The sequence below is a fragment of the Cervus elaphus genome, chromosome 13, assembly GCF_910594005.1.
Source record: "Cervus elaphus chromosome 13, mCerEla1.1, whole genome shotgun sequence".
In the NCBI taxonomy this organism is placed as follows: domain Eukaryota; kingdom Metazoa; phylum Chordata; class Mammalia; order Artiodactyla; family Cervidae; genus Cervus; species Cervus elaphus.
In genome coordinates, this window is record NC_057827.1 from 24,415,385 (window position 1) to 24,486,547 (window position 71,163).

The 71,163-nt window shown below is 50.4% G+C and overlaps 1 protein-coding gene across 1 annotated transcript; it reads right to left on the reverse strand.

Annotated features, from left to right (window-relative positions):
* Positions 1-25,831: 25,831 nt before the first annotated feature.
* On the reverse strand, positions 25,832-51,702 carry RHCG (Rh family C glycoprotein). The gene is made up of 11 exons (XM_043922595.1): positions 51,416-51,702; positions 42,330-42,516; positions 38,809-38,959; positions 35,341-35,488; positions 34,401-34,567; positions 32,721-32,858; positions 32,421-32,557; positions 31,970-32,094; positions 31,691-31,764; positions 27,860-27,952; positions 25,832-26,275 (listed from the first exon to the last, which is right to left on the reverse strand). The coding sequence occupies exons 1-10, from the start codon at positions 51,600-51,602 to the stop codon at positions 27,884-27,886; spliced, it is 1,383 nt and encodes a 460-aa protein (XP_043778530.1). The 5' UTR covers positions 51,603-51,702; the 3' UTR covers positions 25,832-26,275; positions 27,860-27,883.
* Between the last annotated feature and the right edge of the window lie 19,461 nt (positions 51,703-71,163).

The following is a 71,163-nucleotide window of genomic DNA, read 5'->3' on the forward strand; positions in this document are numbered from 1 at the left end:
TGCTTCCCATAGTCCCAGATCCCCAGCGCGACATTCCTATGTGAGAACTCAGCTGGCCAAGGACGTGGCTCTTGCAGATGTGACTGACAAGTGGGGAGGATGGCTCAGAAGAGGGGCTGTCTCTAAGCCTCCTGTTTGCAAACCAGCAGCCCCTCGGGGGGTCCATCCCTCATCAGTGGCCTACAGGCCTTTCTGAAGCCCTCCCTCAGCCCTCATCAGTCACCAGTTCCGGTCAGTGTCCTAGGTAAGATAAGAAAGCAGCATTTCAGCTCCCCGCTCACTCCTGGTGGGGACTCTTCGGGTACTTTCCAGGCTCCGTGGCCAGAGTGTGTGTGGGGTGTCCCTCCCAGCACAGCTGCCCAGGCGGTAGGGGGCTGGGGCCCAGCTGGCCCCCCAGGTGGGGTGGTGGGGTGGGGGGAGGATGCCTGGGTGGGCGGCAAGTGAGAGCTGGCTTCCTGGGGCCTCCCCGGGTGCTGAGCAGCGTGGCCACTTCCGAAGGCCCCTTTGTTTGCCCCTTTATCCAGAAGAGTGGCTGCGATTGTATAGGGTACAAAGCCCCTGTGGGCCCTGACTTCCCACCCCTGCCTGTGGCCCAGCAGGAAGAGGGTTTCCCAGGCTCTCGTGAGTCAGCCGGAGACCCAGACCTTCTATTTCTGGGTCCAAGACCTGTTCATTCATCTAGCCTGCATCAGCTCCCCGCCGCCCCCACCCCGAGTCCCTGCCATTCACACCAGCCAGGGGCTCCCTGCTCCTCCAGGGCTCATATCTGCACACACAGCGTAACCAGTTCCTGCGCTAAACGCTGGGGGAAGAGTCCAGGAAGATGCTGCTTTCTCCGTTCACCTGCTGCAAAGCGTTTTTGGAGGTTTGCTGAGATGCAGGCAGGATGCACTGGGTGTGGGCCTCCCGGAGGGGTAGCTGGAACGTGGGGTGGGGTAGGGAAGTGGGCAGAGCGCCTGTCTGTGGGGCCCTGCACCCACCATGAACACACGCACGGCTGCCCTGGGCCAGGGGAGGAACAGAGTGAAGAAAAGAAGAGGACAGCAGGAGATCGTGACCTCCGCCTCCACCCCCTCCTTAGCCCTTTAAGCCCTGTAGACTGAGCCTGGCCCCATGGTATGGCGTTCAGTGCTCCCAGTGGTACCCCTTCCTGCAGACAACTTAGCCTGAGAGAACGAAGTGACTTTCTCAAGGACTCATGGCTCAAAAGAGACATTTAAGGCCATGGGTCTCTGATCCTTAAACTGTTAGTCACTCAATCATGTCTGACTCTTTGTGACCCCTTGGACTGTAGCCCACCAGGCTCCTCTGTCCATGGGATTCTCCAGGCAAGAATACTGGAGTGGGTTGCCATGGCCTTCTCCAGGGGCTCTTCCCAACCCAGGGATTGAACCTGGGTCTCCTGCATTGCAGGTGGATTCTTTACCATCTGAGTCACCCAGGGAAGTTTAATCAAAATTCAGGAAAGCAAGCAGGAGTGCCAACCAGGGGAGGAAGCACACAGCCATGGCCAAAGAGCCTGATCTGGGACTGGCTGCTTTGGCCACCTATCTGCCCAGACTGCCCAGTCTCAGCTATCCCCTGGGAGTGACCACCTTTGCCTAGTGGGAAGGTTCTGGTCCTTCCAGCAAAGAGTCAGAAAAACTCTTTATCCTTGTTTGATCTGTTGCCTCTCGGTCTGCCCCCTGGCCTCCAAAGAAAGGACAGGGGACTGTCCTGGGCACATGCACACATCCTGAGTGCACTCTGGAGGAAATAACAGCTTGCCTATGGGCCAGTGGCTCTCAGTTCAATTGCTCAGTCGTGTCTGACTCTTTTGCAATCCTGTGGTCTGCAGCACACCAGGCTTCCCTGTCCATCACCAACTCCTGGAGCTTGCCCAAACTCATGTCCTTCAAGTCAGTGATGCCATCCAACCATCTCATGTCATCTGCTTTCCTCTAGGCCAGGGTAGGCAGAGACTCAAGGTTTATTACTGGAATCCAGAAGGGCCTCCCCAGCCCCAGGGATCAGACTCTGGACATCAGCCTCTAGCAAGAACCCGCCCTGCCCCACCTCCCACAAGCTGGAAACCCTTTAGGTATCCTGGGAACTAACTCATTCTTGGTCTCCTCTGCAGAGAGGGGAGCAGCCCAGCTGAAACTTCCTTCTCATTCCCCCTCCCTCTCTCCTCCCCCTCTCTCCTCTTTCCTCTGCCCTCCCTTCTACTCTCCTACCTTTCTTTCCCCCTGCTTCTCGTCCCTTTCTTCCTCTCCTTTCCTTTCCCCCTTTCCACCCCCTCTTCCTCATCCCCTCTCTCCCACTCTTTTCCTCTCCTCCCCCTCTCCTCCACTCTCTCCTCCCACCTCCAAACCTCCCCAGGGACCCAGGACTTGAAGTTCATAAATAATGCAGTCAGCACCGCCTCCCCCTCATCAATCCAGAATGCCCATAAACTGTAAAGCTCATACCAGAAGGAGGCCTTGGATTTCTTCTCCTCCAAGCCTCTCATTTTATGGACAGCCCAGAGAGGGAAAGCAATTTGCCCAAGGTCACAAAGCCCAGTGCACTAAAGTACTATGTGGCCCCACTTGTCCATGGGAATAAAAAGAGTCATCCTGGGACTTCCTTGGTGGCACAGTGGATAAGAATCTGCCTGCCAATGCAGGGGACGCGGGTTCAGTCTCTAATCTGGGAAGATTCCACGTGCCTCGAAGCAACTAAGCCCATGAACCACAACTACTGAGCCAGAGTGCTGCAACTCCTGAAGCCCGTGCACCTAGAACCTGTGCTCAAGAGAAGCCACCGCAATGAGAAGCCTGCACACCGTAACTAGAGAGCGGCCCCTCTCTCCATAACTAGAGAAAGCCCAAGTGCAGCAATAAAGACCCAGCACGACCAAAAATACATAAATAATTTAAAAAGAAAAAGAATCATGGTGCAATTTACCAAGCACCTATGAAATATTAGGCCCTGTGCTAGGTATTTATATCCATTGCATGATAGCAACCCTGTAGAATAGATATCACTATTTCCTTTTAATATTTTGCACCAGGGAACTGAGAAGTCCAAAGACTTGTCCAAGGTCACACAGCTAGGAAGTGGAAGAGCAGGGATTCAAGCCAGGTCTGCTCAAGCTCTGCCCATCCATGAGGTCTTCTAGGATCACCTGCTCCAGCTCTCTCCTGCTCTGGGCTCTTTGGCCACTGACACTCCCAGAGATTGTTGAGTTTAAGCAGGGGCCCCTGGTTACGCCAGACCTCCCTCTGCCAGCCCAGTCCTGCAGCCCCATCACACACCTGGCCCTCTCTGAGGTCCTGCCGTCAGTTCAGCCCAAGGACTCTGTCCTACCTGCCTGGGGGCCTGCAAATGAGGGCAGAGGAGCATCCTGGGAGCCCGGGGTGGGGGCCTGGAGCACCTCCCCTTCCATCTGTCCGCCCACCCAGGAGCCCTCCCTCTGAGATGTCACATGAATTCAGCTTGGCAGAAGCCCAGGGCTGAGGTGGGAGTGTAGCCACAGCTGTGGGGATGAGGCGGGGAAGGAGGGAGGCAGGCGGCCGGGGACATCCCCAGCCGCTGGCTGCCCCTTGGAGGGGAAGGGGGCCTGTCAGATGTGGGAGGACCAAGAGCTACCCCCCGAGGAGTCGAGGGGCCAGCCCCAAAGAGGGCCTGACCCCAGCTGAGCCAGCTAGGGCAGAAAGAAGGTTTAGGGGTGAGGTAGTGCAGGTTCTTGCTCTTCACAGGTGTTCCCTGCATTCATAGGTCACAGGCCTCCTGGGTGTGTGGAATTAAGAGATCCAGGCAGCAGGGAGCCCCTGTCGCTGGACTGCTGATGGGTGCAGAAGAGGAGGAAGAACACTGGTCCATTTGACAGATGAGGAAACTGAGGCTCAGATAAGGGAAGGGAATTTTGTGGGTTCCAACATGAGACTACAGGCACTCAGGACTCTTGGTTCTTGGGGGAAAAGTTTCAGGGAGAGCCACCAGGGGGTCCCTTCCTTGTCCCAAATGGGGTCACCAGACCCAAGAGGGCTCAGAGTCTAGAGGAGGCTATCAGGAGACTGGGGGCAGGAGTTCCCTGGTGGTGCAGTGGTTGAGAATCTGCCTTGCAATGCAGGGGATGCGGGTTCAACACTTGATCAGGAAGCTAAGATCCCACCTGTCTCAGAGGAATTAAGCCCTGCAATTCCTGAGCCCATGAGCCACAACTAGAGAGTCTGTGCCCCACAATGAAAGATTCCGCCTGACCAAACGGAGATCCCACATGTCACAACTAAGACCGGATGCAGCCAAATAAATTCATTAATTAAAAAAAAAAAAAGAGGAGACTGGGGGCAACTTTTCCCTAGAACAGGGTCTCAGGTTCAAACGCTCATGAGGTTCCCTGCAGCACTAGAGCTAACCTGGTGTCTCCATTTGAATTAAAAAAGAGGACCCCTTCCCCTAACACACCCAGACTTTCTGCACCCCAGACCTGGGTGCTCCTGCTAACCTGGCCCCTCGCCACTCTGCTCTCTTCCCTTCTGAACATCACCTCTCTCCCCTGCGTTTCCGCCCTCCCCTCCCCTCCCATTCTGAGCTCAGCTGTGCCCATATAGCCCTCGCCCCCAGAAGTCCAGACTCCCCTGCAGGGCTCACAGGAGTGGTTCCTCTTAGGAGCTACCTTGCCCTCCCTCCAAGTGCCCCTGTTCCAGCCGCCCTGAGCTGCGGGGAACCTCGACATCTGCTGCTTCTGGCCAGAACTCCATTCTACCTTCTTGGCCTGGACTGTTCCTGGGCACTCACTGGGCTTAGAGGTCACTTCTTTGAGGAGGACTTTGAGGCCCCGGTGACTGGGTTAGCTGCCCCTCCTGCCCAAGGGGCTCCAGGACCTTCTGAAAGTAGCGCTGGCTCCTAGCCTTGTCAGATGTGTGAGTCTCATCCTGTGAGCCTCTGGGCTACAGGAGTAAAACGGATGTTGTGCTCCTGCCCTGGTTCCCCATATCCCAGTTTGAGGGGTTCAGTCAAGATCCTTAAAGTGCACATGCTTTGAAAATGCGACAGCTTCTTGCAAACAGAAAACAGAGTTTGGGGTTAATGAAAGCTACTGGCCCAGCATCTTCCCTGGTGGTCCAGTGGCTTAGACTCTGCGCTCCCAATGCAGCGGGCCTGAGTTTGGTCCCTGGTCAGGGAACTAGATCCCACATGTCGTAACTAACAGTTTGCCTGCTTCGATGAAGATTGAATGTCATGAATATTGCAACTAAGACCTGGCACAGCCAAACAAATAAACTTTTTAAAAAGCCACTTACCTCTCTCTGGCTCCTGCTGCCCTCTCATCCAGGGTCTGGAGCTCCCCAGACTGCTGGAGACAGGGGTGTTTGGACTATCTTGGGGTCATCAGCTCCTTCTCTTTGCCGGGTCCCCTACATCTTTGTGAGAGTGGGTTGACAGCCTACCAGGAGACGTAGGCTAATGCTCTCTAGGCCCTGCGAGGCCCCTTGGAGGTCCGTGCCCTACAGCAGGGAGGGTCAGTTTCCCCACTGTGTAGATAACAACCTGTCTTAGGGCTTGTCTTGAAGACAAAGGTGGAAGTGGGTTTAAAATCCAGCCTGCACCAATGCCTGAGCTGTGTGCCCTGCATCTTCCCAGAGGGGGTGCCTTTTCCTAATTTTCGCACAAGACTTGTCTGAGCTAGCTGGGATGGGGTGCAGGTCACATCGGGAGAGAGGCAGCCTGGCATCTGAAGCCCACCAGGACTCCCTGCGGCTGGAGCCCTTTTCAAGGCGTGGGTATTCAGCAGGTCTCCAAGGCAGTGGGGAAGGGTCTGCGTGCCCAATGTTCCACAAGGAGCCTGGGTCAGTGCTGTGTGTGGAGGTGCCTCAGGTGGGCCCTGGGCTGTGATCCACGATCCCCACGTGGTCCAAGCATCACCCGCAGGGGTGGCTTCCTGATGCCAGGCCCTCCTCTCCATCCTCCAACTCTCCTCTCTTGGAAAGAACGAAACAGATAATGAAGTTCTTTTTTCCATCTCATTTGCCATTTCCTGGTCTAAGTAAGGAGTGTCAAGAGAGTGACAAGCTAAAAGCTGCTGATTACTGTGGCTTTAAGGCAGCGACCAGTGAAAGGAGCCAACATCAGGAATAATGTGGTCCAGCCGGTTTTGGGTGCCCAACCCTGCAATTAATCAGCATTGGAGTTGGGAGGGGGGGGTGGCTGGAGAAGATGGGCTAGGGTCTGTGTGTTTATCCCCAGGAGGTGGGGAACCCGGCAATTAAAGGGACAGACACTCTCCCTCTCCTGGGTGGTGATGGGGCCTGAGGATGGAGGAGGCAAGGGGCCAAGTTAGAATCATCATGAAACCAGTTTGGGTATTTTGAATTCAAACCCATATTGCAAGTCTGTGGCTTGGGTCTCCCCCAACCTTCCCCCAGAAATCCCTGGGATTATCATTCTATCTGATTTAGCGGCCTGCCCTCTGGGGGTCTAAATGTTAGACAGCTGAGGCTGATAGACACACACACACACACACACACACACACACACACTCAGAGGCATTTAATCAGTCTGGCAGGAGGGTCTGTTTGCAGAAGTGATTTCATTTATTTTATTCCCACTAGCAAGCAGGCTTGGCAGGGAATAAGCCTGTCCTCTGGGTAGGCTGGTAAACTCTGTGACTTGTTTGCAAGGTTATTTTAAACGTATGGTGTCCTAGGAATAAGGCAAGCTTGGGGCCTAGATCCAGCTCACATTTATCCTTCTGGACTCACCTGAGTTATTAACTTTGATGGCGCTGGTGTTATCAGGTACGTGATCGCCTGGATTCAGGTTTCTGGGATTCCTGTAGGTCGTCCTGCACTGGTGGAGCCCCCTTAGCATCTTTTTTAAAGAAAAGTTATTTTTAAATGTATTTTTACTTTTGGCCACACTGGGTCTTTGTTGCTGCCCTCGGGCTTTCTCTAGTCGTGGCGAGCCAGGGCTGCTCTCTAGTTGAGGTGCACGGGCTCCTCATTGCAGTGGCTTCTCTTGTTGGGGAGCACAGGCCTCAGTAGTTGTGGCTCATGGGCTTGAGTTGCCCTGCGGCATGTGTAGTCTTCCTGAACCAGGGACTGCACCCATGTCCCCTGCAGTCTTCCTGTAGGTGGAGTCTTCACCCCTGGACCACCTGGGAAGTCTGCATTTCTCAGGCTGTTTTCTGGGATTCGGGAGCTGCCAGTGACGGCTCATGAGGTGGCTTGAACCTGGACCTCAGGCTGGGCAGCAGGGCCCTCGCTAGTGGTGGGATTGTGCCCAGGCTTTAAGGCGGCCAGAATGAGGAAATGTCCAGATCCCTTATCCCATGGGAACCTCTGGGGCCATGATGCGGTGGGTGGAGTGGGGGTGGAGGTTTGATCTCTTGCTCTTTTAGCCCCCTGAGGATCACTAAATTAATCCACTAAAGAGGTTGGGTTGTTTTTATCTCACTCCCAACTACTCCCCCCCACCCCCCCAATCCCCTGGCCCGCCGGTCTCCTTTGTATACCCTGTGGGCTGAGAGACCAGACAGGACTAAAACCCACAGAGGGGTCAGAGGGGAGGGCCTGGCAATTAACCTCACATCCTGAGCAGGGTGGGGTCAGGGGTCATTGGAGGAGGGGGGGAGGGGCTGACCACCAGCTGCCAGGCCCAGGAGGAGGCCTCCAGAGGCACCCACAGGTGGGATTCCAGCCAGACCAGAGCTGCAGAGAGAGAGGACCGGAAGTTCTTGCTCTCAAACCAACCCTTGTACCCTCCCCCAGACCCCCAGGCAAACGTCTTTCTCACTTGGCTCCCACTGCACGCAGGGCCCATCCTGTCCCCGGCCAGACTTCTTCCAGGGCTGGGACCCTGCCCCCCCACCCCATCCAGGAGCGGCAGCTGATTCTCCTCCCCCGCCCCTCCCCCCTCTCTACTTTCGGAGGAGAATAACCTGTGATAATTTTTTCTTCTTCTTTCTGGCAACTAATGGACTCCTTAAATAGCAAAAATTGCGGCCTGTAATTAAGATCTTGCTTTTTAAATGATTAATCATTGTAACCCCTTTGAGCAGCATCCTACTTTCCTCTCTTCTCACATTGAAATGCAGATCGTTGGCAGAGGGAGGGAGGTGCTCCCAAGCCACCGAGGAGCAATTAAACCTTCCCAGCTGTCACTCGTCCCGTCTGCCTCCCGGCCTGTCCAGACGCCACGGAGAGAGGGCAGGGCGTTGCTCAGAGTGCCGGCGCTCGCCAGTGGCCTGACTGGGGCCTCCCGGAGAGCATGCCTCCAAGCCTGACCCTGGGGTGGCAGCCCAGCTGCTGGGGTGGCTCTTGGAAATGCCCAGGAAGGCAGATAACGCTTGCTGAACACTTCCAAATGTGCCCAGCTCTTTAGTAACAAGATCTAATTCAATGTTCACGCTAGCCACCTGAGAGAAATGGGAAGGTGGCCCATTTCTACAAAGTGCCAACATTTATCAGCCCAAGGGTTTTCCAAGACTTTTGTCCCTTTGACACCCACATGGACTGACCACATGATTTGAGGATGGTATATCATTAGAGCTAGGAGGAGACTTGGAACTCTGGTGTCCATAGCTGTCAACTTAAAAACAAACAGAAACTGGAAGTGCTTTCCTGGTGGTCCAGCAGTTAAGAGTCTTCCTGCTAATGCAGGGGACACGCGTTCATTCCCTGCTCTGGGAAGATCCCACACGCCTCGGGGCAACAAACCTCCATGTGCCACAACGACTGAGCCAGTGCTCCAAAGCCCAAGAGCCACGACTACTGTGCCCAGCAGCTACTGAAGTCACCACGCCTAGAGCCTGTGCTCTGCAAAAAGAGAAGCCACCACAATGAGGACCCTGTACACCACAACTAGAGAGCAGCCCCCGGTCGCTGCAACTGGACAAAAGCCACACAGCATTGGAGACCTGGCACAGCCAAAATAGATAAATAAATGATCTTAAGTTAAAAAGCCACAGGGAATTCCCTGATAATCCAGTAGTCGGGGCTCCATGCTTCCACTGCCAAAGGCATGGGTTTGATCCCTGGTCGGGGAACTAAGATCCCACAGGCCATGCAGCAAGGCCAAAAAAATTAAAATAAAAACAACAAAAAGTAACATACCTGGACTTCCCTGGTGGTGGTGCAGCGGATTGAAGTCCACCTGCCATTGCAGAAGTTCGATCTATCCCCGGTCTGGGAAGACTCCACACGCCACGGAGCAACTCAGCCGTGTGCCACAACTACTGAGCCCGCTTGCAGCAAAGAAGACCCAGCCCAGCCATAAATAAATAAATAAATAAAATTTTAAAATAGCATACCTGTCATCTGACTCAAGACGATGCTGGGGCCCAGAGGTTAAGGGACGCGGCCAAGATCGCGCATCACACATATAAGCACTTAGGAGGCTGCCACGCCTACAGTGGGTGCTCATGGATCTGTTGACTGAGTAAACATGGGCAGATGTGCTTCTTTCTTCAGGGCTCTGCTACTGCCTTTTTCAGAACTGATTTGTGTGTGTGTGTGTGTGTGTGTGTGGTGGCTGGGGGCAGAGGGTACCCTCTGAAGGAGTCTTTTGGGCCTAGAAAAGAGAACAACAGTCTCAAAGGCCCCTTGCTGAATCATCTAACTTTGGAGAAAACAAAGCATAACTTTAGTTCCATCCTGATGCTCCAGGCCAGCTGCATCTATCTGGGACTTATCACCCCCTGTCCGGAAACCTACCACCCCCTACACCCGCCCAGAAGACTTATCACCCCCTGCCCAACTACAAGTGTCATCTCAACAAAAGAATACTCAAAATATCCCGCCTGATTGACGTTTCCCTTATCGCTTCCACAAACCTCCCTATAAGTATGAAGCCTCCCTGATCCCTTTCGGCGCTCAGCCTGGTCATTAGGCCAACTGTCGCCCCTCCTTGCCTGAATAAAGGTAACCTACTTCTGTTGAGGTCGTCTTTCCTTTTCTGCCTCGCCGGAACTGTACCTTACACCCTCCTTTATAACACTTTCAGAGGAAGAGGCAGAGGAGCAAAAGGGAACAGACTTGAGTGTGAGCTGGGCTGCCAGGTAAGGTCATGCACTCTCCCTGCACGAGAGCACTGTCTGGGAGGCTGAGGGGCCCGTGCTCCGCTGGCCAAGCCACAGAGGGCATGTGTGACCATCCTTGCTAAAATCCCATCAGCCACAGACTGTGAATGGGGGTGGCACCGCCCCCATGAAGAAGACAGTAGAGCAAAATGGCAAATGCACAGAAGCTGTGGCCCAGCGGTCCCTCTCCTGGGAATTGGTCCTACAGATACAGTCACACTTGTGAGAACTGACTTATGAGCAAGGTTATTTGTTGCAGTGACATTTGCAAAAGCAAAAGGTTGAAAGCAAGGCAAAGCAGTCTCGAGAGAGGATTGATTAATATCATACTAGGAAGCTGTGTCAAATAAGGGAAGAAAATACGAGGACAAGTTTGGATGGGCTGGTTTATGTATAAAGAAAATTCTGGGGAAGGATACATAAAAAATGAAAAACAGCTATTACCTTTCGTTAAAAAAAATTATTTATTTGGCTGCACTGGGTCTCAGTTTTGGCACACAGGGTCTTCATTCGATCTTCACTACGGCATATGGAATCCAGTCCCCTGACCAGGGATCGAACCTGGGTCCCCTGCACTGGGGGCACCGTCTTAGCCACTGGAGCACCAGGGAAGCCCCCAGTTATTAATTTAACGAGAGACTTGAGAACAGGGCAAATGAGAGGCAGGAAGTGAAGGAGACTTCTCACAGCAAACCTTTTCAGTTTTGTACTAGGTTAAAGTATGGGGCTTTCCCGGAGGCTCAGCTGGAAAAGAATCCACCTGCAATGCAGGAGACGCAAGAGACGCAGGTTCGATCGCTGGGTCAGGAAGATCCCCTGGAGAAGGAAACGGCCAGCAAGTTGTGTGAAAACACCTAGTCTAGGGTGCACAAGAGGCACTCAGTAGGCAGGAGGGTTGTTCTTAGGGCCTTTTCTTGCTCTTCACTCCTTAAGAGGCAGCTCACCAGTTTTCACTCAGGACTTGACACATGGTGACCAAAGGGTCCGTTGTCTAGTCCCGCTGGGCAAGTTTCAGGACAGGTGTCCCAAGGAGCATGGGGGGCCTCAAGAAATGCCTTTGCAGTTCAAGACCTCCAGGGATGAGGTCTTCTGGGGCGAGGGCACCTCAGGGGCCAGCACCATCTGGGGGAAGAGGCAGACCAGCTCACTGTGCCCAAAATCAGTGCTCTGCCCTGGGTCCTCAAACCCCACCAGGGCTATGTCCCCTCCCCTCAAGGAAGTTCTGAGCAGCACAGCCCCTTCTATCACTCTATAAATCCAAGACCAGGAATCTGAGCCCTGGGCTACCTACTGTGTCAGGCAGGACTGTGTCTGCTGCAAGTAACCGGCAATCTGATGGACAGGACCAGGACTTAAGCAAATGCAGGCTTGGTCATCTCACACAGTAAGAGGGTGGTGGTCCTCGGGCGAGCCCAGTGGCTCAGTGACATCAGGGGTTATCATATCTGGTCACCTTGGCACTTGAACCTTGTATGTATGTGTGTGTGTGTGTGCTCAGTCATGTCTGACACTTAGCGATCCCATGGACTACAGCCTGCCGGGTTTCTCTGTCCATGGGATTTTCCAGTCAAGAAACTCTGGAAAGGATTGCCATTTCCTCCTCCAGGGGAATCTTCCTGACCCAGGGATCGAACTGGAGTCTCCTGCATCTCTTGCCTTAGCAGGTGAATTCTTTACCACTGCAGGCTCCTGGGAAGCTCTTAGGCTCTCCTAACGCTATCCCTTCAACAATGCTTCACACTAGCCCATCAGGAGAAAGGATCAGTGAACACTAATCCCATCCTTAGATGCCAGAGGCCCTGAGCCACCTTGACAAGGCCCAGGAAGGGAGCCTGGCTGATACAGGAAGACTATGTGGTTCCCAAATTGCATGTCCCCTGCCATCCTCGAGGCCTGGCCTGGGGGAGAAAGCAAGGGAGATGAGTCGTCCCTTTCTCTTCCCACCCCCACCCCAGCCTGCATTCCCGCACACCTCCCAGAGTGGGGTCATGCCAGCCCAGCCCGTTCCCATCCTCCCTGGGTTTGATGAATGCCAGGACTGCTTATAGAGTCACAATCGCCAAAATAGGTTGCCAGAGCACCACTGGCCTGGCCTGGAAACACCTCCCCAGCTGAAAGGAGGCACGTCTGGACCGAGCAGACATCTTTATTCAGCTGTAATTGACGTCTCGCAGACGTCTGTAACTCCGTCTGGAGGGACACAGAGTGCGCCCACGCTCAGCCCTGCCAGCCTCTTTATGTCGCCCCCTTTCATCTGGCAGTCAAAAGTGTATGAGCCGCCCAGGCTGTTCTACCGCTCCGGGGGCCCCGGGACAAAGGCAGGCCCTGCACACAGAGGCCGCCCCCTTATCTCCAGGAGCGCGTTATGCTAATCCAGCGCCAGCCCCAACCCCTCCAGCATATGGACGGGCAGCCGCCAGCCTGGCTGGGACACGGTCACTGGGGACCTGGCCGCCGGGGACCCGGAGAGTCCCCGCTCATCCAGAGGAAGGGTGGTCCCAGCCTGTCAGGTTCTGGGAGAGTGGGTCCCCTTGGGCCCAGACTCAGGAGGCTGAGACAAAGCGGGAGGTGATGCTGGTGCTCAGCTGGAGTTCTTAGTCTGGGATCCCCGCCCACCCCGGGGGAGCGGCATGTGAACCTCTCACAGGGTAGGCAAAGCTATGCCCAGGTCCTTTTCTCTAGGGAGAGGGTCCTAGCTTTCATCATTTGCTGCAAAAGGTGACTCTTACTGCGGGGCTCATCCAATCACCCATTCTACAGATGGGAAAGCTGAGGCCCAGAGCTGGCATGCCGTACCCAATGTCACCCAGTAAGTTGGTGGTGGCACATGGGCCCCTTACTTCTGCCCAGAGAACCTCTCTGCTGTCAGAGGCCACACACTCCTGAGATTACAGAGGCAGGCAGGCAGGCAACTGAGGAGGTGTCCAGGCGCAAGGAGAAGGAGCTGACAGGACAGGGAACACTGCAGCTCAGTCATGGCCCTGTGTTGCCAGGTCCTCAAGAGGAAACTTACATTTGAAAAACATATATGAAGTTTGCCAGTTCAAAAATGGAGATTCAGGGGCTTCGCTGGTGGCTCAGGGGTAAAGTCCATCTGCCAATGCAGGGGACACGGGTTCGATCCCTGATCTGGGAGGATCCCACATGCTGCGTGGCAACTAAGCCCACACGCCACATCTATTGAGCCAGTGCTCTAGAGCCCGGGAACCGCAACTCCTGAGCCCACTACTGAGCCCACGTGCCGCAGCTACTGCTGCCCGAGTGCCCCAGAGCCTGTGCTGCGCAACCGGAGAAGCCACCACGATGGTTTCACCAATTCACAAGGGGTTCCCTAAACCTTCCCTCCACCACGCCCCACTAGAGAGCAGCCCCCGCTCGCCTCAACCAGAGAAAAGGCCCACACAGCAACAGAGACTCAGCACAGCCAAAAACGCATAAATAAATAAAATTATTTCAAAAAAAGTAGATTCAGGACTGATGCATATACACTATACGTACTATGTACGAAACAAATAACCAAGCAGAAAACCTACGTATAGCACAGGAAACTCTGCTCAGAGCGCCACAGTGACCTACATGGGAAGGAAATCTACAAAAGAGAGAGGGAAAAAAAAAAAAATATATATATATATATATATATATGTATATACGCGTCGCTGATTCACTTTGCTGTACGGCGGAAACTAATACATTATAAAGCAACTATACTTCAATAAAAAGTTTTTAATGTAGATTCATATTTCTGACAAATTTTTGAGCCACTGAGGGGCAGGGGCGGTGGCATACATGGCCCTCAGGCTGCTGAGTTTGAGAGCTTTGCTTGTGACCTCACCGAGACCCCCATCCTCAGTTCCGGGAATGCAGGCGAGGCAGGCTTGAAAGTGGCGACGGGCTCAGACTCTCCTGATGCCGCGGTCCCCGCTGGCCTGGAAGCCAGAAGCAGCTGTGATGCGGGCTGGTGTCCGGGTCCCCGCTCTGCTTCTCCTTGGTGCCCCAGTGCCTGTCTGCAGCCCTCTGAGATGGCGGCTTCTGCTTTCAGTTGTCAGCCCGGCTGAGACGTCTCATCTCCAGTGACTGCACTTCCTAGCCTTCCCTGAGCCCCGCTGTTTTCCCCACTGGAGGCAGAAGTGACAGGTTAATGGCTGTCTGCGCTGGTCTCTGCAGGGCGCCCTGACCTTCCCTCTGGGCTTGGCATGATCCCACAACACAGATCAACCCCCAGAGGGGGCAAGAGGGAGGAGAGCGCGAGGGACAGAGACAGAGAGAGAGAGATGGAGACCGCCAAGACAGAGAAGAGCAGGAGGGCAAGGGAAGGAGACAGAGAGAAGAGAAAGAAAGAGAAGGGGAGTCAGGCAGATACACAGCGAGAGACAGCAAGAAGTCAGAGATGGGGAGAGACAAGAGATGGCACAGAGACAGAAGGAGAGATGGGGAGAGATAAACACAGGGGACAAGACTGACAGGTGGAGAGAGAGCCAGAGGGAGGCCGCAGAGAAGAGCGCGTGGCCAGGGCAGGAGAGGACAGAAGGTTGGGGACACACAACCCCAAGTGGCCCCAGACCCCCTTCCCCAGACTTCCTCTGGCAGGGCCATCTCTGCAGTTTCCAGAGGCTCTGAAGGGTGAGAATTGGAGCCCTCTGAGAGGTTCCCTCTGGGCTGTAAGACCTGGGAGTCGTGCACGCCTGCATTTGAAGCTCAGGTGAAGCCTCAATACCTTTGCTCTGGTCCGTGAACGACTCCAGGGCTGATCTATTTCAAGGGATCGGAGAGGCAGAAGGGCAGCTCTCAATGGGTTCCAGGGAGCACCCCCTTCCCCCAACCTGTTAAAGGAGCTGACATTTATTTGGGAAGGATGAGACCAAAATTTTGAAATTCTTAAAAAAAAAAAAAATCCTTTTAAAAATTGTTATTCAGCTTTAAGAAGATAAAGAAGAAAAAAAAAAAAACCCTGCTGTGACAACATGACAATATAGGAAAGGGTCAAGTGAAGAGTCAATTCTCCTCTCCTGCAATGCCCCCAGGAGCGTTCTAGGGGACAGGATTCAAATCCAGAGCCCTCTAAGCCAAATTCACAAGGGGTTCCCTAAACCTTCCCTCCCCTTGGCCGTGGGACCGGGGCTACTGGTTGGCATTCATGCCAGCTCTGCCTGCAGGACCCCTCGGTGGGATCTCTTAGGAACATACCGAAGGGCCAGGTTCTCGATGAAGCTGCTTCTCACCAGCACCCACATACGTAAGTGCACGCGAGCGCACACACACATGCACAACCCGTCTTCCAGGTGTGTCCAAAGAGTTAGCTTGGTGACCTTCCATTACAATCATTGGTAACAGTCAACCAGAGAAGCTAAAACATGTATCTGGCACTGTGCATGCGTGCTAAGTCATTTCAGTTGTGTCCGACTCTTTGTGACCCTATGGACTGTAGCCCACCAGGCTCCTCTGTCCATACGATTCTCCAGGCAAGAATACTGTAGTGGTTTGCCATGCCTTCCTCCAGGGGATCTTCCTGACCCAGGGATTGAACCCGCATCTCTTATGTCTCCAGCATTGGCAGGGGGGTTCTTTATCACCAGCACCACCAAGGAAGCCCATCCGACACTAATGTGCTGCCTATAACTCTGATCTTTGGGACACTTGACCTGTGTGCCTTGGTGCTCAGTGACTCAAGGAGGGAAATTTCAGGCACAAGAGAAAGATAAACAGTGCTGGGCCAGTGGGGGAAGAGGTTTGAGGGGATAATGAGCAGATGCGCCAGACCCATTCCTTTGTGTCTTTGTGATTGATACCTTCTTCCAGCAAACATTTACAGTGATGTTTATCTCGTGTGCATTTAATTATGTGCATAGACATTAAAAATGTTTTTAATTAAAAATACTGTACAGGGACCTCCCTGTTAGTCCAGTGGTTAACAATTCATCTTCCAATGCAGGAGACATGGGTTCAATCCCTGGTCGGGGAAGTAAAATCCCACATGCCATGGGGCAACCAAGCCCACATGTCACAACTACTGAGCCCATGAGCTCCGGAGCCCTCTCACTGTACCAAAGATCCCACGTGTCGCACCTAAGACCCGATGCAACCAAATAAATAAATAAAAACAAATATTAAAAAAATGCTGTACAAATACATTTGAATACAGACTCTCTCTTATATCCTACATACTAGTACATCCATTTATACAGGTGTGTTACTGTTCAAATTTATATATACAAAACCATGGATACTGACTCGCCAGGCAAATTTTAAAGGTTCATTAGGAGTAATTTTGGCTCTATTGGACATTGACCGTTAAGTACCAACTCTGATCCCACAAAATATGAGTCCACTGTGCCTGTTCCCTCTTCTCTGCCAAACCCTGCATCATGCCAGAGAGAGACAGAAGCAGAAGTCTCACCTTGTGGGATATTGTGTCCTACTGGGGATAGCCGGGTAGGCACATGATGAGAATATATTGTGATGGGTGTTAGATGGGAGGTGTGCCCATGGGGAAATGGCAGCCAGGGAGGCTTTGTAGAGCACAGAATACTGGAGGAAAATCTCAAAGGTGGGGAGCGGAGAGGTCATGGGCAGTAAGTTTCAGCCTTGCTCCAGATGTCTGGGAGAGAACCTAGGTTCAAATTCTGGCCCTGCCACAGACTAGCTGTGGGACCCTGGGTCAGTTCTCTCATCTCACTGGACCTAATCTCCTCAGCAGATGCTGTTGGTCACCCACAGGCAGCCATTGCTTTGTCCTTGTTGGCATGGCTCTAATTTTGTCCCTGGCTCAGAGAAGGGGAACCCAGCCCCCAACCCAGCCTCAGGAGGGAGGGTTCTGGAAAGTTTAAGTCCTAGTTCTGATGTCAGTGATTGGTTTAGGCACTGAAATGAGTTGCACCATTGGTACAACTCCCTAACAAACCATCTCAATTAAAGCAATCATCCTTCAATGAAAAAAATTTTTTTAAAAAAGCAACTATCCTCCAATTAAAAGTTAAAAAAAACAAAACACCTCAGCACATCAAAAAACAGTCATTTCTTTGGCTCAACACATCTGTAATTGGGGCAGGAATCAGTGGGATGGCTTCTGTAGGTCCCACGTGGTATCAGCTGGGTAGTTTGAATGGAACTAGAGGATCAATCGCCTGGCTGCAAGTTGGGGCTGGCTGTGGGCTGGTCACTCAGCCTAGCCTGTGGGCCAAGGGCCTCCATTCCTCGTTGCTTGAACTTCTGCAGACAAGGCTGCTGGTTTCCTAGAACAAATGTCCCAAGAGACAGGAAAAAGAAGCTGCCGTTTCTTAAGGTCTGGGCCTGGAAGCTGACACAGTGTCATTTTGTCCTGTTCTATTGGTCAAGCATCACTGATTCAATGGACATGAACTTGGGTAAACTCCAGGAGATGGTGAGGGTCAGGGAAGCCTGGCATGCTGCAGTCCATAGGGTGGCAAAGAGTCGGACACGGCTTGGTGACCGAACAACAACAAAAATTGGCCAAGCAGTCACCAAGGTCAAATTCAAGAGGGGGCGCACTGACTGCACTTCTTGATGAGAAGAGTCTGGAAGAACTAGGGTTGGGGAGCATGCTTTAAAATTGCTATAGCCAGTGAAACATGTGGAGAAGTCTATTGAGAAGGATTTCTCTTTTTATTTCCTGCTGCGCCGCACAGTTCTCCCCGAGGAAGTGGAAGCTCAGAGTATTAACCGCTGGACTGCTGGGGAAGTCCACAGGGGACAGTTCTAGAAAAGTTTCCTTTGCTCCCCCTAAAGACATAGGCTTCACTGAATTACAATTGAGAGGCCAAGACTTCCCCAGTGGTCCAGTGGTTAAGAATCTGCCTGCCAATGCAGGGGACACGGGTTCGATTCCCAGTCTGGGAAGATCCCACATGCCACAGAGCAGCTAGGCCCACCACTAAGAGAAGTCACTGCTATAAGAAACCTGCCCATTGCAACTAGAAAGTGGACCCCACTTGCAGCAACTAGAGAAAGCCCACACACAACAACGAAGACCCAGCTCAGCCACACACACACACACACACACACAGATGCACACACGGACCCAATTAAAGAAACTGAGAGGCCAACACAAGAAATGAGACTATCCCAACAAGAATAGGATGATCATACGCTTGATCCTTTACGATTATATCCTTAGTTTCATAAAATTTAGGGAAAGAAGACCATTATAATAATATTTCCTGCAGTTGTTATATTTGGGATCATAACAAAGCATGCCTAAATTACATATAAGTATGTGAATTACACTTAAAATCCTGTAGAATTTCAATAGTTGATGGGAAAACTCAATACTGTCAAGATGCTGATCCTTCCTAAGTTAAAGTATATATACAATGCAATACCATTGAGATTGGAATTTAGAAACAGATTCTAAAGTTCATCTGGGGGACTTCTTGGTGGTCCAGTGGCTAAGACTCCACACTCCCAATGCAGGGGGCCCTGAGTTTGATCCCTGGTTGGGCAACTGGATCCTATATGCCACAACTAACATGCATGTTAGTCTGCATGCCATGACTAACACCCAGCATGGTCAAATAAATAAGTGGGTTGCCATTTCCTCCTCCTGGGGATTTTCTTGATCCAGGGATCAAACCTGCATCTCCTGAGTTGGCAGGCGGATTCTTTAACACTGAGTCATCTGAAAAGCCAGTACCCGAAGTATAATATCCAAATTGGCCTTTGAGTTGCCCCCTACCTTCCCCTCTGGCCACAGGCCTGGCCATTCCTGAGCCAGATGTTCTGTCGACCTCCCAGAAGGTGGTTTCTCCACCTCCAAACCCTTTGCTTGAATAAATCTTATTTATCCTTCAGGACTCCGATTAGACATCATGACCTCTGGAAAGTTGGGCTAAATACTCTCTTGTTTGTCCCACCAAATCCACAGATTTCATGTGGGTGTTATCAGGAGGGAGGGGAGTGAGGCTGGGTTGTTGTCCTGTGGTCTCCTCTCCTCCCTCCCTCAAGGGTCACTTGGAGCTGGCTATGGCCCTCAACAGGCATCACTGATCTGCTCGAGGCAGCCCTCTCCACGTAATCCCACCACCTAGGATCCTCCCTTCCTTTGTCTCCTCAAGTGACCTGAGAGTGGTAACAGCCTGTGCTACGTGCTAAGTCGATTCAGAAGTCACTTCAGTAGTGTTGGACTCTTTGCGACCCTATGGACGGTAGCTTGCCAGACTCTTCTGTCCATGGGATTCTCCAGGCAAGAATACTGGAGTGGGCTGCTGAGCCCTCTTACAGGGGATCTTCCTGACCCAGGGATCAAACCCATGTTTTCTGCATCTCCTGCCTTGGCAGGCGGGTTCCCTACCACTAGCGCCACCTGGTACATAGGCACGAAGAGTGATAACAGCCTAGCTCTGACTGAAGCGTGTGACTCAAAGCTGGGGGGCCTCTGGGGCCATCGTTTGAATGCCAGTTTTGCTATATATTCAGCTGTGTGACAGACGCAAGTTACTCAACCTTTCTGTGTTTCAGTTTCTTCATAAGGTAAAATGGGATTAATAACCGTTCTTGCTTCATAGAATTATTGTGAAGATTAAATGAAGTGATATATGTAAAGTGCTTAAAACAGCACAGAGTAAGTGCTCCTCATTGTTGTTATTCGCCTTTAGTCCTCTCCTGGCCTGACCCATTGCCAGATCTGTGCCCTCAACAGGGCTGTGGAACCTCCCTTCCCCCTGCCCTCACCCTTGTCTTCCAGCACCTGGCCTAGTAGAGTCAGATGACAACTGCCCATCAAATCAGATTTGCTCTAAGAAGGATTTCGGGCCATCATCTCATTCAGGGATAAACAAGGATTCTGACCTTTTCTCCCAGTTGGGGAGTAAGGGGTGCTGAGCTGTGACTGCAGACCCTCCCTCAAATCTCTCTTCCTGCCCCAACGTCCAGGGCCACCCTGCACCCCAGCCTCCTGCCAGCTTCCAGCAGGGCAGATCCTAACAGCCCTGAGTGGCACAATGAGGAGGTACCTGGGGTTGGGGGGTAGATGTGGGTAGCAGCCCTGTGAGCATCTATTGGGGGGAAGGACGGCAACAAGCCAGGAGGGTCCAGCAGGGAGCAGCCAGAGTGCGCAGGGCCCCATCATCTGAGAAATGGAGGTGTTGGGTTGCCACACCCAAGGGAGACAAGAAAGGTCCTCACATGCTAAAGGGGGGCCTGAGGAAGGCAGGGGAGCCCAGAGGGCGGGGGAGTGCCCTGGACAAGGGAGTTACCTGTATCTGGTCTGCTGACAACCATTCTTCCTGACGTCCACCCTGGCTCCCAAGCAACATGTCCAACGCCTGACCATCTTTGTGGCCGTAGCCTGTGCTGACTGTAGAGGGTGACTCCAGCTCACGCCAGTGTACCTGTGCTAAGGACTCCCATGACCCTGACCTTCCTGGGTCATCTTAGGTCTCTGCACCCTCCATGCCTTGTACAAAACCAGGTGTTTCTGTCATTTCTTGTTTGCTGCTTGAAGGAAGCAATGAACTCCTATGGCTGGGTGGCTGGGGGTGGGGGTAGAGGCAAACAGACAGAGGGATCAGATAGACCTGGGTTCAAATTTCTGTTCCTCAGGACCTCCCTGGTGGTCCAGTGGTTAAGAATCCGCCTGCCAATGCAGGGGACAAGGGTCTGATTCCTGGCCTGGGAAATCCCACATGCCTCAGAGCAACTAAGCCTGTACACCACAACTACTGAGCCCGCACACCCAGAGCCTGAGCTCTGCAACAAGAGAAGCCACCGCAATGAGACCCTCACACCTCAACTAGAGAAAGCCTGAGAGCAGCAAGGAAGACCCAGTACAGCCATAAATAAATAAACAAACAAATATTTCTGCTCCTCACCCACTGGCTGTGTGGCCTTGGGCAAGTCACTTAGCTTCTCTGAGCCTCAGTTTCTTTGTGAAGTGGGAAGCCCAGTGCCTACCTCCCTGGATTGCTCTCAGGCTCAATGGGTTGCTATGTACAAAATAGCGGTGCAGTGGCTGGCCCTGCATAAAGGCTAAGTAAACCGAGAAGAAGTTATTCCAAGTCTGCACATTCCTCAGTCGCACCCTTTCAGGATCCCATCTCTCTAGCATCTCCCAGGTCCCCTTTCGCAGTGGTCTTCAATCTTTTTGGCATCAAGGATCAGCTGCATGGAGGATAATTTATCCACGGACCGGGGGTGGGGGCATGATTTCAGGATGATTCAAGTGCGTTACACTTACTGTGCACTTTGTATTATTATTACGTCAGTTCCACCTGAGATCATCAGGCATGAGATCCCAGAGGTTGCAGAGGTTGGAGGTTGGAGACCCCGGCCATCTAGTTCCCAAACCGCTCCAGCCTCAGCCTGGCCCTCAAAGGACCAGGCATAAAGACAGCAAGCTGCCCGCCTTCACCTTGAAGGAACCCGGAGGCCACCTCTTCTGTCCCCTATGGGGTCCTCGCCTCCTTCCCCATCCTTCATCTTGACAGGCCCCAAAGGATATCCCAGAGCACAACCCAAGCTGGAAGTTTCTGGAATCCATGGGACAAAGCCCCACAGTAGCTAGGGGAGAGTTCCCAAGGCCTGGGTGCCTACACCCCCAGCCCGCCTGCTCCCTCGAACAAGGTCCGGCACCTCCTATTTTCCCAGCCAGGAGGCCTGCCGGTTCCCACATTACCACATGAATGGGCCACAAGCCCCCCCTGTCCACTCGAGCAAACAATTTGGCTAGCAAATTGACATAATTACGAGAGACAGAGAAGGAAGAAAGCCGCCCCCACCCCCACGGCCCCCCAGCAGGCGGCTCCTGCCGAGCTCCTCCTGGGCTTTGTGGGCTGGGGCGCTCAGGGCTGATTAGAAACCTTGTGGCCTTTTCAAGAGCCCTAAGTGATTGGCCCCCTTAATCTGATTACAATTTGCAGAGCCCCTCCAGCCGCCTCTGAAGGGCCGTTCTCAAGCACCCTGCTCGATGGCGCGCGCACACACACACACACACACATGCACACACTTAGCACCCACTCAGGCTTGCTGGTGGGACCGCTGACTCTTCTCTCTCGCCAGGCTCACCTCTTTAGTCGGGGACCTCTGAGTACCTCTGGGTCGGCCTGCTCTCTGCCTTCAGGGACTGTTCCCCTCACGAGAGCCCCTAAATCTCACTCACAAGGGGGCTGACGCTGCCCCAACACACTGGGTCACCTATTTTTTTTTTAATTTCTTAATACAATTGTAAAGGTTACTCTCCATTTACAGATATTACAAAACATTGACTCTATTCCCTGTGTTGTACAATACTTGCGCCTGTCTTACACCCACAGTTCGTACCTCCTCTCCCCCACCCCATACTGCCCCTCCCTACCACCCCACCGGTAACCACTAGTTTGTTCCCTATATCCCGGGTCACCTATCTTTTGAGTGGCCCACTCAGGCACCCTGCCAGGCCAGGGGCACAGGTGTACACTCACACCCCAGGGGCCTGCCTCCCCCTCACCCATTCCTCCTCAGAGCAGCCACCCCGGGCGTCCTGGACCAGCCTGCCCCCCACCCCCACGCCCACCCCCTCCAAGGGCAGCCCTCTCTCCAGAGCAGCTGTATTTCCGGGGCTTCTCGGCCTGCAGCTCCCAGGGGATTAGGCCCAGCAGGCAGCCTGGACACGGCTCGGGCACAGGCTGCTCCAGACGCCCCCCCTGGGAACCCAGCTCGAAGGGCTACCCTCAATGGCCTCAGCCCTCCACTTTGTAGCTGTTAATCCCCGGGCTCAGCCACAATGGCCCCTTTTCCCAGAGCTGCTCCTGCCTCTCACAGGCCCCGGCCTGGCCTCCCACCCCAGTCAGAGCCCTCCTGGGTCACAGCTCAGGATGAGGGTGAGCTGGGGGACAAAGCTGGGCCAAGGCAGAAGGGGACAGAAAAGGGGGCTTGGCCTTGTTAACGAACCACCCCACTCCAAGAGATGCAAAGTCGGCAAGCATGCAGGAGCAGGGAACAGGCCTAGAGGCCTCCAGAGTGACTCCAGGTTGCTGCTCACCCATCTCTCAGGCCATTCGTCCTGGATGCCCGAAGAAGAGGTTCTCAAGGCTTCTCTGGTGGCTCAGGGGGTAAAGAATCTGTCTGCAATGCAGGAGACCCGGGTTTGATCCCTGGATTTGGAAGATCCCCTAGAAGAGGAAATGGCAACCCACTCCAGTATTCTTACCTGGAGAATCCCATGGACAGAGGAGCCTGGTGGGCTATAGTCCACAGGGTTGCAAACAGTCAGATATGACTGACACACACACGTAGGAACCCCACTCTTGTCTCACAGTGTCCTGAAGACCCTCATCTCCTGGCTGGACCAGGAGCCAGAGAGCAAGAAATGTGGGGTCCAGGCTCAAACGCTGACATCAGAGCGACCTGGGCTCCAGTCTCACCCTAGCACCACCTTTAACAACACTGTGACCTTGGGCTGGTTACCTATCCTCTCGGAACCTTCGTTGCCCATCTGTGAAGTGCACCCCCCCACCCCCCCAAGTTGCTGGGAGGTTATATACCAGGACTTGTAATGATAACACAGCGCCCAGCACGCAGTCAGGGCTCCATACGCGACTGCTGGCATCACTTGTGAGTAGAGAACAGGAGGGGACTTGGGATACAGCCACCAAGCCACAGAGGGGGGACAGTCTCCGGGTCTCCCTACAACCGTGCTGAAAACTCTGGGCTCTGTAGGGCCCTGAGAAAACCTTCAGAGCTGGGCCTTCCAGGATAAGCCTCTCAACATTTTTAAGCCCTCACCCCCAATCACTTTGGAGTAGGAAATGGCAACCCACTCCACTATTGTTGCCTGGAAAAGTCTACGGACAGAGGAGCCTGGCAGGCTACAGTCCATGGGGTAGCAAAGAGTCCACACAACTGAGCAGCCAATCACAAACAAGGGCCCACCTTAGTCCAGGTTATCTCATCTCAAAATCCACAGTCACCCTGGAGAAGGAGATGGCAACCCACTCTAGTACTCTTGCCTGAAAAATCCCATGGAAGAAGAAGTCTGGTAGGTTACAGTCCATGGGGTCGCCAAAGAGTCCGACACGACCCAGCGACGTCACTTTCCCAATCACTTGACCTGAGCTAGTTTGGGCAACAGCGGTCCAGATCCGGGTCTCTCCCTAATGGGGTCTGGGCTTGGGGCAGCCTCGACGATACAGAAGCGACTGCAGGACCCTCGCCCCCAGAACTGCGGTCGTGTCGTCAGAGGAAGGGGCCCGGCCCAGAACCCCCAAAACCTGGTCCTCAGCTGGGCCTCATACTGGGCGAGACTGCCCGCGGGACCTGGAGGACTCCGGATCTCCTCACCCGCGCCGCCGCCCCTCCCGCGCCCTCGGGGGGCGTGCCGGGCTGGGCTGGGCCGGCTCCGCAGGGGGAGAGAGGCTGGGGCGCAGATCAGCTGAAATCAAAGCCGCCGCTCCCCGCCCCGCCACGCCGCGCCCCTGCCGCGCCGCCGCGCACCTCCTCCTTTGTCACAATGTTTTTTCAATCCGGAGAAGCAAACTGTCCAATTAGAGCCGGGGCCTCCGGCTTCCATCTTTGCCGACGTTTAATTAACATGCTCCTCTTGGCAGCTGCTGACAAGTTCCAGAAACAGGTTGTAAAGGCTTTTTGTCTTTACCCAGCATGGAAAATGAGGGGTGTTACATCGCGGGAACATGAATAGGTTGCATTTCAGCTCCTCCTCCCCTCCGCCTCCTCCTCCTCCTCTGGCAAGGGGAACGGAGGCCCGAGTGTGTGAGTGTGTCTGTACGTGTGAACTGTGAGGGGGGCGGGGAGGGCGGACCGCGAGGCAGGAGAGGCCTTCTCCACCCCCTCCCCTCACCCCTTCTTCTTGGAGCCTCTGCTCCACAAAGGATCTGGAATCTGCTTCTTATTCTCCGGCCGGGCACACTGTCGCCTCACCTCCTTGTTACCCATGCCAAACTTGGCCACGTGGATTCTCATCTCTGGTCCCTGCTCAAGCTATTTATTGGCCAGGCTTCTGGTGAACTCCTATTCAACCTCCAAAGCCCTGGCTCACTTTGGTAAGCCCCCCGAGCTCTGAAGGCCTGCTGGAGTTCAAGGTAGATTCTGAATGTCAGGTGGATCCCCCAGCTACACTGTGAGCCCCCCGGGGGCTGGAGCTGTGTGTTACTCTGACCCGGGTGGTGGCAGGCCTTAATAACTGATGGGAAGATCTGAACGGCTGCAAAGTTATCCCAGTGTGGACGGAAAGCAGGACTGGTGTGGCAGGGAGGAAGGTGGGAAGGGTGGGGGAGGGGGAGTTGACCACAAAAGCCTTATATCCCTACCCCTTCACCCTGCCTGAGTGCCCTTGAAAGGGTTCCCGGTCACATGGAGGGCACATGGGCATGGTCTCATGCAATGGGTGTTTCTGGGGGGTCGTTGGATGTGAATGAAGTAAGGAGGGGTCTTGGGGAAAGAGCCCAGTCTAAAAGCTGAGCTCTGCTAGGGGGCACTCCAGGCTGAGCCGACTCCAGCACCCCAAATTCTTCCTCTTGAGCCTAGGATGGTTTTCCCTGCAATGTGAGTGGCAGCTTGGCAGCTGGGTGTGGGGGGTCAGGACTGAGTCTGGAGGTTTCTTGGGTCTTATGCTTCCCTGGTGGCTCAGTGGTAAAGAATCCACCTCCAATGCAGGAGACCCAGGTTTGATCCCTGGGTCAGGAAGGTCAACTGGAGAAGGGAATGACAACTCACTCCAGTATTCTTGCCTGGAGAGTCCCATGGATAGAGGCTATAGTCCATGGGGTCGCAAAGAATCGGATATGACCGAACGACTCACACCCCCTCAAACTGGCCCTGTTGGAGAATTCACACCCATTCTACAAAGAACACCAGGCATGTTTATTCACGGAGGCCGCCATCTGCATGGCACAGGGAGGTCTGGGGGATTCAGGGGGCATGGAAGACACTGGCTTACAGGCAGGCAGGGGGTGGAAGAGCTCAGCAGACAACTGGCAGCTATGTTGTTTCCGAGGAGGACTTGGGTCCACCTCCAGCCCCCAGCCCCACTCCTGCCTGTTTTTCTCAGGATGTGATCGCCAAGACCCCCAGTGGCAGGCCTCCTGCAGCTGGAACCTGGCTTGGATGCCCACTTTGTCTACAGCTCCTCCTCCATTCTCAGGCAGGCCCCCTGGGATGAAGGCGGAGAGGGAGATGGAGGCGCCCTGGACCAGGCCAGCAGGCGGGGCGCCACTCGCCTTGCTCTTGTGTTCCCAGCGTGGTCAGCACTGGCTCCTTGGGGAGCAGCAGGACAATCTGTGGAGCCTGCAGGGAGACAGCCAAGAGCAGCGGGCCACTGTCAAGTCCTGTCCAAAGCCCCTCAGGCACCTTTTCCTTTTCTGGACGAGATGGGCAGCATCAGAAACAGCTGGTCAGAGTCTCGCTTTTCCCTTTCCTTAATCCTAGAACCTCTCCTGCCACATCACTCAGCCTTTTATCCCAGAAACAGTTCTTTGCAAACTCTGGTCTCCAAGGTCAAATAGCTATGGTAAGAGCAATGATGCTAAGTCACTTCAGTTGTGTCCGACAATGTGCGACCCCATAGACAGCAGCCCACCAGGCTCCCCCGTCCCTGGGATTCTCCAGACAAGAACACTGGAGTGGGTTGCCATTTCCTTCTCCAATGCGTGAAAGTGAAAAGTGAAAGTGAAGTCGCTCAGTCGTGTCCGACTCTTAGCGACCCCATGGACCGCAGCCTACCAGGCTCCTCCATCCATGGGATTTTCCAGACAAGAGTACTGGAGTGGGGTGCCATTGCCTTCTCTGAAGAGCAATGATAGTGACCTGGAAAAACCCCAGTTCCTCCACGTGTGCTGTGTTGGCTTTGAAGCACCTGAACCTCTCTGAGCCTTAATTTCCTCATCTATTAAAAAAGGCCCCCAAGTGGCACAGCAATAAAGAATCCAGCTACCAATGCAGGAGATTCAAGAGACGAAGATTCTGTCCCTGGGTTGGAAAGATCCCCTGGAGGAGGAAATGGCAATCCACTCCAGTATTCTTGCTTGGGAAATCCCATGGATAGGGAGCCTTATGTGGACTACAGTTCAGGGGGTTGCAGAGTCAGACACGACTGAGCATGAATGCACACACACATTAAAAAGAGGGAAGTTGGGATTTCCGTGGAAGTCCAGTGGTTAAGATTTCACCTCCAAATACAGGGGGTACAGGTTCAATTCCTGGTGCGGGAGCTAAGATCCCACATGCCTTGTGGCCAAAATAAAACAAAACATAAAACAGATGCAATATTTATTGTAATAAATTCAATAAAGACTTTTAGACAAATGGTCCACATCAAAGAAAAAAAAAATCTTTAGAAAAGTGGGAAGTAATTGCACTTATAGAGCTCTCTAAGGTGTCAGGTGCAAAAGTCATGAAAAAGGGCTCAGTGCATCTCACAGAGGGAGCAAGGAAATGTTAGTAGATGGCGGGGGGGGGGGGGGGGGCGGGGAAGGAAGGAGAATGAGAAGGAAGGAAAAAAGTTTCTTGCCCGAGTTGATCAACTGAATAGAGCCAGGCCTGTCATTTCCATTTTTATAAATGAGGAAACTGAGGCTCAGTCTCTGGGGTGAAGAGATCCTCAAAGTCATGTAGGCAGTAAGCAGCAAAGCCATGGGTACGCCCAGGTCACTTTCCATATATTCTTTGCAGTCCAGAATGCCTTCCACAGATTGCTGTGTCTGTCCAGTAGGCACATGGTCTGACACCAAGTGCCTCTCCCACCAACCGCAGCATGATGCTGGCGGGTAGAAGCTCACATCGTCAGTTCTTGATGCTTTCTTTCTGCCCCTTTGCTGGTGGCATCTGATTCCCAGAGCTGGGCCCCTACGGACAAGCCAAACCCATGCTCACCTGCTTCTCTCTTGCCCCAGGAGTTTAAGGTTCTGAGGGCCTGAAGCTGGAGTCCTCAGGATGGATGGCAGTGCTTTTCGGTTCCTTGGGTATCTGCAGAGAGAGGAGGCGGCTCTGAGGGCCCTGCCCCACGTGGGGCAGGTGTTCCTGGTGGAACTAGAACAGCCTGGGCAAGGCCAGGAACGGCGAACGGTGTGTGGTGGGCGCCACCTTGTGGTCACCGTGCAGTTTGCATGCCGTGAAGCAGGGCAATCCACACACGTGTCCTGCTCCTAGTTCAGTTAGCCACTGTCCAGGGTGCTTGGGCACTGCAAGGCCAAGCAGGACATAGTCCTTGGCCCACTAGAGCAAAGGAAAGGGGTCCAAGTGAAGTGCACAGTGACAGTAAGAGTTGTACATGCACGCAAGAGGCTGATAACCCAGCCTGGGGGAATTCTAATTGTGCCAAACGCACTTTTGAAAGAGGAATAGTAATGCACCAGGTAAGAGGCAGCTTGGCAAGTTCCCTGAACTCCAGGATGGTCCAAGAGTGAGGTTGGGGTGGGGAGTGGGGATGTAGGGACAGCCGGAAGTGGACTGGAAGATGGAGTATGGATGGGGGAGATCAGCCCAGCCTCGGCCTCAAGGCTTAGATTTGATCCTAAAGATGTCCTCACCTGTGCTCCTGGGGGACATCTGCCTCACCTCTGTCCTCTGGGAAGTCACCTCATCTCCCAGGTAAACTGCCAGAGGCCAGGGGCCATGAGAATGGCCTGATGGTGGCTTACTTCCAACAGCATGGGATTGTGTGGCTTGAAACAGCACTGCTGATAAAGGTGTGAACTTGGAAGAAGTTATAAAGATCAAAGTCCCATGGACAGAGGAGCTTGGCAGGCTACACGGGGTCACAAAAGAGCTGGACACACCTGAGTGACTAAAACAACAACAATGTAAAGGATCAAAACAGAACCAAGAGGGAATTCCCCAGGGGTCCAGGGGTTAGAACTTGGCACGTCCACTGCTGTGGCTGCCCCGGTTCAATCCCTAATGAGAAAACTAGAATTCCACAGAAAAGGAAGAAGAAGAAGAAGAAAAACGGAACCAAGAGTGAACTTCTATGTATAGAATAGATACATTTTTTTTTTTTTAGTTTATTTCATTAACTTTAAATCTGTGTGGTTTCTAAAATAATTTAAGTTCCCACTTCAAATATAGAATGGAAATAATTATGCTGATAAAAAATAAAGTTTATTCATAATGTAATAACACAAAACAGTTCTTATGATAGAGAAAGAGCAGGATATGAAATCAAATATAATATCATCTTAGCTATTTAAGAAAAGTCCACATAGATTTAAAAAGGGGGGGCTGGAAGGAAATATACCCAAAATATTAATAGTGCTTGAATGAGGGTGATGGAATTTCTATTTATCTCTATTTCCAGATTTTCTTTAATGAGCTTCTATTCATGTTTTAATTTTAAAAATAAAGAAGAGCAAATTTAAAAGCCTTATTAGTTATGTACATAATATTGGTTTTTAGTGGATATTAGTTAAGATTATCCTGAAAACTTCTGGTATGATTTTAAAAATACAAAGCCAGCTAATCATTAAAGATGCAAATCAAAAGCACAATAAGTTATCACCTCACACCTGTCAGAATGGCTGTCATCAAAAAATCTACAGTGAGACCTGGTTTCTAGCCCTGGTTTGGGAAGATCCTCTGGAGGAGGACATGGCACCTACTCCACTACTGTTGCCTGGAGAATCCCCATGGACAGAGGAGCTTGGTGGGCTACAGTCCATGGGTCGCAAAGAGTCAGACCCGACTAAGCGATTAAGCACACAACAAATGTTGGTGAGGATGTGAGAAAAGTGAACCCATGTACACTGTTGGTGGGAATGTAAACTGATGCAGCCACTGTGGAAAACAGTATAGAGGTTCCTTAAAAAACTAAAAACAGAACTGTTATATGATCCATCAATTCCACTAGTGGATATATATCTGATGAAAATGGAAATACTAATTTGAAAAGATATATGCATGCCGATGTACACAGGAACATTATTTACAAGAGCCAAGATATGGAAGCAATCTAAGCACCCAACAACAGATAAATGGAAAAGGAAGATGTGGTGAGTATATAGATATACAGTGGACTATTACTCAGCTATAAAAAAGAACGAAATTCTGCCATTTACAACAAAATAGGTGGACATGGAGGGTGCTTAGTGAAATAAACCAAAGACAAAATACTGTATGTTATCACTTATATATGGAATCTAAAAAATAAATATTTTTGAATATATGAATATATTAATATTCATATGAATGAATATAACAGAAAAGAAACAGACTCACTGATAGACAGAACACCTAGAGGTTACCAGTAAGGAGAAGGAAGGCAGGAGGGTCAAAACGGGGTGGGGGATTAAGAGGTACAAATAAGCAACTATGTATGGAATCAATAAGCTACGAGGATATATTGTACAGCACGGGGAAATATAGCTATTATTTTATAGCACATTAGAGTGTAATCTATTAAAATGTCGAATTACTATGCTGTACAGCTGAAGTTAATTTAATATTGAAAATGAACCATACTTTAATTATAAAACAAATAGCCAAAAGAAGGAACATGTTGGGCAGACCCTTGTCCCAGGGGCCACAGACACAGGCTAGGTCTCGCCCTTATCATGAGCGGGAAGGCTGGGAGATAAGAAGGACCCTGGGTATCACTCCCCGTCTCCTAACACAGGCAAATACCTGTCATGATGATTCGTGGGGAGGAAGGCCACCCTGAAGTCACAGAAAGCCCGAACTGTGGCCCATTTTTAAAGAAGCTGAGTTCTGTGGCACTCTACTACTTTCAGCTTCTAGAACAAAGTTTCTCAAGGTAGATTTTGTACCAGTGCTGTTCTAGAGGCTGCTCTAGAGGCTTAGGGGAGTGTCAGTACAAGATCACCTGGGAGCTAGTTCCCATGCAGAGTCCAGGCCCCATTGAACTTGAATTTCTGGGCTAAGGTCTGGGAAACTGAGTTTTTCCCAGGTCACCAGGTGGTTCTTATGGCTATAGAAACTGAGGACTGCACGGTGATTGTTAACCCAGGCTGTGTATTAGATTCACCTGGCAAATTTTAAATACAATGCTAATATCCAGGCCCCACACAAGACCAGTGAACTCCAAGTCTCTGGAGGCTGAGACCTGGGAAGTTTCTAAAGACCCCCAGGTGATTCCAGTGTGCATGTAAGGGCCCAAGCCCACTGGTCTTAGGTGGTTGGTTCACAGATGAGTTTTTCATCAGAATCATGTGGAGGGCTTGTAGACAGAGGGCTGGGCCCTGCCCCTTGGGCTTTGAAATCAGGAGGTCTGGGTGGCACTTGAGAATTTGTATTTCTCACAAGTTCCCAGGTGCTGCTGCTGCTGCTGCTCCAGGGGGCACTATACTTCGGGAAGTACTGCTCCAGAATGAGGGCTTCCAAGGTGGTTCCGCGGTAAGAGAACCCACCTGCCAGTGCAGGAGATGCAGGAGATGTGGGTCTGATCCCTGGGTCGGGAAGATTTCCCTGGAGAAGGAAATGGCTACCCACCCCAGTATTCTTGCCTGGGAAATCGCATGGACAGACGAGCTTGGCAGGCTACAGCCCATAGGGTTGCAAGGGGTTGGACATGACTGAGCATGCACACACACTGTAGAATGAAGCCTTTAACCCCCCAGGGGCCAGCCTCCTGGATAAAGGAGCAGAGGACACAAGCTCTGTCCCCCGACCCTCAGCTTCCGGCTTCCCAGGCCCCAGCCCAGCTGATGGCGTCCCGGGAGAGGAGCCGCGGGACAAGTCAGTAGAACTCACCTCCCAGTAGACTGCATCATCAAAGCAGTTCTCATCGGGCGGTTGTCCCCAGAATGGTAATCTCAGAATGACTCCTAAAGGAAGTTGGAGGTCCCAGAGGTCAAGAATGACTTCTCTGCCTACCCAGACCTTCCCCTCAACTGGAAAAATCCTCCCGGCCCCAGAGACATCAGTGCAGAGACAAAGGCTTCCTGGGGGCTCCAGGTGACCTTTGGCACATACTCTTGGGTCCCCCAACCACAGGGCCCCACCTTCTCTGGCACGGTCACCCCCACTCACCTACGATGATGCCGCCCACCAGGGCCATGGCCAGTGACACAAAGAGCCCGGCAGCCTGGAACCTGCCCTGCATGTTTGGGTTCCAGTTTGTCTTGCTTCTTTCAACACCAAAGATATAGGCAAGCCTGTGGTAGAGACAGGGGGGAGGTCAGGATCCCTGGAGAGGCCAAGTGACTACCCGCTGTCACCCCACACGCATGAGTGGACACGAAGGCTCAATAACCTCTGGGCCCTAGCCTTCCCATCTGCAGAATGGGGGCACTAGAAAGATCAGACCGTCTCTAAGATTCTTATGGAAGGACAGAGGTTGAGGAGAGAGGCCTATGAAATAGTGGTCCAGAGCGGGCGAGAAAGGGGACAGAGATAGTCTTGGACCCTAGAGGAACAGTAGGAAGGAGGAATTGAGAAGGAAGGAGGGTGCTCAGCCTCTCTGCACCACCTCCATTCTTACCCTTCCTCCCCGTACAGATCAATGTTGGCGATGCCTGCCATCACCGCGCCCGCAACACCGCCTATGATGCCAGGAAGGCCGTGCAGGTTGTGAACACCACAGGTGTCCTGGATGCGCAACCGGGACTCCAGGAATGGCTGGAAATGGGGGGATGAGTGTTGCCCAGGCAGGGGGCTGTGGCAGGCTGTGGGGAGTCCAGGATTCTGGAAGCCCCAAATACGCAGAGACCCAGCCCCCACCCTCTCCCTAGAGACCGACCGCCCCCCTCCCACCCCCAGTCCCTGGCCCTGGAGCTCTCACCGTCAGGTACACAAAACCCAGGGTGGAGACGATGCCGCAGATGAAGCCGATGAGGAGGGAGCCGAAAGGCAGGATCATCAGCTCGGCAACGGTGCCCAGGCCCACTCCTCCAGCGAGCGACGCGTTCTGGATGTGCACCTGGGCAGGGCAGGCAGAGCAGGCGGGAACTCAGTCCTCTCCCAGAGTAGCATCCTGGAGGAGCTGACCTAGAGCCCAGGTTGATCTCCTGTGTGGGGGGGCCCACCTGGGAGCCAGAGATGGCTCCCATGCATCTCAGCCAGCCAGGAGACTGCAGAGGACTCCAGCCTGAGCCCAGGCTTGGGACAGCCACCCGTGCTGTCTGTCCACCTGCCACTCTCACCAGCGCTCGGGGCATCTTCTCTCTGCACGGAGCAGTGTGCATGTGTCCATGAGTGCCCTCAGCCCACCTGCACGTCCCTTCTGGATCTGGGTGCCCAGCCACAGAGGTGTGCCCAGGTTCGCGTGTCTGACGTTCTCTGTACCCACGTGTGCTGGCGTCAGAATCTGCGAGCCGGCACGAGCACCGGCTGACGCTCTGAGGACCTACCTGCGCCGGGGACCGTGGTGCTGGCTTGCGAGGAGTAAGTTTCATCTCCACAACAAGCCCAGGAGGCGAGCCTTTTCATGTTTGCAGGTGAGGGAATTAAGGCACGGGGGAAGTTCATGGACTTATCAAAGACCACACGGCCAGCCAAGGGCAGAAAGGTGTCTTGATCCGGGTCCGTGTGGAGCCAGAGCCCCTGACTGTCACCCTCTTCCATGTCCCTCGCTGCACATGCCCACAGGGGTGTGTCTGATTCTCTCCCCCCCGCCTGTGTCCCCATCTCTCTGTACGGTGACTGTCCAGTGCATCCCGGGGCTCAAGGCTGTGTCCCGGAATAACACACACTCCTGGCAGCATCTTGGCACATAGGTGCCTAGGTCTAGAAGCTAGTGTCAGAGTATTAGATGGTGGGACTTTGTGGATAGTCCAGTGGTTAAGAATCCACCTTCCAACGCAGGGGACGCAGGTTTGATCCCTAGCTGGGGAACTAAGATCCCACATGCCTCTGAGTAACTAGGCCTGAGCACTGCAAGGAAGACCCAGTGCAATCAAAAATAAATAAAAAGGATATCAGAGAGACAGGTGGTCCTCTTTCTATAGAAAAATCTACCAACACTCATCACTTCCCCAGGAATGACAGGAACACATGCCCAGTGGCGTGATATGAAGGACGCTGGGGAACACTGCAGCCCCACGTATCCCAAGTGCTTTGAAGGGGTTCTCTTTTGAGCGTGTGGAGGCGGCAGGTAGGGGCAGAGCTAGGAAGGCTGAGGGCCAGAAGCTGCTTTTTTGTGGGGGGGTTGCTCAGTCCAGAACTAATGTCAGCACCCAGGTTGTGGGGAGAGGAGGATGAGAAGGAGCCAGTTCATCCAGGGCAGCCGGCATGATAGAATCTCCACGAATCTGGTTCTGGGCTCTGCCTAAAGCCAGCTGCATCATCTGAACAAATCATTTCTCTCAGGGCCTCAGTTTCTTCATCTGCAAGATGGGTGCGATAATGCTCATGCTGCCTGCTTCACTGAGTTGTTGGCAGGGCGCGGTGATCAGTGCCCACTGGGCACAGGCAGTTGTGGCCACAGCTTCCCCCAAGGTTCCCCCGCTCCCACCCCACTCACCATGTCCAGCTTGCCCTTTCTATGTAGGGCGCTGGAGAGCGCCACGGAGGTGAGCACGCAGGCTGCTAGGGAGCAGTAGGTGTTGATGACTGCCCGGTGCTGAGCATCTCCGTGGTTGGATATAGCCGAGTTGAAGCTGGGCCAGTACATCCACAGGAAGAGTGTGCCTGGCCAGACCAGACAGGGCCGGTGGAACCGGGAGAAGGGGCATTAGATGGGCCTGACAGAGCTCGGACAGACATGCTGTCCTTTAGCTCCAGAGATATCAAGTGACTCACACACCCCAGCCATTTCCCTCCCCTGGAACTTTATTCGTGCTGGGGGCTCATCTTAGAAGGCCCTCCCTGCCTTACTCACTACCTAATGCCGTCTTAGTCTTCCACTCCGCTCCAGGAAGTCTACCCTGACCCCATAACTGGGTGAGATGCCTCCCACCCTGCTTCCCAGGCACCTTGAGGGAGAATCTTTTTCTCCACTGTAGGGAGATAATCAAGTAGCATAGCCACTTGTTCCACTACCCTGTTCGGAGCTCCTTGAAGGTAGGGCTGGGTTTTAAGAGACCAGAGAAGGTAGCTGATATGTGCTCTCTGGAATGAATGGAGGAAATAGGCACGTACACCTTGCTGAGATCAGGGATGGACGAACTTCCTGGTTATCACTGTGTCTGCCCTGGGGCATTTGAGGGAACACGCAGGATGAGTGATTGACTTCTTCCAGCCCCATGGGGAAAAGGGACAAGTAACTGGGATCCTTGAAATATCTATAGGCAACCTCTCCCTGCCCATTCTCCGAAGGGAACTGGCAGCCACGCACCAGACCATGTAGGGATGAGGTATGATCACCGCAGCCTGAAATGCTCATGGTGACCCTCACCCACCACCAGGGTAGCACGGCCCTTGGTCATCACGGGGGCCCCCTCAATCGCTATGGAAGCTCTCACCGATCATGGCAAAGAGGTCCGAGTGGTACACAGAACTCTTCCTCTCCTCACTCTGGTTTAGGTTAGGGCGGTAGAGGATCCAGGCCACTGTGAGTCCAAAGTAGGCGCCAAATGCATGGATGGTCATGGAGCCCCCCGCATCCTTCACCTGATGGATGGGTACAAGGGTACTGTCAGGGTCTGACCCTCCTCTCCCTCCCTCCTCTGACACTCTCCCACCCCCACCCCACCCCCACCCCCCAGACAGACAGAGGTGCAGCTGTCTCCAAGGAGGTCCAGGCCACAGAAGGAAGCCTGGGGCCCTGGTAGACCCATCAACTGGGAAGGGGAGGAAGTGGGGATCCCCTCCTCAACTATACTTCAATGAAAATTAAAGTGGGGAACTTCCCTGTGGTTAAGAATCTGCCTGCCAGTACAGGAGAAATGGGTTCAATCCCTGGTCCGGGAAGATCCCATATGCCACAGGGAAACTGAGCCCATGCCCCACAGCTACTGAGCCTGTGCCCCAGGGCCCGTGCCGCACAAGAGGAGCCACCGCAATGAGAAGCTCATACATTGCATCGGAGAGTAGCCCGCGCTCGCTGCAACTAAAGAAAAACCTGTAGAGCAGTGACAGCCCAGGACAGCCAAAATAAATAAATAAATATTAAAAAAAAAAAAAAAAGAATCATAGACCTGCTTCTTCCCTTTAGATGGGAAACCCAACCAGAGATGTAAGCGTGTCATCCAATGTCACAGGGCTAGTTGTTGAATTGTTGACATACCTCTTTCCTGACTCCCAGCCTGGTGCGTGCCTCTACAAGCTGTGTGACCTCGGGGGAGCCCCTTACCCTCTCTGAGTCTCAGTTTTCTCATCTGTAACATGGGAGTAATAACTGTGCCTAGCTCAGAGAGAAGGAGTGAATGAGATAACCCATGTGAAGCATTCAGAGCAGGGCCCAGGCAAGGGCAAGTGCTCCTTAATTGTCAGCAGTGATTCCTGTGTTTCAACTTAGCTGCAGGAGAGGCCCAAACACTGTCATGCATTTGAGGGAGTTTCTGCAGCAGATCGGAGAGGGGTTTTGAGGGTCAAAGAAACCTTCTCTGCCTCTAAACTCACACCCAAGGTACCACTTCTCAGCCAATTTCAGATCTTATCTATTGACTCCCCTGTGTACCCCCTCACCTAGCCTAGCTTCTTTCTCTCTGCCCACCCCAACCAGTCTCCAAGGCTGGTTTAGTCACCTTTTTTATAACTCGCATATTACCCACTTTCTTCTCTTTGTCCTAGGCCAGACCCAGTCCCATTACTTCTCACCAGGGTGACTAACACAGCTTCTTAACTAGACTCTCTGCCTCCAACTGTTCTCTTCACCACAGCCAAAGTGACACTTCCATAGCATGCATTTGACTGTGCCGCTCTCCTGCCTGGAACTTTCCATAGCTCCCTATTGCCCTCACAATAAAGGTGAGACTCTTTAACACAGTCTATGAAAGCCTTGATGATCCATGCTCCTTCCTCCCCTCCCTAGCTCCCCACCCCCATTCCCTCTGCCTCAAACACCTTTGCTCACTCCTTTGCCTGATTATCTCCTACTTGACTTCTGGCTTTAACAACGCTTCCTCCAGGAAGCCTCCCTGGCCTGCCGTATGCTGGCTCAGGTCCTCCTCCCCTCCCGACAGGGCACCTAGCCCTGGAACTCCATCCTTGTCTCACTCACTGGTCATTGTCTATTTGCTTCCTGGCCCCCTCACTAGATTGTGAGTTCCTTGGGATAGAAACAAAGAGTCCTGCCCACTCCTGTATCCCACTGCCTGGAGCACTGCCTGACAAGTAAATCCAAAATTATTCCCTTGACAAATACTTCTTGATAATTTACTAGGCATTGGGCCAGGTGCCAGGAATAGAGAGAGTCTCCAGACAGATAAGGTTTCACCCTTATTTTCCTTTAAGGATAAGTGCTCCATGACTAGGAGGAGGTAAGGGAGAGGGCAACACTGGTAGGAGAACCTGGGCTGGCCTCTCTGAGAGGTGAGACTGCAACTGAGACCTCAATAATGAAAAGGACCAGGGAGATGAGAACTCCAGGCAAAAGGAACAGTAAGTGCAAAGGCCCTGAGGTGGAACCAAGCTTGGGTATTTGAAAAGCAGACCACAGGATATGGTCAAATCACAGAAAGATGGGGAGAGAGTAGATGATAAGCTTAGAGAAAAGGCTGAGGCCAGAACATGTAGGGCCTTAAAACAAGTTTAGATTTGATTTGAAGTGAAATTAAAAAAAAAAAAACAAACAGAATTTTCATCAGAGGAATGGTCTTACATGCATTATTAACAGGTCCCCACAGCTGCTGGTGGAGATTAGCTAGCTTGAGGTGGTGGGTCGGGCAAGGATGAAGACAGGGAGGGACTTCCCTGGTGGTCCAGTGGTTAAGACTCTGTGCTTCCACTGCAGGGGGCACAGGTTCAATCCCTGGTAAGGGATCTAAGGTCCCACATGCCACCTGGCATGGCCAAAAAAAAAAAAAAAAAAAGACAAAATGAGTGACTGAATGTAGGGTGGTCTGAAAGCAAAACCCCTGGGGGTGGGACTTCCCTGACAGTTCCAAGATTAACATTAACACTGTGCTTCCACTGCAAGGGCACGGGTTCAATCCCTAGTGGGGAACTAAGATCCCACATTTGGCACAGCACAAAAAAAAAAAAAAAGAGTGGAAATCATGTGCTCAAAATAGTGAAACAAAAAAGACTAGATCCCAGATGATACTGAGGAACCACTGTGCAAGTCCTGATCACCCTGTTTCTGAAAAATTCTATGTTAAAAAAAACAAAACAAAACCCTGGAGGTTTCTAGGCAGAGTCCAAATATAGAGAAGTTGGAGAATGAGAAAGGGATGGGGTTCCTGAATAATCCCTACTCCTGCAAATATGCCAAAGAAGTGTCTAAACAAGAGTCAGAGGCCTAAGATGCTCTTTACCTTGGCCAGTGAATTAGCCAACCTCAGGGGACATCATTCCTGCCATAGAGGTCCATGTGAATGGCACCTCCAGAGTTGTGCAGTGTGCAACCTGTGCAACTGTACATGTCTGCTTTGGCCACTCCCCTGGGAACTTTCCTTACAGATGAGCCCCCTCAGTATACTGGGTCACTTTCTTGGCAGAGCAATCTGGGAATGTGTGTGTGCAAGATGATGTGCAGGAACATCCCATTCTTTCCCTCTGATGTGCCGGAAAGAGAAAGGAGGAAGAAAACCAACACGCGAGGAACCTCTACTCTGTCTAGTTGCTGGATTGATGTACCAGGTGGATGCTCAATATATGTCATTTCTCCTGCTTTACAGCTGGGGAAACTGAGACTCAGAAGATTAAGTGACTGGTCAAACTTGAATTGAATCCAGCTGGCTTGTCTCCCCAGTCCTTTCTTTCTCTGTCACCTTCTTGTCCCCCCAAGTTCCCTTTCCATCGCCATCCCTGTTCTGAGCTCTGCTCACCTCTAACAGGTTGAGGAGAATGTACTCATTCACTGAGAAGAGGGTCACTTGCAAGAGAGTCATGATGAGGAGCTGGACAGGGCTGACCTTGCCCAGAACTGCCCCAAAGGCCACACAGACCGAGCCCACGCAGAAGTCCGCATTGATGAGGCTGTGGGGAGACAGGTCAGGGGAGGGGCTGAGGCCACAGCAAGAAGTGGCACTCAAGCTCTGGGGTTGAATCTGAACTTTGGTCACCTGTGGGTTTGGGCTTGTGGTCTAACTTTGCTTAGCCTGTTTCACCATCTGTGGTAATGGGCACATAGCATCTTAAAGCTACTCTAAGAATGCAAAGAAACAGCCTGTGAAGTATCCAGCACAGCAGTGGCACATACTAGATGCCACCACACCCTTCCTTTGAGGGCCCATCTCAGGTCCCACCCCCTTCCTTGCAGGCAGCTTGTACTCAAGGCACCCAAGTGATCTGGCTGCTGTTGTTGAATATAGTCCAGTCCGTATTTGCGACCTTGTCCTGCCCTTCACTTTCTACCTGCCCTTCCAAAACCTCTTCTCACCCACCACCTCTTCAGGAAGCCTTCCCCAATACCTCTAACCAGACGTGGTCTCTGCCTCCAAATCCTTATCTCTACACACACTTCTCCTGCTGGCTACCAGGGCCTTGCTTGGGTTTGAGTCATCATGACCTCCTCTTCACCTTACCTGGGAGAGAGGATCTATGTCCAGGGAAGAAGGAAGGACCATCCTGCAGGCAGTAGGGAGCTGGGGGCTGGGTGGAGAGAGGGGACGGGAAGGCCAACAGAGAGAATGCAGGCCAAGGAGCGTGCAGGCCCTCCTTAAGTCTGGACCCTGAAAACCCAGCCAGCCAGCAGAGGCATGCCATGTGGTCAGAGGGGACCCTGATTCTATCCACATGCCCACTGTGCCTAACCCAGGTCTCCTTGGGCCCTGCCAGCAGCAAAGCTGTCCTGGAGTCCAAGGCAGACTCTCAGTGTGGCCTCCAAGCCATGAGCGTTGTCAACCAGGGTCCTCGTAAAGACAGCAGGGGCTACTGCTTCCTTAAGGCAGTCACAGCCAGAGGAGCCCCCTCCCCGATACTCAAGTGTGTGTGTGTGTGTGTGTGTGTGTGTGAATCGGGAAGTGAGAAGTAAGAAGCCAGCTGATGGTAGGGACAGTGTGTGGAGTTGGGGCGGGGCACTGTCCCCTCAGGGTCCCTCCCAGACAAAGGATGTCCACTGGAATGTCTCTTCACTATAAGCCTTGTTCACTGCTGCATCCCCCGGGCCTGGCTGAATGAATGATGACAGGTGCTAAGTGCCAGGCACTTCAATGCTTGTTCATTGCAGCACAGGCCCTCCTGTATCACACCTGGACCCATGGAACAGGTACCATTATTAGCCACATCATAAAGATGGGAAATGGAGACTTAGAGAGGCCGAGTTATTTGCCCAAATTTCCATAACTCAGCCAGAAGACCACCTGGCAGAGATCACCCCCTAGGAAGGAGTGAGAGGGAGTGCACAGAAGCCCACAGTGGCCCCTGGGAGATGGATATCTGGATGTCACATCTCAGGCAAGGCCTGAGAATGAAGGCTGAGGAGCACACAGGTCCTCCTTGAGTCTGGGGAACAACCCTGGAGGGACAGGTGGGATCTGGGACTCTTCAGCAGGGACAGGACAGAAGCTAGGAGAAGGATCCTCAGGTGAGGTCTAGGGGGCGACATGTTCATCTCAGCACTGGGCACCAGAAATCGGCTCCAGCTAAGTTGCTGAAAATCATTTCCCCAAAAACCAAGTTGCCAAAACTCAAGTTGTCAAGTGACTAACTTGTTAAATAACTGGTTCAAAAAATTTAACCCACAAAAGTTTGTAATAATTCCCTTTGAACATTTAAAAAAGGTCTATACTTCTGTTTTGCATTTAGCCATAGCTATTTTGCTGTAGTGGCCAATTAAATATATCACAGGCACTTTTATACTTTGGGTCTATGGCTTTGGGAATGAGAATTTCCTGTGTATCTTATACAGTAGAGTGATATGCATGTATGTCATAGATTTTATATACAAAAAGACTGACTTCTTGGTTCCAAAACATTTTCTACCTAGTCGACTATTTTTCCTGTTTCTCTTAATTCATAGATTCATTAATTGGCTCGAATGAATTAATATTTTGCAAATATTTGTCATATGTTTACAATTTCAGGCCCCTGGCCTATGGTATCTGATTGGTGCCCTGTATGTGACAGCAAGGATTTGCACTTTAAATGTAGTTTTGGGGAGGGAGGTTCAAGAGGGAAGGGGCATAAGTATCCCTATGGCTGGTTCATGTGATGTGCGGTGGACACCTACACAATATTGTAAAGCAATTATTCTCCAATTAAAGATAAATGTTTTAAAAAACGTGGTTTTGTACCAATTTGCCTCTAAACCCTTTCTGTGGATTTGGTTTTCCAAGCAGGCTAATGAATGCTTGTTTTTACACAACGACGACAACTTTCTCAAGTTATGAAATGTACTTTTCTTTAGCCAAACTTGTCATATGTCTACAAAAAATCGAAAACAATCTAACTGGACTTAAAGAAGAGCCTTCAATAAACCAAACCTTGACTAAAAAGGGAAGGGAGGGGGGAAATCTCCCAAAGGCTGTTGATTTTGTACCATGCAATGGAAACTGTTGTAAGTTTCTTAGGTTTCCCTGGCAGTAGAGTTTGAGAAATGAGTCATTCAGTGAGATGACTGCTTGGCAAGTTGGTTTTTGGCAAGGTGGCAAATTTACTATATAACCTGGTGGTGGTGTTGAGGGGAGAAACATGCTAAGGCTCCCAGGAGGTCTCTTCAGACAGAGGGAGGGGCTGAGTTCCCTGATAGAAGGGAGTGTAGTACTTATCAGACAAAAAGATTATCACAGACAAAAGTGATGAGGATGGAGGTGAGAAGAGATAGGGATCAGGGGCCCCCTCGGAGGCTGAGGCAGAGAGGGGCTTCAGCCCTAGGACTCCACACATGCCTCACAGCTCTTTGCTCTGTTCCCTGGGTGGGGACACAGGCAACCGGATTCCCCATCCAATATTCCCTCTACAATGAACCTAAGGAGGCTGGTTCAGGCAGTCCCACACTCCTTCCTCTCGCCTGCCACCCACTCCCTCCCCTTCGTGGGTCCTCTGGCCTGAGGTCTCTCAGGGCAAATTTTGATGTTTGACGTGTCAGAGCGGAGTCCAGACTTGGACCCTGGGGAGAGGCCTTGCGTCCCTGCAGCCTGTGTCTTAGGAGGAAGAAAACCCTCCAACAGCACTTGGTTACCATGAGAACTCCCACCCTGGAGACTCACTGATCAGGAAGTGAGTGTGTGTGTGTGTGTGTGTGTGTGTTGGGGGTGGGGGGTGTATATTGCAGGGCCCCTGGGTACCCTGGCTGGATGACGAAGACCCAGTTCCTCACAGCACCAAGCCTCCGGGCCACGCCCCGGCCCCGCCTCCCGCTCGGGCCCCGCCCCCGCGCCCCGCCCCCGGCCCGAGCCGCGCTCACTTCTCCACGTTCACCAGAATGTAGCGTCCATCGAAGGAATGAAGCCAGCCCTGCATGAGCAGCGCCCACTGGATGCCGAAGGCCGCCAGCAGAAAGTTGAAGCCCACGGAGCTGTAGCCGTAGCGCTGCAGGAAGGTCATGAGGAACCCGAAGCCCACGAAGATCATCACGTGCACGTCCTGGAAGCCTGTGGGGAGAACACAGCCCAGAGTCCCGGTGGCCTAGCGAAGCCCCCCGCTGCAGCCCTGCGTCCGGCCCAGCGAGCCTGTGTCTGCTCCACCACTGGCCGGACCTGGGCCACCCTCCAACCTCCATCCCGCCACCCCTACATCTGGATCCTGAGGCTCCTGCAGCAATTATGACTGCTGAGAGTAGAAGAGCCACCGCTACCCCATCACGTCATAAGATACGAACTGCTATGCAGACGACAGATAAACAATGAGGTCCTACTGTATAGCCCAAGGAACTGTAGTCAATACCCTATAATGAACCCTCATGGAAAAGAATATGGAAAAATGTATTTATATATATGTACAACTGAATCACTTTGCTATACACCACAAACTAACAGCATTGTGTATCAACTATACTTCAATTCGGAGAAGGCAATGGCACCCCACTCCAGTACTCTTGCCTGGAAAAATCCCATGGATGGAGGAGCTTGGTAGACTGTAGTCCATGGGGTCTCAAGAGTCGGACATGACTGAGCAACTTCACTTTCACTTTTCACTTTCATGCATTGGAGGAGGAAATGGCAACCCATTCCAGTGTTCTTGCCTGGAGAATCCCAGGGACAGGGGAGCCCGGTGGGCTGCTGTCTATGGGGTCGCACAGAGTCGGACACGACTGAAGCGACTTAGCAGTAGCAGCAGCATACTTCAATTAGAAGAAAAAATGCCTCTGGGGTGGACTGGGCTGGGGGGATGGAGGTGAGACCCCCACTTTAGACCACTCAGACCCCTGGGTTTTAAGGCCAAGGAATGCCGGGGCGCCCCTGTTGAGAGATGACAGCCCCCTTTCACTGCCCTCGCCAAGGGCCTTACCCACGCAATTCTATTCATCTACTGTGGAGAAGTTAGTCTCATTTGGCCTAGGAGTCCCTTGACTGGCCAAAATAATTAGGTACCATAACAAATGAAAACCATAAAAAACAGGAACAGCTGTTTTTATTTTTATTTTTTTTTTTTTTAGGAACAGCTGTTTTTAAAAAAGAGAGAGGTAGCAGAGAGGGTTCTTGCTTACAACAGAATGCTGACAGCCCAACAGTTAAATGTGGAATGAGCACTGAAGTTGGAAAATCATAATTTTCCCAATGAAGATTTCATCACTGGATGTTAAAATCCAGGGACAAATTTTGAGGAAGAGCAAGGTATTTGTGTTGTCTTCAGGGAGTCTCCCTGTAGATTGCTTATGAGTTGTAAATGAGGGTGAAAAAACATCCGGTAACCATACAGTGGAGAAATCAGGCAACATCTTGACGGTGTGATCAAAATTAACATCACCAGTGTGGGACACACGGACATTGTGCACCTTCAGGAAGATATTCTGAAAAAGACACATCACCTATGCGGTGCTCTGGCTGAGAAGGCATAATCCCAATCTAATCATGAGGAAACACCAAAGGAACATGCTATTAGAAAGGGGTTGAAGCTGGACTCTTGAAAAATATCAGTGTCTTAAAAGAGAAAGAAAGGCTGCCCATTGTGAACATCTATTATGGGACAGACACTATGCTAGGTGCTTTACCTACACAGGAATGTTCCGGGTTAAAGAGGCTAAACAGACAGGTCGAATAAATCCAATTCTTGACCCTAGATGGGATCCTGGATTTGGCTGGGGTAGGGAGTAGGTGCGGGTACAGGGGAATGCCACAAAGGTTTTCACTGGGTCCACTGACAAAATTATATAGGGACAGTATATGAAAGTAGCATACAGTGTAAATTCATGAAGTTGATTACTATGGTGATGGAAGAGAATACCTCCATCCTTAGGAAATTGTGGAGTATTAAGGCGGCCAGAATGCAATATGTATAACGGACTCCCAGTTCAGGGGAAAAGAACTGTATGTATGCGCTTGCTTTTATGTGGGAAAAGAGAGAGATGCTTAATGGGAGTTAAATAGAGTATGTAGTGTTCTTTGTACTATTTTTGTTTTAGCAACTCTTTGTAAATTTGAAATGATTTCCCCAATTAAAAGAGAACTGCAGGGCTCACCGAGCCTGGCCTGGCCCCACCCGCCAGTCTCCTCCTCCTTCCTTTCCGCGGTCCTCCCTTCCCTCCCGTGCCCCAGCCGCACTGGCCTCCCTCTGCTCAGTCTCTCTCTGGCTCTTTGCCTGTGATGGTCCCTCCATGTGGGACGCTGTTCCCGCAGAATGGCCAGCAACTTCTTGTTTAGTCGCTCAGTTGTTGCCTGACTCTTTGTGACCCCATAGACTGTAGCCTGCCAGGTCCCCCTGTCCCTGGGATTTCCCAGGCAAGATTACTGGAGTGGGTTACCATTTCCTTCTCCATCTCTTCTTGTGGATCTCAGCAAAAAGTCACCTCATCACAGAGGCCTTCCAGACCCCTGGGTTTCAACTTGGTTCACTCCCTCATGACACCTTCTTCTTTCTTTTCTAGTTCTTACAACAATTTGTAGTTAAGTAGTTAGGTTTGTTTGTCTAGCCCACTAGACTTTAAAGCTCCAAGGAGTCAAATGGTGGCAGTGGTTTATTTGCTAAGCCGTGTCCGACTCTTCGTGACCCCATGGACTGTAGCCCGCCAGGTTCCTCTGTCCATGGGATTTCCCAGGCAAGAATACTGGAGTGGGTTGCCATTTCCTCCTCCAGGGGATCTTCCTGACCCAGGGACTGACCCTGCACTGCAGGCAGATTCTTTACCGCTGAGCCACCAGGGAAGCCCCAGGAGTCAAGGCCAAGTCTGTTTGGCTCATGCTGGGATTCTCCACTGCCTAGGGGCATTCCCCAGGTGGATGCTCCATAAATATCCCTGAAGGGATGAATGAATAATTACTGTTGTGATCTCAGGAGTAGCCAGATATGCCACTTGAGCAGCAGCCAAGGGCGCTGGGTGGCACTTCACCATCAGGGGAGACTGCAGACCCTCTCCTATCTGATGTCTCCTACCCACTGGGTAGATAGGCCCTGATGTCCACAGCAGCCTGGCCAGCCACAGTGCAGGGGGGCAGCGATGCTCAGGCTATCCTGCCTCTCCCCCGTTGCCCTCATCTGTCTCCCCTGCAGGCTTCCCTGAGGCTGGTAAGGGTTGAGGGCACAGAAGTTGATGCAAGAGAGCTGTGGGTCTCGCCCCAGCACGGTGCTCTGAGCTTTGAGCTTCTTTTGTGCAGACTTAAACAAACAGCAGCTCGGCTTGGGTTTCACAGTGTGTGAGGCTGATTTTGTGTTGTTATCATGTTTCATGGTTTATCGTGTTTCTGTTGTGGAGGAAACTGAGCTAGCATATGTGAAGTGCCATCCACGGGGTCACGGTGACTCTTGGGAAGAACTGATGGGTGACAGACTGGAGAAAGAGGGAGGAGACACCTTTAGACCACAGTTACGAAAGCAGGGAGGGGAGCTGGCAGCACTGTTGGTAAATGCAGGGAAGGAGGAAGAGGTTGCCCGGGAGGGAGGGAGGTGCTGGGTCTAGGGCTGGTCATGGGAGTTTGAAATGACCCCATGACCCCGGGGGTGGGTGATGGCGGTGAGCGTCAGGCGGGGTAGTGTGGGCGCAATGGAGCCTGGCCATTCGGCTGGAGCTGGGGTCTGAGGTCCAGCAGATCTGCACACAGGGCTGGGAGTGGGAACGATGAGCGGGAGACAGGAGCCGAGCACTGGCCGGCCAGGAACTGAGCAGATTAGACAGGGACGGTGCTGGCAGGGAGGTGAGGGGAAACCCTGGGAAAAGATAGCATCGCAGACTTCCATAGCGAGAAGTGTGAGCTGTTTGGAGGTGGGGGAAGTAGGCGGGCAGGGGTCGGGGGCTCAAGAGCCTTGAGGAGGCCTTCCTGGGGGCTGCCTTACGTTCTCCCTGTGGCCTGGGGCGAAAGAGCAGAGAGCGCACAGCTTCTCAGCGCTTCTCCCTGCCGGTCCCCACCTCGCTGGTCCTTCTCTGTGACTCCCCGGTTGTCCTGGCCTCTGTCTCTAACCCTTCTGTGGATATGTTTCTTGCCCCCCAACTTCAGGCACGCAGACTCCAGCTTTGCTCTCTTTCCGCACCTTCCTTATTCGCTCTGTTACTCCCTTCTCTCTATCTCCTAAATTGGTCCTTACTGAAATACGAATGTTGTTCAGTCACTAAGTCGTATCCGATTCTTTGCAACCCCATGGACTGCAGCACACCAGGCTTCCCTGTCCTTCACTGTCTCCCAGAGTTTGCTCACACTCATGTCCATTGAGTTGGTGATGCCATCAAACCATCTTATCCTCTGTTGCCCCCTTCTCCTCCTGCCCTCAATCATTCCCAGCATCAGAGTCTTTTCCAATGACCTGACTCTTAGCATTAGGAGGCCAAAGTATTAGAACTTCAGCTTCAGCATCAGTCCTTCCAATGAATATTCACAGTTGATTTCCTTTAGAATTGACTGCCAAACGAGTTTGATGCTACTGAAAATGCTTTTAATAGCAATGGTCCAGAACTTCCCTGATGGTCCAGGAGCTAAGACGCTTTGTGCTCAATGCAGGGGTACTGGATTCGACCCCTGGTCAGGGAACTAGATCCCACATGCCACAACTAGGACCCGGGGCAGCCAAATAAATGAATAATAAATATTTTTTTTAAAAAATGGTCTGAAGGTCCAGATTGTATGACCTTTAGCAAGGACATAACCTCTTTGACCTCAAGTTTCTTCTTCTGTAAAATGAGGAATAGTAACAGAACTCAGAGGTGTGTGGTACACATTTAATGTCATCCAATCAAAGCCCTGGGCATAAGCCTGATTCCTCAGCAATTGCTTGCTGTTGTTGTTCAGTCGTTCAGTCATGTCTGGCTGTTTGCGACCCCATGGACTGCAGCACACCTGGCTTCCCTGTCCTTCACCATCTCCTGGAGCTTGCTCAAACTCATGTCCATCGAGTCAGTGATGCCATCCAACAATCTCATCGTGTCGTCCCCTTCTCCTCCTCAGCAATTGCTTAATTATATTAATTACTACTTCTCTTTTTCTCTTTCAAGACTGACCAGGTGCTTTGCATTGGGTTGGCGACTTGCTGGGGGTCGGTGGAAGTTGATAAGACAACGCCTCTCTTCCACCACTTTCCCCAGCCTGTAGTGAGTGACCCAAGCAGCCAGGCAGGCTCCCTCCACCATGGGAGGTCCCTGAGGGGCGAGCCTGGCTCCTGGCGGCCAGTTCTGAGAGCGGCCACCAGGGGGCGCCAGTACACAGCTGTTCTGCGACCCCTTCCTGGCTCACTTTTCTCTCTTGGGGTGGTCTGATGAAGGCCAAGTTTTGAAAATTTCTGAAATCTGAAGATCAAGTTTCCCATGCTGGTGGGCAACAGCAGCTCTCTCTCCAACGCTTCCTCAGCCCTGCAGCAGCCTGGGGACCGGCCCTTCCCGGGCTCTAGAGCCCAGCCCAGCCTAACCTGTTGCCTTTCAAGTCCACTGGCCAGTCCCTCAATTCCACAAGGCTCTGTGTTCACCTCTCCCACAACTCGGAGTCAGACACAGAACCATCCCATCACTGCAAAACTTCCTGGGCGGGTGGTTGAGGAGTGGCAATGCCACAGAGACTGGGGGAAGCAGGTTTTGTGCAGTGTGAGGGCTTGGCCTCACCCCTGCCTGTGCCACTGACCAGCTGGGAAAATCTCTAAGCTCCATCCCTGGCAACATAAAATAGAAACAAATGCACTCCTCATCTGACAGAGCATGCAAAAAGTGCTTGTGAGTGGGAAGAAGGCTTCTCTGGTGGCTCAGTGGTAAAGAATCTGCCTGCCAACACGGGAGACATGGGTTTGATCCCCAGGTTGGGAAGATCCTCTGGAGAAGGGAATGGCAACCCACTCCAGTATTCTTGCCTGGAGTATCCCATGGACAGATTCCCACGGGATCTGTCCCATGTGACAGAATCCCATGGTGGGCTATAGTCCACGGGGTTGCAAGAGGTTGGACATGACTTAGTGACTGAACAAGTGGGGAGAGCACAAAGGAATTTAAATGCTATAGTAGTTCAAACTCATGTTCACAGAGATATTCCTTGGCCACATCCCTGAAGTGACGTGAAGTGAAAGTCGCTCAGTCGTGTCTGACTCTTTGCCACCCCATGGACTCGTCCATGGAATTCTCCAGGCCAGAATACTGGAGTGGGTGGCCTTGCCCTTCTCCAGGGGATCTTCCCAACCAAGGGATCGAACCCAGGTCTCCCGCATTACAGGTGGATTCTTTACCAACTGAGCTATCAGGGAAGACACATCACTAAATGGATGCTAAGCCTGCACTTAAACATCTTCAGCAACAGCATCAATCCCTTCTGAGGAAGCTTGATACCAGCGTTTACTGTCCTCTGATTCATGTTATGAGACAAGCCCTCCTGGCTACCCATTATTTTCAATCTTCCAAGAGTTCCTGTGCATTAAATAACATTCCCACTTCACAGACGGGCATACTCAGACTCGGTGTGATTAGGGAGGTGGCTTAATCTACTTTGGGTTTCCTTGGTGGCTCAGATGGTAAAGAAGCTGCCTGCAATGCAGGAGACCTGGATTCAATCCCTGGGTTGAGAAGATCCCCTGGAAAAGGAAATGGCAACCCACTCCAATATTCTTGCCTGGAGAATCCCATGGACAGAGGAGCCTGGCAGGCTATAGTCCATGGGGTCACAAAGAGTCAGACACGGCTGAGCGACTAACAATTTCACTTTATTCCATTTAAAGTGATGGGCCCATATCTGTTTAATTCCAAAGTCAACTACCAGGCTACACTGCCCTCTGCTTGAGGAATGCACGAATCTGAGGTTTAGGTTCCCAGGAGCGCGGGGTGAACCTTGCTGCCTCAGTTTTATGAACCAGACCTTCGGGTGTTTGAAACTGTGGCATCCTCAGCCTTAGGTCCTTTCCTTTCTCCCTCTGTTTCCCCAGGAAGCTTCGAGAGCCCAGGCCCTGATGGCTTCTCCTCAGGCCAACCTCCCCAGATGCTGCCCGGAGCATCAGCCCAGGAGGAAGTCCATGTTCATCAGCTTGGGCTTTCAGAGCACTGCCAGGGTGGGTCCCCAGCTGGTTCTGTGCCTGCTATTTGCCAAGGGGCCCATGCCCTGGGAGCCATCCTCAGGCACACCCGGGCCACAGCTTAAGCCAGCTGGAGCTAGACTTCTCTGAAAACTGAAACTCCTCTAGTCCTCTGGGCAGGAAAGAAGCCCGCACAGGTGTTGACAGCATGGAGCCAAGAACCCAGAAAGGGACTGTCCTCACTCCATGCCCCTGGGAATTGCCTTGAGGCCCGGGAACCCAGGCTTGGGGCCACACCTACATTCCAACTCCGAGTCACAGCCACCAGTAGGGAAGGAGAAGAGCAGAAAGGTGAGATGAAAGGGAGGAGAGCAGTCCAGGAGGCGGGGTTCAGGTCCCTGGAGCTCCTACTCTGGCTTACTAGGTTTCTGGATGAGTGACTTTTGCAAGACATGTCCCGTCTCTGGCCTCAGTTTCCTGGTCTGTGAAATGGGAGTCATAACACTGCCAATAGTCATGTACAGATGTGAGAGTTGGACCATAAAGAAGGCTGAGTGCCAAAGAATTGATGCTTTCAAACTGTGGTGCTGGAGAAGACTCTTGAGAGTCCCTTGGACAGCAAGGAGATCAACTAATCAATCTTAAAGGAAATCAACCCTGAATATTCGCTGGAAGGACTAATGCTGGAGCTGAAGCTCCAAAACTTTGGTCCCCTGATGCTAAGAGCCAAGGCATTGGAAAAGACCCTGATGCTGAGAAAGATGGAGGGCAGGAGGAGAAGGGGGTGACAGAGGATGAGATGATTGGATGGCATCATGAACTCAGTGGACATGAGTCAGCAGACTCTTGGAGATAGTGAAGGACAGGGAAGCCTGGGGTGCTGCAGTCCATGGGGTTGCAAAGAGTCAGACACAACTGAGCAACTGAACAACAACAACAAAGTCATGGAGGGAAGATCAGTTTGCATAGGTGACTGTCGGAGATGAACTTTAGGGTCCCTTCTAAAACTAACGGTCCATGACTATGTGAGTACCAACAGTTAGAAAGAGACTGTCATTGGCTGTTGGCAGATGGTGTGGAAAACGAGAAAGCAAAAGGGCATGAAGAGAGTCCTGGGCTGGGGGTCCAGAGGTTGGGCCAACCCAAGTAACCTTGCACCAGTTCTTCTAACTGCTGAGTCCTAGGGCCTCTGCCTTTAGTACTCATCTAGTAATTGCTGCATTATAAAGTGAGGATTCCTTGCCCAGCACAGTGCCAGAAATGTATGTGCAATGTCTCATGCCAGCCTCACCCCACTTCTGTAGGATACGCCTCATTATTATCCCCATTGGACAGATGAGGAAATCGAGTCTGTGTATTGTTGACCTTTGCCTACAGGTCACCCACCTGGTTGATATAGGTGAGGTGTGGTGATTCTCCGGCCATGCTGTTAATCACAGCACCACGGATGCCAGGGAATTCAGGGCTGTTTCTCTCCCTCTCCAAGTCAAAACATGGCTGTGCTGTGGTCCTCCACGCCAGCAGGGCTGGTAGGCCAATGAGCCACCCCTGCAGCCCTTGACGTTGGAACTATCCTATTAAGGTGGAGAGTTTGGGCGCAGCCCTACAAGAGAGCCAAGGTCACCCACTGGGGTCTCCTGAAGACATCAAGAAGGGCTCTCTGAAGGGAGGTTGGAGGTCTCCGAGGACACCTGGAGGGAGCTCTCTTCCTGAGTTTTCACGGGTTCAAAGGAGCCTGGGCACGCCTGGCCATTTCCCGAGCTTAACCTCCAGGCACTGGGAAGTCTCCATGGTGGGGAGCCTAAGAGGGGCGGGGCAGGGGGTGTGGGCGGCATTTCCTCCTGCAGCTCCCTCCAGAGGCGAGGCAGGACCCTCCGCCGGGATAGGGGGACCTGCAAAGTGGACCTGCAAGGTGGCGGGACTTACTCGGGTAGCGATAGTAGAATTCGTTTTCCAAGTCAGTGGTCAAGTTCTTGATCGCCTTCTCCTCCACCCAGTGGGGATCGGCATCCATGTCGTAGCGCACGAACACGCCGAAGAGGGCTATCATGACCACCTCCAGGAGCAGGCAGACGACCGGGAGCCGCCAGCGGAGATTAGTGTTCCAGATCATGCTGCAGGGGGCGCCTGGCCGGGCGGGCAGCGGGCAGTTCGGAGGCTCGAAGCAGGACAGGCTTATAAAACCTGGGGCAGGGGCGGGGCGGGGCGGCCGAGTCGAGTTGCGGAACAGTTGATCCGGGTGCCGCCCGCGCGCTCGCCCAACCGGCGAGGGGACTCGCCCTGCACCTAAGGGCCCCCGCATCGGGGTGGGGGTAGGGGACGGTAGCGGGCGCGGGAACCGAGACGGCAGAGGGCAGGGAGGGATTAAGGCGCCCAGCCTCTGTGCATCCCACAGATGCCAGGCAGCAACTGCTTTCCCCGTTTTGTTCTGGTGAACAGAGAAAGGAAAAGATCCCTTGCCTCCCACCGAGATAAAAACGAAGGCATTCCGGGACGTCACTCTTCACCATCATCACCACCATCATCACCTTCTTTTCTTCTTCGTCCTCATCCCTTTCTTTTCCTGATTACAGAATTCATACAGGTACATGAAAAACCAGGAACGTCCAAGAAACTGTCACAGTCTAGGGAAGCCTGAAAAGACAGGGACAGATCAAGGCCATGTGGTACCCAGTTATTGTACCCCGGCACAGAATGAGAATGTTAATGGGAAAACGGGCGACACCCAAATAAAGTCTGAAGTTTAGTTACTAGTGCTGGTTTCTTAGTTGTGACAAGTGTACCCTGCTTTTGCAAGTTAGGAGGGATGAGGTGGGGAACAGGGGCACTTTATGTACTACCTTTACAACTTTTCTGTAAATTAACATTATTCCCAAAGAAAAGGGCGTTAGGAATTTACATATATATATATGAAAGTGAAAGGCGCTCAGTCGTGTGTCCAACTCTTTGCGAGTCACTTGGACTATACAGTCCATGGAATTCTCCAGGCCAGAATACTGGAGTGGGTAGCCTTTCCCTTCTCCAGAGGATCTTTCTGGTCCAGTAATAAAAGATTGTAGGGATAGTTCAAAAGTTTTTCACAAGTTCATTGAGCTATGATCAGAAATTATCTATAGGTTAACATAAGTGATCTAGACATAAGATAAAATTTAGCTATGTAATTTGTTATATCTCTGCTTAGTCTGTATTTTGCAAAAATGAGTTTGATTTTCTTTAAATTTTTCTTTAAAAACAGGTAACACAGGGAAAAAATGCAGAAAAGCACAAAGAAGCAACTAGAAAACATTTGTAATCCTACCATCTAGAGGCAACTTTAGTACGAGAAAGAGAGGGAAGCAGATTCATACTATAATACTGATTTATATTTGCTTTACTCATTTAATATTTTGTAAACTTCTTCCCATATTATTCTTTTTCTATAACTATTTTTAATGGCAGGATATATCATATGTTTTATCTGGTCAATCCCTAGTGTTAGACAATGAATTTTTTTTTTATTTTTTGGTATTATAAATAACATTTTCATGAACACCCAGGTCTGTGAGTTTTTGTACAGGTTTCAGTGAATTCCTAGAGGCTGAATTGTTTTGATAGATATGGATCCTCTGTTCATGGGATTCTCCAGGCAAGAATACTGGAGTGGGTTGCCATGCCTTCCTCCAGGGGATCTCCCTGACCCAGAGATTGAACCTGTGTCTCTTATGTCTCCTGCATTGGCAGGTGGGTTCTTTACCACTAGCGCCACCTGGGAGGCCCTGAGATATCACTAGATTTTCCCAAACAAAACACATGCCTCATGAGCCAGGTGTGAGAGTGGGAAGCACACACCCTCACCAATGCTGGATTTTGAAAAGTCATCGCCAGGTTGAATCTCAGATTTTAAAAGCCACGAATGCTGGATGGAACACCTGGGGTTGAGTGCCTGCCCGGGGTGCTGGGACTGGAGTGTGGCTTCCCTGTGCCAGCACGGGGCACCCGGCTGTCCTCTCTACAGGAGGCAGCCGGCTGCAAGTCACGGCCAGACACCGCAGGAACAGTGTCAGCAAGAGGGGCCTTTTGATTACTACCTGCTCTGGCCAAACCCTTTAGACATCTTCTACTTGCGGTGGAACCCTTACAAGGTGGGTATTGGAGTCCCATCCTACAGATGAAGAAACTGAGTTCTCAGAGAAGCCAGGGAACAGGATGGAGAGTCAAATTCTGGGCTGTCTGATTCTACTGGACCGGGCTGCTGGTCAGCTCTGAGCAGAGCCAGAAGGAAGGTTTGCTTTCAGGGATGCGTGCTCACTGTTACAGGAAAAGGCTTCCCTTCATTCACACAGCAAGGGGAATGAATGGAGGGGAACTTTGGAAATGAAGTGGGGGAAGGGGCACACAGGTTTCTGGCGCCATCCATTCCCAAGGATGGCTCCCAGGGGCCATGAGCGCCTTAAAGAGAGGAGTGATATCTTATTAGTTATTTATTTTGGGGCCTGGCCGAGTTGCTTGAGGGGTCTTAGTTCCTCGACCAGCGATCGAACCCATGCCCCCTGCAGTGGAAGCACAGAGTTCTAAGCACTGGACTGCCAGGGGAGTCCCAGGATGTCTTATTGATGATTCTCGCCCCTGCCCACAGCACAGTATGGGCACAGAACCAGCACTCAAGGAATTTTGGAAGGATGAAGGAAGGGGTGAGTAATATTCTTTGAGCACCTACTGTGTGCCAGGCACTATTCTGGGTGCTAGAATATAACAGCGAGCAGAAGAGGTAAATCCCTGCCCTCATGGAACTTGCATTTGGGGTCTAGGGGGTTGTTGACAAAAGCAAACACAATATGGGAATAGAATCTAAAGAGTGGGCATATGTGTGTGTGTAACTGACACACTTTCCTGTAACTGCAGATCATCACAGAGTATTGAGCAGAGTTCCCTGTGCAAGGTGATTCCACTCAAGTATGATGTCAGCAGGCAACTTCTTACCTGTTTAGATTAGTTAACTTATCTGCTGTTCCTGTTTAGTCACTAAGTCATCGCCAACTCTTTTGCGACTGTAGCCCGCCAGGCTCCTCTGTCCATGCGATTTCCCAGGCAAGAACACTGGAGTGGGTTGCCATCTCCTTCTGCCGGGGATCTTCCCAACCCAGGGATCAAATCCATGTCTCCTTGTCTGAAAAATATCAACTAAAGATCTAGGGAAGTGTTGAAGGTTTTGATCCTGTATAGTATCACACTGTCTAACGCATCACTAAAGCTTTCTGTACTAGACACATTAACGCTGAGCTCCTTCCTAGTACTCTTGCCACTACCATTGTCACATCTGCTAAACTGGCCCGTTGTTACTGAGTAACAAAAATTTAATTTTAAAAAAGCAAGAACACAATAGATAAGTAAACTATATGGTGTGTTAGAAGGTAATAAATGCCACAGAGAAAAATAAAATGGGAAGTGGAAGAGAGAAGGCTGGGAGTATAATATGCACACAGTGGCCAGGGAAGGTCATACTGAGGGAGGGAGGGGGAAGGAAGGGAGGAGTGGAAGGAAGGAAGGAAGAAGATTCTTCTGCTCCCTCTAGTCCCAGCTCAGCCCTGACCTTGGGGAACACAGCCTCCTCGGCAGCATTTTGATGCTACTGCACTTTTCTGAATGTCCCAGGGCAGCTGTCCCCTTTACTGGCTGCCCTTGGTCTTAGTGAGTTCTGGTTTTCCTTTGAGGCCAGCAGTTTCATTTCTGGTGCCTCTGGGTGGGGGTGCAGGGGGATGATGGCCAGTGCTCTAAATGCCTAGAGTAAATATCTCCTCCTGGAATATCTTCTCTCAGGCTAACATAAGGCCAGGCCAGCTCCGGCGAGGGCAGACTCTCTGCAGAGTGCCTGTCCTCCTGAGTGACGGCAGGAGGATGGGAATTCCCTCCACTTTCTCCTCTCCTCAACTGACAATTCGTTCACTTACTCACTCATTCTTTCTTCCTAGCACTGGCCTCACATTATCTACTTATTTATCTGTCTGTGATCTGTCTCTACGCACTAGAATGTCAGTCCCCGAGGGTGAGTGCCCCTAGAAGATATTCTAGCTCAGAGTAGCTGCTTGTTTAATGATGTTAATGATTTTTTCGAGTGAATGAATGGATGAATAGATAAAGTCTTTCATTTTATTTAGCTAATCAAAACATGTGCTGAGTAATGGAAGCTGGAGTCTTGCCTACAAAAACTTTAGGACAAAAAGGCCTCCATGTCCAGCAGCCCCACAGGGTCGTGCCTGGCATTAATCACCCCTTTGCTTTTCTTTCTTTATTAAACTATCATGTTTGTTTCTTTTTATAAAAGATTTATATATGTATTTATTTTTGGCTGCTCTGGGTCTTTGTTGCTGTGAGCGGGCCTTCTCGAGGTGCGATGAGCAGGGGCTGCTGTCTAGCTGCGGTGTGCGGCAGCTCACCGCAGTGGCTTCTCTTGTTCACTTCAGCTCAGGCTCAGGGGTGCGCGGGCTCAGTAGTGGTGGCTCATGGGCTTACTTGCCCTGCAGCCTGTGGGATCTTTCCAGACCAGGGATTGAACCAGTATCCACTGCATTGGCAGAAAGATTCTTAACCACTAGACAACCAGGGAACTTCCCGTCCACCCCCCTCCCTTTTCTTCGATACCCCTCAATCTTGAGGAGCATGGGATTCTTTCCCTTTTTCTTCAAGCTGCTGCTCAGGGCATCTCTCTTTTTCACACTTTCAGCAGCACCTGGCTTCCTGCTTTGAAGAGAGGGAAGGGAGCTTCCAGGTGAGAGAGAGACCTGGTGGAACACAACATATTGAACACACTGTTTAATTTTACCTCCTGTGTTAGACATGGTTCTCTTTCTACTTTTAGGAGCTAAGCATGCGTGCGTGGTCAGTCACTTCAGTCGTGTCCAACTCTGTGACCCTATGGACTGTAGCCTGCCAGGCTCCTCTATCCATGGGGATTCTCCAGGCAAGAATCCTGGAATGGGTTGCCATTTCCCCCTCCAGGGGAACTTCCCCACCCAGGGATCGAACAGGGGATCGATCCCCACCCATGTCTCCTTCAGCTCCTGCATTGCAGGCAGATTCTTTACCACTAAGCCACTGCAGAAGTCTGGGAACTAAGCGTGGTCTCCTATATATCCTCTCATAAGGGCTCATTCCTAGTCCACTTCTAGGGTCACTGGTATATGCAGAGTAATTTGTAAGACTTTTTCCATTTCAGGCTTCCCTGATAGTAATTTTAAATGAGTTTTCAGGCATAGCTTGGTGAGAGTTTTCTTAACACTATCCTTAAGAAGGGTTTTTGTCAGTTGGGATACTTTTTCCATTTTGGCTGGAAAGTCTTCTATTCAGCCTTGATCCTTTCAAATCTTTAGCCAAAATCTTGTTGAAGAGGGTGAGGGAATTTTTAAATCCTGTGGAGTCTGACATATCTCAGAAAATTCAAGTTGGCAACAATACAGGAATGAATGCATCTGAAATGGCATCTACAATGGTCACCTAGTTTTACAAAACACAAAGCAAAAACCCATGCACTGAGCACCTGTTGCATACATGACCCAGGATTAGGCCCAAATAGCTGCACAAAGCTGCCGCCCGGCCCCCGCCTGCCGCCAGTTAGTACTATATAAGAGGAAAGTGAAAGTGAAATTCCCCCAGTTGTGTCCAACTCTTTGCAACCCCATGGACTATCTGGAATAGGTAGCCTTTCACTTCTCCGAGGATCTTCTCAACCCAGGGATTGAACCCAGGTCTCCTGCATTGTAGGCAGTTTCTTTACCAGCTGAGCCACAAGGGAAGCCCAAGAATACTGGAGTGGGTTGACAATTACATAATTACATACAGTGCTTAGACAGGTCCTTGATCAGCTCCTGGATCAAAACAAAACGAAAAAAAAAAAAAAACTATTAAAAAAAATCACCATTGGGACAACTTGGGAAATCTAAATAAGAGCCATACTTAGATAAGGGATTCATCAGCATCATGTGTTTTGAATATGATCACCGTGTTGTGGTTTTAAAGGAGAATGTCCTTGTTCTGAGAGGATGCCTGGGGAAACATTTTGAGATCAAGTGTCAGGATGTCAACTTTCAAATGGTTCTGAAAAAAGTGTGTGCATGTATACAGACAGGGAATTCTCTGGTGGCCCAGATTGGTGGCCCAATCTGCCTGCCAACGCAGGAGATGTGAGTTCAATCCTTAGGTCCAGAAGATCCCCTGGAGAAGGAAATGGCAACCTACTCCAGTATTCTTGCCTGGAAAATCCCATGGACAGAGGAGCGTGGAGGGCTACAGTCCGTGGGGTTGCAAAGAATCTGACATGACTGAGCGACCTAGCACGCACGCCTGTGTACAGACAGAGATGAACCAAAAGTGGTGGATCCAGGTGAAAGGTATATGTATGCTAACTGCACCAGTCTTGCAACTTTAGGCTTGAAATTTGCAAACAAAAGGTTTGCGGAAAATCCCTCGTGGAGCCCTGTCACTGGGAGCCTTTGATATCTGAGAGGAACAGTCAGCCTCCACAAGGCCTGGGGCAGAAGGCCCAGAGTCAGAGGTTCAAGGAGAGTTCCACCCACACACTCTGCCCAATTACAGTTCAAACTCTGCATGACCCACGGGGCTCCCTGTGTTCCTTCCAGCACAGGGACCAGCATGTACCAGGGACTCAACACTTGGCACCCACCCCATGCCAGGCCCCTGCTCAGCCCCTGCCCTCTCAGGGGGCACAGTTCTCATTTCTCTCTGCAGCTCACTCCATGGCAGAGTGTTGTTCTGGGTGCTGTCCTCAGTCGTGTTCAACTCTTTGTGACTCTGTGGACTGTCGCCCACCAGGCTCCTCTGTCCATCGGATTCTCCAGGCAAGAATCCTGGGGTGGGTTGCCATTTCCTTCTCCAGGGGATTTTCCCAACCCAGGGCTTGAACCCTGGGTCTCAATCTGACGCATCTCTTGCATCACCTGCAGATGAATTCTTTACCACTGAGCCATGTTCTGGGTATAGGAGTCCCAAAACCCACAGACAGCAGAGGTCTCGGAGAAGAGAGAAGCAGGGATTAGCAACAGCAAGCTCTGTGAACTGGGCTCTTCTGGGAGCCAAGCACAGAGCTGGGCCTTCTCTGGGCATCATTGTGTCTCCTTCTCACAGTGTCTGGCCAGGGGGAGGGGGTTTGTTTTTTTAATTTTTTTTCTAACCAGGTGGAAACTCTGGCTCAGAGAGGTCAAATCACTTGCCTAAAGTCACACAAGGGCTTCCCTGGTAGTTCAGCTCTTAAAGAATCCACCTGCAATGCAGGAGACCCTGGTTTAATTCTTAGGTCGGGAAGACCCCCCGGAGAAGGGATAGGCTACCTACTCCAGTATTCTTGGGCCTCCCTGGTGGTTCAGATGGTAAAGAATCTGCCTGCAATGTGGGAGACCTGGATTCAATCCCTGGGTTGGGAAGATCCGCTGGAGGAGGGTATGGCAACCCACTCCAGTATTCTTGCCTGGAGAATCCCCACGGACAGAGGAGCCTGGTGGGCTACAGTCCAAGGGGTCACAAACTGTTGGACACAACTGAGTGACTAAGCACGCAGCAAAGTCACATAGCTAGAGGATGGCAGATCCAGAAAAGCAAGTGACATGATCTCAGCCTTGAAGACGTTTGACAGGCTGACTTAATTTTTTGCTTGTCAGGCATGATGTGGAGGGAGGAAGGTGTGGGCAGGGATCCTCAGCCTTGGCCCTGGTGGTATTAGGAGCCAAAGAATCCCTGTTGTTCAGCTTCCTGTTCATTGCAGGATATGTGGCAGCAGTCCTGGCCGACATAAATATTTAAAAAGCCAAAGGAAAACAATGGACGTTGTAGAGGGAGGGGCTTGTGCAGAGCCCCCTGGGGGCGTTTTGGAGGTAGGGAAGGTCCACATGTGGGGGAGTGTCAGAGGACTGGGTCTTGAAGAATAAGTGGAAGATGGTAGGGAAGGACAAAGTGGGAAGGGAATTCCCAGAAGAGGGACTGGTATGTGCCAAAGAACAGAGATCATCCACAGGATGTGGAGAGAAAATGTTAGAACTTGTATTTATATTCATTTTTTAGAAAGTTTTTATTTCTATTTCTTTATGTCTGCATCGGAGTCTTAGTTGAAGCTCACAGGCTTAATTGCCTTGAGGCATGTAGGGTCTTAGTTCCCCAACCAGGGATAGGACCTCATTCCCTGCATTGGGAGGTGGATAACCTCTGGACCCCCAGGGAAGTCTCTTATATTCATTTTTAGTCTCATGTTTTTATATTTCCTATTTTATAGACACACTAACATAGTAATACATATAATTTGGAGGGATTTTTTTTGCTGAGCTGCTCGGCTTTCAGGATCTCAGTCCCCCAACCGGGGACTGAACCTGGGCCACAGCAGTGAAAGCCCAGAATCTTAACTACTAAGCCACCAGGAAACTCTCCTGGTTTATTTTTTAATATATGTATTTTGAGGCACAAACCCACACATTTTCTACCAACGAATGATCATAACTGTTGGCAAGGGGCTTCCCGGGTGGCACAGAGGATAAGACTCCACCTGCCAATGAGGAAGATCCCACATGCCCCAGAGCAACTAAGCCCATGCGCCTGTGCTCTAGGGACAGGGAGCTGCAACTACTGAGCCACATCCTGCAACTACTGAAGTCCTTGCGCCTAGAACTGGGGCTCCACAACAAGAGAAGCCACTGAAGTGAGAAGCCCATGTACCACAATGAAAAGTAGCCTCAGGTCGCCACAAGTAGAGAAAACCTGCACAAAAGCAGTTGAAGACCCAGTACAGTAAAAAAATAATAAATAAACTGTTGCCAAGGTTGGCTTGAGACATGTTGTGTTTGAAGGGCCTGTGAATGTCCAAGAGATAGTGTCTAGGCTTGGCGCTAGATATGGATGTGAGTCAGGGAGACAGCCTGGGGTGCCGGGAGTGAGGAAAGGAGAGGGGTTTAGATTGTGCAAAGTCCAGAGAGACAAGGCAGAAAGGAACAAGTGGTTTTTAGCCTGGCTGTACCTAGGGAGTCTTTAAAAAGTACTCACTCCCAGTTTCTTTGACATAATTAGCCTGGAGTGAAGCCCAAGCATCACCATCTTTTAATCTCCCCAAGTGATTCCAATTGCAACTAGAATTGAGAACCACTGCCCTAGATCAGTGTTCTTCAACTTTTCATGCTGTGTATCCCCTCAAGGAATTTTGGAAAACTACATACTCTCATATTTTTAAGTTGACATCTAAATTTTTTATCATAATTTTAATAGCAGCAAAAAATATAATTTCCTGCATGTTGTATATATTTTCTCGAGAACCTCAGAGTTGCAGATTTGGTTTATTTAATTTATGGGAAATGTCTGCCATATAAGCTAATTGGCAAAACCAGAATTCATTGTCAAACCAGTCAGCCCAATTAGACTTACTCTCTGTCAAAAGAAAAATCTGGATTCATTTTTCAGTTCAGATAAATGTATTAATACATAGCCTCATGACAACCATCTCACTTTCATATTCTAAGTTAAATAGATAGACAATGCACAGAGCCTTGTCACCTAGAATTTGTCCCTCACATGGAATAAGATGCTGTCCCTTCAATATTTATAGCTGATGCTCTCTGTGCTTTTTGGAGGGGGTCTCTTTCCTTCAGAAGTGTGCACTCTTTAATTGCTCCTTTGTTTGGGGCTACAGTGCTTTGCAGTTGTCTAGATGACAAATCATGTTCCCACAGGAATTGAGTGAAAGGTAAGCCTTACTTGGAAAGATAAGTGAAGTGGGAAAGGACAACTGGCTTGATGTTTCATTGCAGAGGCAAACAGATCCATTTTAGAAAAAAAAAAAAAGACATACAGAAGTTGAGGATCTGGAAATTGATGCCTTTAAAGTTGTTCGTGGGGCTTCCCTGGTGGTCCAGTAGTTAAGAATCCACCTTGCTATTCAGGAGACCCTGGTTCAGTCCCTGGTTGGGGAAGATCCCACATGTTGCAGATCAACTAAGCCTGTTGCTCCACAACTACTGAGGGCTGCAAGCCCTAGAGCCTGTGCTCTGCAATCAGAGAAGCCACCACAATGAGAAACTCGTGCACCACAACCAGAGAGTAACCCACACACAACAAAGACCCAGCGCAGCCAAAAATAAAAATAAATCAATAATAAAGTTGCTTGTGATAGATCCATACATATATGGTAACTTCATTCACTATAAAGACATCTATGCAATTCTGGGGAGAAACCAATTTTTTTCTATGCACACTCATAAGGGGGGAAAAAATGAACTCTAAAAAAAAAAAAAAAAGAACTCTAACCCCTTCCCTACACCATATAAATTAATTCAAGATGGACCATAGACCCAAATGTGAAAACTAAACTAATAAAGCCCTGGGAAGAAACCATGAGAGGAGAGCTTCATGACCAGGCAAAGATCTTTTAGTGAGTGTCAGTCTCTCAGTCAAATCCGACTCTTTGTGACCCCATGGACTATAGCCTGCCAAGAATTTCTCCATGGAATTCTCCAGGCAAGAATACTGGAGTGGGCTGCCATTTCCTTCTCCAGGGGACCTCCCTGACCCAGGGATCAAACCCAGGTTTCCTGCCTTGCAGGCAGATTCTTTACCATCTGGGCCACCAGGGAAGCAGCATATGCTGAGTACCCACAGGTGCTACGACTGTTCCATGACCACCCATCAAAGACCAAAAAGTGGGCAGTGGTTCAATTCCTGGAAATCTCCATCCCTTCCCCCAAATAGTTAGAATAATCTTCCCACTCATTACCTTATGAAATTGTCCAGCCGACAAAAGCTAACCATACCACATTTCAAGGCTGTACTCGCCCTCTGTGACGGCCCATACTGTCTGTGGAATGTGTATCTCTCTAAATAAATCCACTTCTGACTTATCACTTTGTCTCTCATTGAATCCTTTCTGCAGTGTGACATCCAAGAACCTGAGTTTCATTAAGTCCTGAGACCAGGAGTGTGATCTCAGTTGGAAGATCATAGGATTTGGCCGGGTTCAAGGCCTGGCCATATGAGTTCAAGTCCCAGTCTGAAGTGAATGGTTTCAGTATGACTCTTTTCCCTGAATATAAAGGAAAGAAAGCTCACGATTACCAATACAAATAAAGGAAATAATACAAAAATGGGCTGAAATCCCAGAGATAACTATTGTCAACACCTTGCTGCATGTCATTCTAGAATTTACATAAATATATTTAAATATTTGTATATTAAAATATGTAATACATTTCTAAAGCAAAAAAAAATGGAATCATACTGCACACAGCGGTTTGTAATCTCCTTTTTTCCTTAGGCAATGCCTTATGAACACTTTTCCTATATTGAAAGTGAAAGTTAGACTTGATGAAAGTGAAAGTTGCTCAGTTGTGGCCATCTCTTTGCAACCCCATAGACTATACAGTCCATGGAATTCTCCAGGCCAGAATACTGGAGTGGATAGCTGTTCCCTTCTCCAGGGGATCTTCCCAATCCAGGGATCGAACCCAGGTCTCCTGAATTGCAGGTGGATTCTTTACCAGCTGAGCCACCAGGGAAGCCCTTTCCTGTGTTAGTAAATAAAATTTCACATCATCATAGTTTTTTTTATTTAACCTCTTTGAACATTTAGAGATTTCCCCCTCTGTTTTTTTTTTACTGTTAAAAACAAGTTTGGGGAAAACTTAGCCCTTGCAACATCATTTGAAAAATACACTTATATAGACTATAACAGACAGTTGATTTTGCATGTTGGTGGGAATGCAAAATAGTACAGCCACTATGGAGAACAGTGTGGAGATTCCTTAAAAAACTGGAAATAGAACTGCCATATGACCCAGCAATCCCACTGCTGGGCATACACACCAAGGAAACCAGAATTGAAAGAGACACGTGTACCCCAATGTTCATCGCAGCACTGTTTATAATAACCAGGACATGGAAGCAACCTAGATGCCCATCAGCAGACTAGTGGATAAGAAAGCTGTGGTACATATACACAATGGAATATTACTCATCCATTAAAAAAAATACATTTGAATCAGTTCTAATGAAGTGGATGAAACTGGAGCCTATTATACAGAGTGAAGTAAGCCAGAAAGAAAAACACCAATACAGTATATTGATACATATATATGGAATTTAGAAAGATGGTAATGATAACCCTGTATGTGAGACAGCAAAAGAGACACAGATGTATAGAACAGTCTTTTGGACTCTGTGGGAGAGGGCGAGGGTGGGATGGTTTGGGAGAATGGCATTGAAACATGTAAATTATCATATGTGAAACGGATCGCCAGTCCAGGTTGGATGCATGATACAGGGTGCTCGGGGCTGGTTCACTGGGATGATCCAGAGGGATGGGATGGGGAGGGAGGTGGGAGGGGGGTTCAGGATGGGGAACACATGTACACCCATGGTGGATTCATGTCAATGTATGGCAAAACCAATACAATATTGTAAAGTAATTGACCTCCAATTAAAATAAATAATTTTTTTTAAAAGGAAAAAACAGTTGATTTTGAACCACACGTTTTAGAAATAACTTTGTAAATTCACAGCAATATCATTCATTAAGTGCAATGTTGTGGGGAAAACAAAGAATTAGGCAATATCTGAGACTGAGATGATTGATAGTAAGCCATGGAAAGGGAGATGTTTTCCTGAAAGGAGCACTGAAGATTTTTTTTCCCCAAAAACTAGACCTCTGAAAATATAGTTGTCTTAAACAAGCTGTTGCAGCAGCTGGAATCAAGGAGTTCCTAGGCTCTGACTCCCTGCTACCCCCTCCCTGGGAATGAGATGCTTCTAACAAACAGACCAGGATGCTGGCATCCCCTGCCTCCTCTTGCAGCTCCTTCACGATAACCTGCCCCTCCCTGAACACCACAGCACAATACACTCACCTTCAGGTGCAAGGTGCCGGGGCTGTTCTTGAGTCAGGCAAGTTTTAGATTTGTTTCCATTAGGCTTGAAGACAGCTTAAAGGTCACCTGTCTGACTGACCCGGCCCACTGAAGACTGATTCTGCTCTCTGATCGCTCTCCACCCTTTCAGAGGACACCTTAGGTGGCAAGAAACACTTTACTTCTCAGTTCAGTTCAGTCGCTCAGCCGTGTCTGACTCTTTGAGACCCCATGAACCACAGTACGCCAGGCCTCCCTGTCCATCACCAACTCCTGGAGTTTACTCAAACTCATGTCCATCGAGTCGGTGATGCCACCCAACCATCTCATCCTCTGTTGTCCCCTTTTCCTCCTGCCCTCAATCTTTCCCAGCATCAGGGTCTTTTCCAATGAGGCAGCTCTTTACATCAGGTGGCCAAAGTATTGGAGTTTCAGCTTCAACATCAGTCCTTCCAATGAACACTCAAGACTGATCTCCTTTAGGATGGATTGGTTGGATTTCCTTGCAGTCCAAGGGACTCTCAAGAGTCTTCGCCAACACCACAGTTCAAAAGCATCAATTCTTTGGCACTCAGCTTTCTTTATTGTCCAACTCTCACATCCATACATGACCACTGGAGAAACCATAGCCTTGACTAGACGGACCTTTGTTGGCAAAATAATGTTTCTGCTTTTTAATGTGCTATCTAGGTTGGTCGTAACTTTCCTTCCAAGGAGTAAGTGTCTTTTAATTTCATGGCAGCAATCACCATCTACAGTGATTTTGGAACCCTCCCAAAAAAAAGTCAGCCACTGGTTTCACTGTTTTCCCATCTATTTGTCAAGAAGTGATGGGACCGGATGCCATGATCTTAGTTTTCTGAGTGTTGAGCTTCAAGCCAACTTTTTCACTCTCCTCTTTCACCTCCATCAAGAGGCTCTTTAGTTCTTCTTTGCTTTCTGCCATAAGGGTAGTGTCAGCTGCATCTCTGAGGTTATTGATATTTCTCTCAGCAGTTTTGATTCCAGCTTGTGCTTCCTCCAGCCCAGCGTTTCTCATGATGTACTCTGCATATAAGTTAAATAAGCAGGGTGACAATATATAGCCTTGATGTACTCGTTTTCCTATTTGGAACCAGTCTGTTGGTCCATGTCCAGTTCTAACTGTTGCTTCCTGACCTGCATACAGGTTTCTCAAGAGGCAGGTCAGGTGGTCTGGTATTCCCATCTCTTTCAGAATTTTCCACAATTTATTGTGATCCACACAGTCAAAGGCTTTGGCATAGTCAATAAAGCAGAAATAGATGTTTTTCTGGAACTCCCTTGCTTTTTCAATGATACAGCAGGTGTTGGCAATTTGATCTCTAGTTCCTCTGCCTTTTCCAAAATCAGCTTGAACATCTGGAAGTTCTCGATTCACATATTGCTGAAGCCTGGCTTGGAGAATTTTGAGCATTACTTTACTAGCGTGTGAGATGAGTGCAATTGTGCAGTAGTTTGAGCATTCTTTGGCATTGCCTTTCTTTGGGATTGGAATGAAAACTGACCTTTTCCAGTCCTGTGGCCACTGCTGAGTTTTCCAAATTTGCTGGCATATTGAGTGCAGCACTTTCACAGCATCATCTTTCAGGATTTGAAATAGCTCAACTGGAATTCCATCACCTCCACTACCTTTGTTCATAGTGATGCTTCCTAAGGCCCACTTGACTTCACATTCCAGGATGTCTGGCTCTAGGTGAGTGATCACACCACAGTGATTATCGGGTCGTGAAGATCTTTTTTGTACAGTTCTTCTGTGTATTCTTGCCACCTCTTCTTAATATCTTCTGCTTCTGTTAGGTCCACACCATTTCTGTCCTTTATTGAGCCCGTCTTTGCATGAAAAATTCTCTTGGTAATTCTAATTATCTTGAAGAGATCTCTAGTCTTTCCCATTCTATTGTTTTCCTCTATTTCTTTGCGTGGATCACCGAGGAAGGCTTTACTTCTCAAGGCAGCCCAATCACTCATTAGATACTGCTGTTCAGTTATCTGTTTGATCAAATGGTCCATATTGAGTGCTATGTACTGAGCACTTACTATGCACTAAGAAATAAATCAGTGAATAAAATATACAAAAGTGTCTGCTCCTATGAAGCTGTCATTCTAATGGCATGGAGTGGGGAGGACAGACACTACAAAATTATAGCATGCTAGAAGGTAATAAATGCTACAGCAAAAAAAAAGTGGGGGGAAGAGTGCTAAAATGGATCAGGATAGCAAGGATCAGATGACAATTTTAAATAATATCAAAACATTAATGTATGGGGAGCTGCTGATCAAGAGGCATAAAGTCTCAGTTACTCAAGACAAATAAGATCTAGTAATCTGGATATCTGCTGTACAACATTGCTCTTCTAACAATAGACTATTTTACACTTTAGATCCAAAAACACAAATAGCTTGAAAGTGAAAGGATGGAAAAAGATATTCCATGGAAATAGTAACCAAAAAAAAAAGGGCAGGAGTGGTTATAGTGATATCAGACAAAACGGGCTTTAAATTAAAAACTGTTCTAAAAGGCAAAGAAGGAATTATCTATTAAGAAAAGGCCTAATATAGCAAAAAGATATAATAATTATAAACAAATGTGCATCAAATAACAGATCATGAAAATACATAAAGCAACGAATATTGTTCAAGCTTATAAAGGAAGGAAATTCTGACATAACATGGATGAATCTTGAAGATTCACTGAGAGAAATAAACCAGACACAAAAGAACAAACACTGTATGATTTCACTTGTATGAGGTACCTGAAATAGGCAAATTCATAGAGACAGAAAATAGAATCATGGTTGCCAAAGGCTTGGAGAAAGGAGGACTGAGAAGTTACTATTTTAATGGGCACAGATTATTAGTTTGGGAAGATGAAAACCATCCTGGAGGTGGATGGTGGTGATGATTGCACAAGAATGTGATTGTGCTTAATACCACTGAACTGTACACTTAAAATTGGTTACAATGGCCAATTTTATGTTATGTATATTTTACCACAATTAAGAAAATAAATTTTAAAAACCTAAAAGGAAATAAAAAACCTATGGGAGCATGTACAGGCACTATTAAGATGAGTTGGAGAAGGAAATGGCAACCCGCTCCAGTATTCTTGCTTGGAAAATCCTATGGACAGAGCCTGGCAGGCTACAGCCCATGATGCCACAAAGAGTCCGACATGACTAAGCACCTAAACCTCCACCACCATTAAGATGACTATCTGGAGTGGAGGTGGGGAATAAGCTGAAAAGTAGGCGGATAGGTAACAGGGGTAGGAGCAAGACTTTCACTGCATTCTTTTTAATACTTTTTCAAATAATGTGTTGCCTATTCAAAACATTAAAAATAGAAAAAAATATTTTTTAAGTTCTTTCTGATATTGGGCCAAAATATATCCCCCAGCCATGTTGAACAAATCAAATTCTCCTCTAAGCAACAGCCCCTCAAGTCCTTAAGACAATATTCTGCTCCCTCTGAGTGTCTTCTTCAGCTTTCTGTTCCTCCTTCTCAGTACCCGGGGCACCGATCACTGCAGAGGGGTGTCTGAGTCTGTGGGCTCTCTGCTGGACACTTTGGAGATCTTAAGCACCTTCTTCCCCCTGTCCTATAGCACCCTATGTCTCTTTGGGAGAATTTTCCCACTGCGTTGGAGGCTGGAGCCCCACTGTGTAGTCTTTGTGGAGAACATCCCAACTTGCCACTAGGAAAGCAAGAGGTACTGATGAGTCCTCTCTGTCTACACTGGCCCCAGTCAGGAGGAAAGCATGTGACTCAGCCCATCAACCTGACTTTCCTAGGCTTTGCTCTTTAGAGTGCTTCAAGGAAGCTGAGTGCCAAGGGACTGTATTTATCTGAGTAGTGGTGGGCTAGACGCCTTAGATTGTACAGTTCTTATGTTCCTCCGTTATGTGCCTACCTGTTGCCCAGGCCTCCAGACCTCCTTGGTTCTGGCTTATTTGACAATCCTGGCCTTCTAGCCTCCATCAATTCTATACACCCTGCTGCTGCTGCTGCTGCTGCTAAGTCACATCAGTCGTGTCCGACTCTGTTCGACCCCATAGACGGCAGCCCACCAGGCTCCTCGGTCCCTGGGATTCTCCAGGCAAGAATACAGGAGTGGGTTGCCATTTCCTTCTCCAATGCATGAAAGTGAAAAGTGAAAGTGAAGTCGCTCAGTTGTGTCCGACTCTCCGCAACCCCACGGACTGCAGCCTACCAGGCTCCTCCATCCATGGGATTAAAGGAGTCCAGTTTTTTTGCTTAAGCTAACCAGAGCCAGCTCCTGTACTTTGTGACTTAGAACAGCCTTGATTTCCATATGAATTGGGGACAATGTGGCAGATTGTATTTTCCCAAGATGGCCTCGTCAATTTCTCCCAACCCATACACTGATCAACAATCTGTGTGTGTGTGTGTGTGTGTGTGTTAGTTGCTTGGTCATGTCTGACTTTTTGTGACCACATGGACTGTGGCCTGCCAGGCTCCTGTGTCCATGGGATTTCCCAGGGAAGAATACTGGAGTGGATGATGATCCCTTCTCTGGGGGGTCATCCCAACCCAGGGACTGAACCCAGGTCTCCTGCCTTGCAGGCAGCTTCTCTACCGTCTGAGTCACTACAGTACTGACATCTTATACCCTGTGACAGGCAGAGACTCAGTTGCAGGTGATTTAGTTGTTTGCCCAAAACATCATATGATAAGAAAGTGCAGGCTGAAGAAGGGTCCCCCTGGGGTGGGGCGTACGAGAGGAGAAAGTGGCTGACAGGCAGCAAGGCCCTGCTGGCATAGAGCCCTGAGCAGAGACACAAGCCTAGGGCCCTGGGAGCTGTGGGCGCAGGGAGCAGGACCTGAAGGAAGAGTTGGCAGAATATGGGTCCCCAGAGGCCATGGACATGGCCATATGATCATCAACCTATTGATGGGGCAGAACCCCCAGGGACCCACGTCTCTTGTTCATTGACTCCCCAGGTTAGAAGAGGCCTGTCTCATCTAACTCCTTTAATTTAGAGATGAGGCAGCGGCAGCCAGAAAGGACTTCCCAAGGTCCCCCTGCTTGTCAGCAGTAGGGCAGGACAAGAACCCATATTTCTCACTCCTGGACCAGTGCTCTTTCAGAGTCACCTTCCCTTGGTTCTGGGGATCAAGCTTGGGCTCTAAGGTGACCCTAGTTATCATCCAAACCAGAGTGAGAGGGGGCATTATTAATCATTACACCAGGACAGCAGGTGTAAACAGGACTGCCCGGGGCAAGTGGGACATATGATCACCCTAGCATGACAGCTGAATGCCACCCACTTGCCGTCCAGGAAAGCATCTTTGTAGGCTTACGGCTGAAGGGACCTGAAAACTCGTCATCACCCTCAACACCCAGGGAGGGGCCAGAAGACAAAGCAGGCTTGAGAGTCTGGCCTTCCCAGAGATTATCAAGGTGCCCTAGAACTGGCTGCTCCATAAAAGGCCTCCTTGCCGCCTGGAGCTGTGTGTGCATAAACAGGCCCCGTTTGAACTGTTCCCGCCTACCAGAGAGCAAGTGCCCTGCCGAGGCCAGCAGAGCTCCGGTTTCGGGTGCTTCCCTCTGGGTGATGCTCACTGGACCAAAGCCCTTCTCACCGCAGAGTCGTGATCATGGGGCCCTCCAGTGGGGCTCAGGGCAGTGGAGGAAAGGTCTCTCCTGGCCTAGTAGCTAGGTCACAGTAGAAATTTTAGAACTGAGGAGCACACGTGAATGTCTTGGGCTAACTGTGTTATTTCCTTCCCTCTTTCTTACACTTCCACCTTCTCTCTAATAGTCACAAGCTCTCAAAGATCATAGTGCACACGAATGCCTTGCTAAAATGCAGATTCAGCAGGCCTAGAACAGAGCCCAGGTTGCTGGTTTTCTAACAAATCCCGGGTGATGCCGATGCTGCTCGGCCAGGAACCACTTTGAGAAGCAAGGTCCTAGATGTCCTCCTGTCAGTCCCTTCCCGGCATTCATGTGGCTACTCCTTTAGCGCATGCATGCTAAGTCGCTTCAGTCCTGTCCAACTCTTTGTGACCCATGGACTTTAGCCCACCAGGCTCCTCTGTCCATGGGATTCTCCAGGCAAGAATACTGCAGTGGGTTGCCATGTCCTCCTCCAGGGACTCCTTCTTTAGGCATCAGTGCAAATGACCCTCCTCAGAAAGGCCTGCCCTGACTCCCACCTAAATGTGGTCCTTCCCATGATCCTCTCACAGCATCCTGATCGCTTTCTTTAGAGCAGTAATCAAAACTTGTCATTGACTTATGCGTTTGCTACTGATTGCAGGAGATTATTAGTCTGTCCCCAACTGATCATCTCTCTCCATACCCACTTTCTTGGGAAGCCTCTCATTGTAATGATTCTGGGCCTGGCCATGTGATCTGCTTGGGCCAGTGGTACATTAGCATGATGACGCAGTCACAGGCTTGAAAACCACATGCGCTGGGCTTCCCTAGTGGCTCAGTGGTTTAAGAATCTGCCTGCCAATGCAGGGGATCCAAGTTCAAACCCTCATCCAGGAAGATTCCACTTATCAAGGTGCAACTAAGTTGGTGTCCCACAACTACTGAGTCCGTACTCTAGAGCCCACATGCCACAACTACTGAAGCCCTTACTCCACAACAAAAGAAGCCACTGCAAGAAGCCTGTGCACCGAAGCTAGAGGGTAGCCCCTGCTCATGCCGCAACTAGAGAAAGCTCACAGACAACAGTGAAGTCCCATTGTAGCCAAAACTAAATAAATACTAAGTTAAAAAAAACAAGAAAAAGACAAGTACATGTGCATTGGGCTTGT

Bases quoted from the DNA above. Each gene is read 5' to 3' on its own strand.
- RHCG (XM_043922595.1), bottom strand. From the start codon at position 51,602: ATGATCTGGAACACTAATCTCCGCTGGCGGCTCCCGGTCGTCTGCCTG. The intron at 35,489-38,808 runs GTGAGCAGAGCT...CCCATCCATCAG, and splicing joins TTCTCCTCAACCTGTTAGAG to GTGAAGGATGCGGGGGGCTC. The intron at 34,568-35,340 runs GTGAGAGCTTCC...TGGTCTGGCCAG, and splicing joins GGACCTCTTTGCCATGATCG to GCACACTCTTCCTGTGGATG.